The 72,089-nt window shown below is 33.5% G+C and overlaps 1 protein-coding gene across 3 annotated transcripts; it reads right to left on the bottom strand.

Annotated features, from left to right (window-relative positions):
* Positions 1 to 19,979: 19,979 nt before the first annotated feature.
* On the bottom strand, positions 19,980 to 57,368 carry LOC146996573 (uncharacterized). Of its 3 annotated transcripts, none has more exons than XR_015042236.1 (3): positions 57,302 to 57,368; positions 36,253 to 36,368; positions 19,980 to 21,401 (listed from the first exon to the last, which is right to left on the bottom strand). XR_015042236.1 is itself a non-coding variant. In XM_085821008.1 (3 exons), exon 3 carries the CDS (start codon positions 28,303 to 28,305, stop codon positions 27,757 to 27,759), a length of 549 nt encoding a protein of 182 aa, XP_085677134.1. In that variant the 5' UTR covers positions 28,306 to 28,390; positions 36,253 to 36,368; positions 57,302 to 57,368; the 3' UTR covers positions 27,626 to 27,756. The 3 variants fall into 3 exon arrangements, 2 of the variants coding, with proteins under 2 accessions (XP_085677134.1, XP_085677135.1); XM_085821008.1 differs by lacking the exon at positions 19,980 to 21,401 and adding an exon at positions 27,626 to 28,390; XM_085821009.1 differs by lacking the exons at positions 19,980 to 21,401; positions 36,253 to 36,368 and adding an exon at positions 27,626 to 28,390 and having other exon boundaries at positions 57,302 to 57,364.
* Between the last annotated feature and the right edge of the window lie 14,721 nt (positions 57,369 to 72,089).

The raw sequence follows: 72,089 nt of genomic DNA, 5'->3' as shown, positions 1-72,089 counted from the left end.
GAATTTCAATGTAGAAGAACTGGCACTTGATTTGAAAAGAATAGAAGTTAACAATGTACTACTAATGTATGTTTTCAAATGCGTAAAATTAACGGCATGTTAATATGTTCTTATATACAATGTGAACTGTTATTTTAAATGTTAAGAAATACCGTGATATGGTAAAAGTGAAAGTAATGTTAAATTTTTTTTTATTCGTGTGACTGTAAAAAGACCAAATCATGGTGAATATGTGTTAAAGGTTGAATGAATGTAGTTAGGCTCTCTGACGCTACACTTCAGAGTTAGCCACTTTCAGAATAGTACCTCAGGGTTTAGAGTTGAAGTTAGGGTGTGTTACGAGGTCTTGGTATGTTGAATTTTTAACACGTTAGTGTTTTGATTGTAGGAGGAAGTGTTGAACACGTATACATAAACACATTCGTGTTTGGTGTTCTTTTACAACACATGTCAGAGAGCACGGGGAGAGATAATTAAAATAGTCATGAATGAAATAAGAATGTTAAGAGAAATATAAATATGCATGTTACTTGCCATTTCATTGTGTAACATTTCATTAAACTAGTTTTCCTTCCAGATCTCTGGAAGGAACCAGATTTGAATAAAAGCTCCTGTTTAGATGCAGTACAGATGAAAAATTGCGTGTCCTAGGAGCTATTATTGTAAAAACAAATTTCTTTCTTTTTTTTTTTTTAAATTTCTAATTTCTAGTGAGAAATGTTGTTAAAAGATTGGACTCGCGTTAGATTCTACAGCTAAAAGTTTTCAACAAGGTCGTTTTAGACCTCAGTTTAAAACTAATTAACTCTGGCGGGAAGTATGTAAGGATATTAAGTTTTACTAACGTTTATTTTATTTTAAATCTTTACTATCACTTCTTATTTTCTACTTCCGGCCAGAATTAAAAGCGTTAACTTATTTATGCAAAATTTGTCTGGCGAACGCCAAGTACTTAAGTTGTGGCTTTTTGCCAAGCGAGAGAGAGGATGGAGTTAGTCGAAGCAGGCCGCTTACCTTAGAAGTTTTACTCAGTTGCTGGTTGCCTTCCAGACCAGAGGTTTAATCCTCGTGATAATTTTTAAACGTATTGTAGTGTTAATAGTTCTCTGTACTACATACGGCTTCCTGTTAATATAAGGCCAATCTTCCACGTTTATTATTCCAAAGTTAAGTTAGAGTTTAGTTAAATATTTTTATATTCTTACGTTTAGACCACAAGTAGTGGGTCTTTGCATTCCGAAGTACGGAAATTATTGTAAAGAGAGAAAAACAAATGGTTTTGTATACCCTTCTTGTGTATCCTGTCTACTTCCCACAGTTATTGAAGATAGCTTTAGTAAGCTCTCTGTTCCGAGTCTGGTCCTTGCATGTTCCCGAAGAAAGTAAGACAGAACATTGAACCTGATACCGTCACCAATATAAGAAGTATATTTTACACCTCTTTTTTCCATGGAACATGAAAAATTGTTTATCTTTCCATTCATTTCCATTTTTCCTGAAGAACCAGCATGATTCTCCAAACAGGCCTTGTGTTCACGCCATTTCCTAGAAATGACTCGCAACCTTTGCAATATAAAGACAGTATTTCTGTATCGATTACTGTGTTGCTTTCTGACCCTATTACGGAACAGACTCCAACCAAAGACGTATGTCCTCGAGTCTTCCACGTACCGTCTCCACTTACAGTCACATTTAACGACGAATTTGAAAGAACGATGTGCAATCACAGGAGGGAGATCCATAACGCAGCAGAATTTCTGCATAGCAGCTTTCCCTTGACCAAGAGTTCGCATTGCATACGTAAATCTTCTGTTTAGCTTTGATATATTTTTTCGGACACCCATCATATTAGAGTTTCTAAAAGTTCTTTTACATGAACACTTTGAGCATAGTAACTCAAATTTTGAGCTTAAACCATGATGAAATAGTTGACTTAAATGAACATTACAAATTTTACAACATAAATTATTTTCAATAAATTGAAATAGGATATCCAAATCAAATAGTCTATAACCACTAAAATTAGGCTCTAAAGTTATCTTTATCTCTTGGTGGCAAAACAGTGTCACTATTTAATTTTTTAAACGAAGAACTGACACCACACTTCTTATTCATTGTATCATTATGCTGATTTCCCTGGAACTTTCTTTTCTTTGGTCGATGACCATATGATCTTTTATTTTTTACATCTTCCTCACAATTTTCCATAATTATCAGGTGATAAAAATACTAAACAAAAACTGCAATGTTATAATAAAAACACCTTCAAAAAAGTCAAAAGAAATTCAGAAATCGCAAAAGAGCTTGTAAACAATCACGTTTCACGCTAATCCAAAGCTGGAGTAAGATTTCAACACATGCCTATGTTAGATGCCTATGTTAGAATAGTGCTATGTATAAATCTAATATATTCCTAAGTCGCGCTTTCGAGACATGAAAAATGCAGTTTGAATTTTGTCAATCGGCCCAGTAGAACGGGAGATATAGCACAGTCCTCCTTTTTTTTTTTTTTTTTTTTAGCTTGATAACACATCAGCACTGTTTTTCCACCATCTCAAAATAAATTATGAAGATTTGTGCTTTTGCAACTAGTTGAATTTCAACAGAAATACACGTTCATATGAAAACGTTGAAGCTCTTTTAAAGGGCCGGGTTTATACCTTTATGCAAGTGTAATTCTACCGCATATAGCAGTACTTCCCTGTTAGCTGAATTACTGTCACACTGAGTCTTCCGATGAGAATTTTCCTAATTAAATACCAAAGGATGAATGATTATAAATTTCAAAGCACCTACTATCTTAACGATCGTTTCACTCAAAATCAAATATTCGAAAAGTGAGCAGAAAGGCAAAATAGACAATAGCTAAACATGGGAACATTGAATGTGAATAGCACTTTATTGTTGGTCTGCTGCCTTTTACCAGCTAAGATAGTACTTGCCAGAAACCGAAGATTATCCAACTGTGGGCATTGTGGTAAGAAGTCCTTTACTGAGTTCTCCAGCCGAGTAAACGTAAATGCGATTAACCTCTCGAAGCCGGCTGGTACAGCAGTTGTACAAGGAGAATGACTTTCTCAGACGCCGGCATTGGTACAACTGTCATACCATCCATGCCCTCCCCATTTTAGAGAATCGCCTATCTGTAGATCTTTGGGTGGTGCATTGTCGCTGCTCAGAGTAGCCGCTGGCTACGCATTATTTCCCTCTTCTTATCAGTTTAGCTACATTTTGGCAAAAACCGCAGGTTTCGTCTCGCGCCAATATACTTGAAAATTAAATAGAGGCCATCTCTTTCTCAATCTGTCTCATAATTTTAATGCTATTTTTTTTAGTACTGACTTTTGCTATGATTAAAACGTCAGCGATTTTGCACGCTCTTTAAGCTTACCATATTTAATGTTCTTTAATCATAACAAATAAGAATAGATTAATATTTTAGATTTAATGCCCTTCTAGAAAATAGGTAAAACCGTTTTTATCGTTTACTCGTTTACTTCCTTTTCATACTTATGAATAATAAGATTTTATTTTGACATTGTTTTGTGGAGTGCATAAAACCCTTAAGAACTGTCAACTCTTTCAAAGTGCTTCTATTATGCAGGCAATTTTGTCTGATTTATCAGGAGATAAATAAGAGACAATTGTATGCATAATAGTTTTTCTGATTTTCATTCATTCAGTGATTGCTTTCAATGATTTTCATTGATTGTAAATTAAATAAAATCAATTTATCTTTACACACTCTTTTAGGATAAGATCTGCCAAAAAATATTTAAATATCAGTAAAGCTCACGTTACTTCTAAACTGAATCAAAACATCAGTTAAATGTTATAAAATTTTGGCCAGTTTTATTTGCTGAAATTCTTATACTCTTCAAGAGATAGAGAGAATTCAGACAAGTTGATAAAAAAATATCTTAAAAAAGTTGTTATTTTGTCTGTAATAAGGTGTATGTCAACTTACTACTAAATGTATGAAAATTAGGATTGGATTACGGAAAAGCACGCGAACGCTATCTGCTTAAGGGAATGGATGCTTTCGTGTATACCTTTTTAAGAGAAAATTGCTCGGATTTACATTCCTGGTGGAAAACTCCACATGTAATCAACCCGTTCTTCGGTATTGATTGGATTAATTTGTTCGCTTACTGAATTACATCAAAGCACCCAACGATTACCTGTATAAGGGGAGTTATGTCTTCGCGGAGGACTTTCTAAGAGAAGCTGGCTTGCATTTACGTTACACAAAAACCATGAATCCAACTATTTATCCGGGATTCAAATCCAAGCGAGCTATAAGTGTTCAGCCACCTTTACCGCTTTACTTAAGAGCAGGTAAAAATATTGATAAAGGAAAAGTATTGAATTAACCGGTTTAATTTACTAACCTATATTTCTCAATCGACAGTACATAAATTACGCATATGAGGGGGATTATTTGTGAATAAATAAACTGTATTGCACTTTTATCCACTATGTCATATTACAATGGAATTATTGCATTTGAAAGTTATTTCTCATGAATTAATTTTGCTCTTCATGATTTTTGATATTTTCAAAGAGAAAATTCCACACTTTAAATAAAAATATACACGAGAAGATACTTTATGCAAAATTTGGCGTAAACGGTTTTCTTAATTTTGCTTTGAAAATATTGCAGGGTAATCGTTTTCATTACTGGAAGAAATATAAAAAACAAATTTACTACATGGTATCAACACCCAATATTTCCTTATTCTTTTGAAAACGTGAAAGATTACTCTTTCTAAAATAAATTAGAAAATATATTATGTGCAAATAGAATATTCGTTGAAAATGAAATAGACTTCAACTTTTGGATATAACGATAGTTTTAGACGAAATTTCTACCTATGGAAAGAAATTGACGTATAATTAATTCTTCATGAACATTTAAAACTGTTCTCAAAATTCTTTGATGATTGCATGTATAAGTCACGAATTTTTTTCTCGGCTAACATAAACAAAAGCCAATTTTACAAAGAAAAATTCTCGTTAAAGATATACCTTCTTTGCCTGATAGTCCAATGTAATATTTGTTAAAATTAATTATTAAACGCAACCAATGTATCTCGGATTTTGATTTTTATATTATAATAACAAAATTATCGAAAAAAGCAGATTTAAATCTCTGTTATTGTTATGTAAAGCTTTATTATTGCTGCAAGTTCATCTCAAAATCTAATTGTATTGAATCTCATTCTAATCATCTAATGGTAATAAATATTACTATTATTATTTCATTAAATTAGTCATTACCATTATTTTATTAAAGAAAATATGTTATTAAAAATTGCATTCCGGCCTGCAGACTTACAGATCTAGTCTGTATTTACTATATTTTGTTAAATTTTGTTCTCGCTTTCTAATTGCTAATACGAAAATACGCGAACGCGAATATAAATGAAGAGTGAAAACAAAGTTAAAAAATTCACAAATTATTTACGAGATTGATTAGAAATAATGAATGAAATATAAACATTGCATACATTTTGTTCTAAATAAAGTGTGCACTGGATATGCATCCAGTACTGCACATTTATTTATGCACTATTTATTTAGAATTTTGCTTTCATTTAAATATGAAAGCAAAATAATCATCGAAAAAATTGCAAATCTAGCAACTCCACTACTATGGGACGTAGGCGTCCGACAAACATGTAAATTTTACTTCATCCATGAGGGGAACTAACGACTTTTCTCATTAGGAAAATGTCAAAGAGGGGGCAAAACTGTTTCGGATCGCGCTGGTCTGAAAGCTATAATATGAGAATTTCGGCCCGGTTTTAGAAGGTTAAGAGGGTAATGCTTGAGAACCTATTGTAATAATTTTGTGGAAACATTTATTTGGAAGAACTTTTATAAAAGTATAAAGAAACATTACAATGAGAGAGAAAATATAAATTATTATCAGGTTTTAGTCAAATTATCTGTATATGAAACGTCGAAATGGTAATATGAGGAGTATTTTATTCATTTGTGTAAGCATTTTATTTACTTGCATACCAACGAGTTCTGACGAAAAGTTTGCATAGATTTATTACCTAATTATTGGCACTTCTTGCAGACGCAAATGAGATCTAATCAGAAAATAATCAAGCATCTGAATCAGTCAATCACCAACACGCACATTCTAAATCAGATTTCTGAATTACTTTCTTGAAGCGTTTACGGTCCAAATAAAACTGAAGAAACATTTTAAACACAAAACAAAGCAGCAGAAGTGTGAGAAGTATATATTACTATAAAGCCAACACTCTGTCAGTTAAAGACAAAGTAGTTTGATTAAATAAACAAGGTGAACAGAGACACAGTTGTAGCCGTTTGTAATTTTAAAGTACATAAAGCGCTGGAGTATATGAGAAAACTAGTGAGTAGCACATTGGTTACAATTTTTATTATAAACATGCTGAAACTGTGAATATAATTTCAAGCATCGGTGGCATCATCGAATGGAGACATGCTTCAGTGTCAGATGTATTTCATTAAAAGATATGAAATATTTTTAAACGTTTAAGAACACAGTTTCTGAAGTACTTGACAGCTCACCCTGTATAAGCTTCATTCCTTTGTTTAAAAGTCGGTAAAGAGTTATCACAGATTTTCTTAAAAATTATCGGTGATCAATACTGGTATTGATCAATCATAACGACAATAACATACATTGTTATGGAAAGAGAGAAAGTACTTGTGAGGCTTTCTGAAAGACCGAGTCTCAGTTTTAATATTTTAATATTAATCTCTACAAGTCTGACCTAACTGACACTACTGAAATAGTTACGAAAAATTGATTCCCACTGTTAAAAAATTGATCTGCATTTTTTTTTCGTAAATTTTATTTTTTTAAACAACATGTCTGTAATCAATGTGCGCACCGCTTTGATGCTGGAAAAACACTAAAATTTGAATCATCGTTGTACAAGCTAAAAAAAAAAAAAAAAAAAAACAATATTTAATTGTGAGAATAAAATATTCTAACGACTATAATGATAAGTCGAGAATAAAATCAAATCTGTAGCTGCAAGACTTTTTTAGCGTTATGGTGGTTAGGGAAAACTGAGTGCGACACCGAAGGGCTCGGGTTCGAATCCCGGAGAGGGCATGGATGTAAAATTGTCTGTCCCTTCATAGGAGGCAATGATGGCCCGCCTACTAGGCGCCTCCATGATAAAGAGACTACCGATCTGGCCTTAGGGCAGGACGATGCCGACATAGGCAAGTGCCAACCATAAGAAAAAAAAAATTGATTGTAATCTTATTCAAAAATTCCTAATTATAAGACGCAAAATTTTAGACACCTTTCTCATGTTCGTTTTTAATGGTAATCAAACTAATATGAAAGTGGACTGAAAAGTCATTTTTAAATGAACCTCATAATCTTATACGTCTCTGTACATTTGCATAAATCCATAATGGGCCAGGTATTATTTTGTCGAAGGACAAGAGTCTAAATGGAACGATTACTTCGCTTGCTTGCGAGTGAATTCTAGGAGGTCCGACGAAGACATCGCGGACGGAAATTTCGTTGTAGAAAACATGTGGGAGAAAAGAAGGCAGGAAAACATATCGTAAGTCTAAAACATCATCGAAGAAAACAATCGTGGTACAAAACATGGACGAAGAACAGAAAGCGGTTCCAAAACTTCGCAGTTTAAAAATATCGTCGTGGAAAATATATTCCTATAAAAGAGAGTAAATAAAATAATCGCATGACGATTATTCTGCAGATATATTTTTTCTACTTTTAAAAGGTGCTGCTGCGTATTCGAGTAATGAATTCTAGGTGCGAGTAAGAATGAGGAATATTTTTATATATTTCCTTTCATTAATAATTTTTTGCTAAAAATCCAAGAAGGAACTCTTGCATTGAAAAGTTGAAAGGAAGTAGAAAATTAATGATACGTATGGGAGTACTACGCAGTTTTTTATTTTTTATTTTAAGAGAATTTTAAATTTATTTACTTAACTATTAAAAGTTATTATTTAATTAAGTGCTTTCATAAAGTTGTATTGGCAGTTCTTCATGAACAATATATTTTTAAAAAATTAAAAAAGGGAAAAGGAGCATTTACTTTAGATTAAATATATTTAAAAGGTTTATGCATGTCTGAAATTTCTAATATTATGTTCTTTGAATAAAATTAAGACTTGTTTTGTTCTTTTTCCTTCAGCTTCTTCAAAGTAATCCTTTTATATAAGTATCCTTTGGATGTTGCGATTCGTTAGTTGTGATTACGCAAGTCAGATTGAACTACGTAATATTTCAGTACCGTATTTATATTTATTGGATTATTGGAAGAGCACGTTAGGGCTCTTTTCCTAAGGGGAGGGAAGCGTTTGGGGAGGACTTTCTCAGGAAAAGTTTCGTACGCACATTACACATTAGAAAAACCACAAAATTCTCAAGCAGCGTGTTTTTGTGCTGGGTCTAGCTACCAGCGTTCAACGACTTTAACTCTGGACCAATGCAGCCAGATAGAGTTATTAACGGAATAGATTATTAACGGAAATGCATTCATTTTCACACTATTTTTTTGAGAAAGATCAAATTTAAATTTAGATCTAGAAAATGTAAACGCAGAATTTTACAAAAAGAAAATATAGGTACAATAAATCCTCTTGTCGATTACCATCCTCAGATGACCGATGTTTTTGAAAAAATAAGTAAATATAGGTTTTTCACAATGTCTCTCTAAGATGACCGCATCAACGGAAGACTAAAGAGATATGGAATCGTCAACGATCGCTTTGAAACGAATATTTTATATTTAACTTTACTTTTATATATTTTTATAAATGATTCTAAAATATGGTTAAGCTTTTGTGTCTCAGTGTGCCACTACATGGAACACCCAAATTGAATCGCTTCGAAAGCCTCTAAATTCAACCGTAAATAGATAAAAATGCTTTTATAATATACTTTGAACTTTTCTTTTTAAACCGTAGATAGCAGCATATCACAAGAAGACACATAACTTTAATTTATTATGTGTTATTAAAATCCATTTTTTTAAGTAATTTTCTCTATTTTTTTAATGATATAAAAATTTTATTTGGAGAAAAATTGGCATAATTTTGCTGGCGGTACTCCAAATTATTTTTTTAATCTTTCATACAAAAATCATACGCAGAATCATTGAATAAATCCAGGTGTTCCATTAGCGAGAACACTGCGCCTTTAGCAATCTCATGCTGTTACTAATCAGAACATCTGTGCTCTTAGGAGACAACATCGTTGTTTTCGTTTTCTGTTTCCGTTGATTTTTTTTGGGGAGGGAATGAATTCAAACAAAGCAGCATTGAGGGGCGAGGTGGTTTTTGTGTTATGAAAGCATTAATATTGGCATCTCGAAATTTTTGGGGGCAATTTTTAGGCGGGAATTTCATTAGTAGCTTGACTCATCTTTACTTAGACCTACGCGAATATTTGCTGTCTTTTTAGTCTCATTCCCGTTTATTTTCAATAATTGTGTAGATATTTTTCGTGTATCTATATATTATAAGCTTATTTTTCTTTTTTGTTAATATTAATCGTAGTTAATTATCTTAATCTTAGTTGGTTTGTGCTTCCATCAAAAAGGTGTGACTTGCTTTGAACAATTTCACGAAGCTAAGAAATAGGAAAATTTATAAACATTTTTGTATATAGGACTTGTGTATATAGATATGTATTTATCCATATATATTCAAGAATATTGTGTATATCCAGGAAACCATGTATACAGCCATAATACAGAGTTTGTTCATTCTTATGCAAACGCTTCTACTCATTTTCGTGCTTCACTGCAATGCTCGCTTAGTCGCACTTTTAAAAGCTCTGGCGGCGCAGTGTTCCACCTCATGGAACACCCACAGAATTAAAACGGTAAGTGCAATTTTTACAACATTTTACCTGTATACATATTTAGGACTAAATAGACTGAATACAACGTTTCTTGCTGAAATTCCGACTTTAACGTACAGTGCGCCGCAAAGGATTAAATATTTTAGTTCTATGTTACGCAAATTGTATTTCTCTCTTTGTACCGAGGAGAGGCGCAGACACAAATTTGTTAGGATCGTAAAGCTCGGGTTTAGAGCTTTTAAGTTGCGGTGAGTTTCAACTAAGCAGAGGTTCTCCTGAGTTTACTTGGTGAGCCGCTACTGAAGTCGGAGATTTCAAAGTGTTCTTCGCCGTTCCTCAGCCAACTTAATGTTTGAAAGCCAATAAAGTAGTTTCGGTCAACATTATGACTCTGAGGTTTCTTGGGTTCTACACTGAGGGAACATCAAGTGAATTTACAGTCCACTACTTTTCAACGACGGGACATACAGTTTTCACACACAATTTATTCGAAAATGTTTTAGTTATTGCTTGAACTTTTAGAACGAAGTTCTCAGCGAACCACTTTTTTTTACGACCACTTCTTAAAAGTATAGCTGTGGAATTCTGGTACTAATTCTCATCTTTTTAAGATTTCCCATTTAGGTAATATTTTATTACTGCATTTTACAATATAAAGGAAGTATTATAATTACGAAAATTTTTAAATATCACTTTTCAGTGGAAATATCCATTTTGTCCATATCTGAATCCATTTGGATGATTTTTGTGCGACATCTCATACGGACAGAATAAAGACATCTTCCTTTTCATAATATATTTTATAATGCATTCAAAAGGGATTTTTCGTGTTCTCTGTATGTATGTAGATATAATATATGTGTGTATGTATCTCGCATAACTCAAAAACGATTAGCCGAAGAATATTGAAATTTTCTAAAGAGTAGGCTTGCTTCTCTCTTTATATTGCAGGTTAGCTGTACCAACCGTATATGTATATGCTCACGTATATGTACACCAACATCCTTTATCCGGCTTAAAAGTCCCTACACGACCTTTATTTTTGCAATCGTTGCTTGTAGTAATATACTTCCAGTTATCGAAATGTTTTTAAATCACGAAAATATTCATGTTTTGGCGATGTCAAATTTTTAAAAAAATTCTTTTTTGACAAATAAGTAAATCCAAATTTTAATACAGTCTCGCGGTTCGTATACTTACATTTGGGAAAGTTTCATACTTGTTATCTATATAGTATATAAAGAAGAAAGTTTGTGTGTTTGTCCTCTCATAACTCGGTCACTACTATAGCTATCACCACCAAACTTTCTACAATTAGGTCGACGTCACTTTTCTCCAAAAAAAAAAAAAAAAAAAAAAAAAAAAGTAGCTAAAATCAGAGCTATAAATTAAAAACTCGGAAAAACGATAATTTTCTTTCTCATTTTCCGAGTGGCAACAGTCTCGCAAGCTGGAGACGAAAATCTGCTTTATTTCGAAAGTTGTTACCATTGCTCTCTTTCAAATCCTAGAGTTTGTTAAAATACGAAAATAGATAAAAGATGAAATAAAAATAGCTTTCCCAAACATTAAATACGTTATTCCCGATTCCGAAAATTCGAGGGAAGCCATTTCGACTATTCTCATCTTAACCACTTTCATGAGCCAAAATACTAATTAAAAATTCTGAAAGTTCTAATTTTCGCACTCATTTTTCCTAGTGGTAACAGTCTCGGGCGTTGGAGATAGAATTGTTTTATTTCGAAAAGTGTTGCTACTGCTTCCTTGCACATCGTACATTTTGTTAATAAAAAAAATTTGTAAATTTTACATAACCTATATATATAAATAAGAATGTTTGTTTGTGTGTTTGTTTGTTTGTTTGCGTTATTGATTTCTAATCAGTTATGATAAATATTTTGCGACATTGAATCGACTATCGCACCAGACTGAAAAATGTATAACTATGAATCGTATTTTTTACATCGTTAGAGAAGGATTACAACGGTATCGTTCTCTCTGTTGTTAGATACATTGCTTTCAATCTAACTTAATTGACATCGGGTACTTCCGCTAATAAAGAAATAAAATTAGAAAAAATTCATAAACGCACGACCAAAATTGTGCAGTATACGTAATTTCAAAATCAGCAACTTTCTTTTAGGAATCGGGTATTCAAGTTTGAAAGAGCAATTCGAAGAAATAAATTTAAATGATCAGCAGCAAAAAGTGTGTATAATTTAATAGGCCTTATAAGGAAATTCACATAACTTATAAGGAACAACACATAAGGCCTTTACAAGGCCTTATGTGTTGTTCGCCTGAGATTTTTGATTTTAGTAAGCACATAATTTTTCGATTTTTTTCATTGGAAAAAATATGCGTCTGTTTCTCGTACTTTTCTAATATACTGTGAATTATTTCATAAGGGCATTACGCGGAAGTTTCTAATTATTAGTTTATATATAGTATATAGACATTGTCAAACATTCGTTTCCTCCAGATGTAAACCACCTGTTTCTCGACCTGCCCCAAACAGCTTTTTACATATTGTTAACTGCAAACAATCATTCGATTTACTGCATAGTTAAATGGAATGTATTCTGAGAGCTGAAAAATGTCATCTAAGCAATTTGCAATTTGATTCATTACTAGTAAATCTGAAATCAGTTTCGTTATTTTAACAAGAAAGGGCATTTTTATGCATAGTGCTGGAAATAGATTAAAGATTTAATAAAAATTAAATTTTAGGTTCGAGTTCCATTTGACGAATATCAAAATGTTTACCTTGAAATATTAATAAAAGTATTTTGAAAATAGGAATGTAATTTTTAATTATTTTAAATCTATTTACTCTAAAGCAAAATGCCGTTACATTAAATATCAGAGGCACAAGTAGAAGATATAGAACTGGATATAGATGGCTAGAAGTAAGAAACAAACAGGAAAGAAAGAGAGAGATCAGAGTAATATTATTCATGTTAAATTCAAATGGAAAGAATTTGAAAATGCTATATTTCAATAGCTAAGATTTAGTTAACTCTAACAGGGAGAAGTACCTCATATGGGCATAGTATACATCATAAGTGAAGTGGTGAAAGCATACGGTATCGTGTTTTTACTATTTGAACACTTTCGAAGATCTGAATGATGAGTTTATATATGTCAAATACTCTATTAATTACTTATATCTATCTATCTGTAATTATACACTTACTGTCCAGCAATGAATGCTCGATGTATAGGTCACAGCCACTATCCCACCAAAAGAGAAAACTTTTATTTATGAAACTTCCTAGTACGTCTGCCAGGGAAACGAAAACAGGCTTTACATCTAACATTATCCTGCACATTTTTATGAAACATTAACATTTTGATTCGACCCTTTTGTTTTATTTTGTTTTGAGTTTTGTTCGAGCAAACGTTTCGAAATTCATTCCTACTTGTAAATACCTGTTTGTTTCTTGTATGTTTGGGGCACCATTGGTCATGTGGTTAGGATTGCAGAATACTGAGAGTTTTATGGAACTGATCATCCCAATTGCAATTTCCATTATTTATATACAAAAACAATATAGGATCATGAAAAACATCAATATGGATAGTTTAATAAGACGAAACTTCAGCTCGTAAGTGCTGATAAAAAACAATGTACAATAACTAAAAGTTACTGTAGGATGTTTATTATAGCTTAAATAAACAATATTCTGTTTTTGCTCAAACACAGCGTTAAAAATACCAAGTGGTTGACACGAAGCCACATAAATTTCATTTGACTAATTATTAATATATTATTATATCATAATATTAGTTAGCAGTGGTAAATCTAGGTATTAAAAAACCGTAAACACGAATTTTTGAAAATTTTAATATTTCTCCTTTGGCCACGTTTGAATTATCCATTTGAAATTAGGCATCAAGAAGGTGGCAAGGGGCCTTCATTTTCAAGGAATGATTTCTACCGGCAGTAATTTTACAATAATATTATAAGATTAGACATAATAAATCTGACAGCATGAATGCATTATATGAAAAAAACCAGGAATTTGCATTATTTTGCTGTAGAATGTTATACTAATTCTCGATTATCCGTGTGTGGAATACCCGTCTTGCAATTTGGAACTAGGTACCGTTGAAGCAATTTTAAGCGACCAGCGAATATATTTTTTATTTAGTCAATTTGTCGAAATTTTAATCTTTTTAATTGCAGTTTTACATTATTTTGATTACCATTAAAAACGAACGTGAGTAACTCATCTGAAAATCTATAAGCTGTGAGAGAAATCATATTGAATGATCTGAGCATACAGAGGAGACTAATTATATGCCTTTGGATTTACAATCCTTGTTAGGATATTTCATTTTCAGAGTTGTGTTTTTGTGTTTATTGCAGCTTGTATGATGATGAGTGAAATTGCTTGGAACTCCGTGCATTAAATAAGTGCAAACATTGGTTACAGACCTTGTTAATTAAAAAAAAATTAAACTTTACAAAAAATAATTTTACAGAATACATATATTTCTTTTACATTCCGAATCAATTTTTCGTACCTAGTTGAGTCACATAAATTATGACAAACTTTGAGAAATTAATTTAAAAGAATTAAATATGAAAAAAAAGAATTTAACAAAACAATTATAACTTGGCTATGCGAGAAATCTCACAAATACTACGTTTATGTTTCTGAACAAATGCATAATATTCCCTTCATTTCTATCCATCAATTTTATCATTTATCTCTCACACACTTTTTTATGAAAATCTGTGATAATACTTTACTAACATTTAAACAAATAAATGAAACTTATACAGATTGGACTGTGAAATACCTCGAAAAATTAGTTGTTAAATTTCAAAAAATTTCAGATTTGATTACGAGATATATCTCATAGACATCTGACATCGAAACAGGTCTCAATTCGATGATGTCATGGATTTTTAGAATTATGTTTACAGTTTGAAATTATCCTCATTATACGAAAAATATTAAATAAATTTGTTAATTATCAGTTTCCTTGCACACTCTTGTGCTATATATACTTTAACGTACAAAGAACGTTATAGAATAGTGTTATCAAGTATTATTTAAATCAAACTGCTCTGCGTTTTTAAGGCCGAGCGGTGGCTTTCCAATTAACACGCTGAGTTCGGCGCCGAATTTGCTGTCCTTTAAGTTCAGAAAGCAGCGAGCTAAACCTTAAAGCTAAGCCGTATTATTGTTTAGAATGTTTCAATACATTTCATTAAAGCTAAATTTGATCACATTTCATTGACACTATGTTTATTAACTTATACTGTCGGTCCTGTGAAACGACGCCAGGCAAACGAAAATTCCAGTGCCGGTCCCCAGGGACCAACGCCGGCTACACGGAAAGTTCACTGTCGGTCCCCAGAGAGCGGCGCCGCGATGAACGTGTTAAGAAAGTTTCGGGCCGGTAAGTAAATATGTATTTAATTCAAATATATGAATTAATATGTAATCTATATATATGATTGATTGTATTTGAGTTCCATTTCGAATACTCAAAACTTAAACACAAAGAACTAGAGCCAGCAGATACATAAATCAGTTTATTGAACGCAATTTAACAGAATCGTTACAGGTGATGAGATGTGGGTAGCTCACTTCACCACAGAAACCAGCAACTCACAATTGATTGGCGTCACAGGGATCCACGCGCCGGACGATCCTCAGTCTATGCACGGAAATTGATGTGCACGGTATTCTGGGATAGTAAAGGCATTCTGCTCATTGACGTACTGGCGAGTGGTGCTCCGGTGAAAGCTGATCTTTATTACGCTTTACTAGAGAACATCTGAAAAGCCATTCAGAACAAATGGCTTGGGATGCTCAGTGCTGGTGTTGTGGTGTCCTACGACAACATCGGACGCATACGGGGAATTCCGCAAAATATATGTTGTAGACGTTTCGCTGGGAGATGTCTGACCATCATGGCTCCGGTCTTGCTGTCAAGCACTTCCACGTGTTATTGCACCTGAAGACGTTCTTGTCTGTGCACACTTTCCTAAAGGTGAAATGTTGCAGACAACTGTGACGGGCTGCCTTTCTTCCCAGGCGACAGACTTCTATGACACTCTAATGGAAATAGGTAACCGGCGCTATGACAATTGGTATAGTTCCGATGTTTCTTATGCTGAGAAGTAGCAGAAATATAGCTGTATCTTTTGCAATAGGTTTTTCCAGGTAATAAGACTTTGTTTTTATGGTTTACGGCAAAGTAATTTTTCGGACGACCCTCTTATTGTTTAAATAATCATTATCAAATGAATATACCTTCATCTAAATCAATATCTAACTCACTGAAATCATCATCTATATAAATTTCCTTCTAAATCCAATCAACTTCATCTACTAAATTTAAATCATCATCTAAGACATCTAACTAAGCATAACTACCCAAAACGCATCTTCATGTTAAACCATCATATACATATTATCATCATCATCGTCATTGAAAATATCGCCAAATTAAGATAAATCATCATAGCTCAAATGAACTAAATAAAAAGCAGTATCATCTAAATCACCACCATCAACAATATGATTCTCATTTGATCATCGTCTTCATCACCTCATCCGTCTAAATCACCATCAAAATTGTTATCTGAATAACCAAGAAAGATATTATAAAATTATCACCAGATAATTCAAAACCATCATTTAAATAATCATCATCGAAATCATACCTTCAGTTTAAACCGTCGTATGTGTCATCATCACCATTATCATCGTCGAGATAGATAAATCATAATCCTCCAGATCATCTAAATAGAAAGAAATATCAACCAAATCATCATCTTCTTCATCCTCATTTAATCATCGTCTTCATTGCCTAACTCCTCTAAATTATTATATAAATCACTCTCACATCATGTATAAAATCGTCATCAGTCAAAACTATATCACCATCAAATTCATCTAAATATTTATTATCACTTAATACACATCGTCATTTTAACCATCATGTATATCGTGTCACCATGATCATCGTCAGAATAAGATAAACCATCATCACCCAAATCACAAAATTCTAAACCATGCTATGTATCATCTTCATCATCATCATTGAAGTCATCGTCAAAATAAAAGATCTTCACCTAGATACAAAGCCCAATCACCTCAAGTTTTATTATCATCCTACTCAAATATTCATACTCTTCATCATTAAACCATATACTCACGATCACCTAAATAAAAAATCATCAGCAGTTAATCTAAATCCTCGTACTTAAAATACCAGTTAAATTATTTAAATCATGATTTTTTAGTGTTTCGCTAGTGTGCCGTCAAAAAGAGCCAGTTTCATTCAGGTACAGACAGAAGGATATCACCAGAAGTTCACTATCGTTGGTACAGGTATAGTAACCAAACGCCCTCAGGAGATGCCAGAGGCTTGGGTACGTAGCCGAAACCTATGCCATCTTAGATAACGTGACACTCGGAAGTGACGTAAGAGTTTGAATAACGTAATGTTTCAAAAAGTTTGGTTTTTGTGACAACGAAAATATTTTTTAAAGTTTCATTTCTTCCGGAAACGACGAATTGTTTTCTTTTTTTTTAGGCAACGGCCTCTTGAAACCCTTGAAATCTTGTTTGTAATGACATTAAAAATTTCCCTTTTATCATTAAATCTGTATTTGAATTTAATTGAGCATCTCATTACTTACTGTTTGTTCATTTTGCATAATTTTAATATAATAATAATAAGCAAAATGCAAAATGTTAATCGTTAATGAAAAATGCGACCAGAGATATAAAATAAAAAATTAAAAGACAAAGAATTAAATTTATATATAAAGTTTTACCAGAATAGAAAAAAAGAGAAAGGACTTTAAAGAATAGAATAGTTGAAGGGGTGTTGAAAGCCAAAACATTTCATAAAATGAGGATTTCTGATATTTGCATTTTCAAATTCTCTACAATTTTAGCTTTCTTAAAACACCGTTCTTTAATCTCTATGAAAATTAGGACTGTACAAAATCTAGCTTTAATTTGTCATTGAATACTTTGATATTTGAGAATTTTTACATAAAATCGCGTTTTTCCCCCGAACGTGATTTTTTATACTCGATGTAGTACCTGTTCTCAAGAACTACTGCTTACAGGTATCTGAAATTTTTATACCTTATTTACTACGCTTGCAAATATTTGCCGAAATGAGCTTTTGATTATAATCAGTGCTAAATTTTACTATGCGTAACAAAATATACTGTAAAATACTCTAAAATTTAAAATGACAAAAAAGCTCGTTTCAGGATATTCAGCTAGGTATTATAATGTTCCTTCCCTTAGCGAAAGACGTTTCCAGAACGTTTTATCCGCGAGGGGCGAAAGACGGTTAAAGGAAGGGACGTAGTTACGCCGGAAAACAGAGTGGAGGCAAGCTGGTGGGAAGAATACGAGACTTGTGATTTTTGCGGTTGGACCGGCAGTCATGCCGTGTGGAAAGGGATAACTTAAGTTAAATGTATAGTAGTGGTATGTGTTTTATTGTGTATTGTTTAATAAATTAGTGGATAAAATTTCAAAGCTGATGGAGATTATTTTCCTATTATGGCGAGTGCATGAGAAATAGACGAATCCGCCTCGGAGTTGAAACGGCGCGAGGTGCAAATCGGCGCAGTCCATAGGATAAGATTGTGAAAAAGGAAATCACTGAATAGTGAAAATAATAAATAAATATTATCGTAAAAAGTTACTGAAAATTATAAAAGGAAATTCGGTGATAGTTCACGAATGGATCTACGGTATGAGAAGATTTTTATGACGAAAGAAAATGGCACGTTTAAGGCAATGTGTGCGAATAAATCATCAGATCTTGAAAGCGTGATGTGCTAAAACGTTCACAGCCAGTAAGTGGTAAAATGTGATCATCAGTGTTCATCATCCTAGTGAAATCGTGAAAAGTTAAATCAGGGTAACGTGAATTACCGTGTTGTAATCATGTCAAGTTACGTGCCAGTGCAGTGTGCTCATGATTAAAGTTTACAACGTCAAGTTGTGCTCTTCGTTCGACATTTTCACTATCGGGATCAAAGGTAAGTCCTTCTTAATTTATATATTAACCATATTAACTTAGAAAATTAAAATTGTTTTTATGTCTGGTAATAACATGATTCGAATGTCAGGCGTTAAAACCAGTAGACGCCGAGAAAGTATTTTTTATATGCAAATGAGAAATTAAGGTTCTTATTTTTATCAAGATATAGGAGATATTGATTGTTAAATGAAAGTTAAAATAGTTCGGAAATATGATATCAGAAGTGATTCTGAAGCATTTGATTGTTTACTCAGATTACTAAGCAAGGTCGAACGGACTTGTTTGTTGTCTTGTTTTACCAAAATGTTTTAGTCACTGAAGTTAATAAGTTGATTAAAAATTAATTCGTTTAACCATTTGAAACAATACGTTTAATATGTGTGTCAAAAAGAGCCAGTTTCATTCAGGTACAGACAGAAAGATATCACCGGAAGTTCACTATCGTTGGTACAGGTGTAGTAACCAACCGCCCTCAGGAGATGCCAGAGGCTTGGGTACGTAGCCGAAACCTATGCCATCTTAGATAACGTGACACTCGGAAGTGACATAAGAGTTTGAATAACGTAATGTTTCAAAAAGTTTTGTTTTTGTGACAACGAAAATATTTTTTAAAGTTTCATGTCAAAACGACGAATTGTTTTCTTTTTTTTTAGGCAACGGCCTCTTGAACCTCTTGAAATCTTATGCTGCTGCATTGCCGTGCGCAATGCAGCAGTCAGTACAGAAATGCGTAAATGCGATAGGGCGCAATGCAGCAGTATTCAAAACATTTTATTTTCAGGATAATTTAAAAGATTAGCATATTTCATTTTGCATTTATGTGTTTAACAATATATGGTTAAATATATGTTAAAAGTTTAATATGAGAATCTATTATTCATTATTGTGTTCCCTAATGATATTGTATGCTAAGTGAATAATGGTAGTATTCAGTAGTAATGAAATATGTACGTTTGCCTATAATCAAGTGTTATTATTGTATTGCATGTGTAACGCTGTAAAACGGAAATATCACAGATTAATAAGGGTCTTAAAAGGAGAAATAGGGTGGCAGAAGAATCAGACGAAGTCATAAAATCCATGCAGACTTAAATTAAGTTAAAGGAAATGGCGCTACAGCTAGAAAAGTGTAAGTTGGAGGCAGATGCGGCTAAAAAGCGGTTAAAAGAGATGGGATTTAGGGAAACACAATTAGAGAGAGAGCGAGATAAAAATTAAAGAAATAGAGCGTAGGAAAAGAGATAAAGAAGGAAGCGTATCGCAATCAGAGGAGGATGGGGTTTCAGATTCTTAGAGCAAGGGAAACGATTATTGAAACATTTGAAAATAATGAAAGGAGTTATGATTGACCCACCATCGAAAGCTGAGAAATGGCCGTTCTTTTTACATCATGCTGAAGTGATTCTTAATCTCTATAAAATTTCTGAAGAAGGGAAAATTATTTTGCAGAGTTTAAAAAAAAAAGTTAAAAATTTGATCGCGACTCTCGGTGAAATGGATTTAAATAACTATATTATGATTAAAGACACCGTATTAAAAAATTTCGAGATTCCTCGGAAAAACCGATCGAGGCAGGGTGGTGGGGTGAATACGAGACTTGGTACATTAGCGATTGGACCGGCAGCCATGCCGTGTGGAAAGAGATTACTTAAAACATGTTTTGCGCGCGTCTTATATTATGTATATAGATGATATTACTTAAAACATGTTTTGCACGCCTTATATTATGTATATAATTGAATGTATACTATACTAGTGATATTTGTTTTATTGTGTATTGCGTACCGTTATGTGTAATAAATTAGACGATAAAATTTCAAAGATAGAGATTATTTTCTTACTATGGCGAGCGCATAGACGAACCTGCCTCGTGGTTGAAAGAGAGCGAGGTGATAGATGTACTTTAATTACGTAAAAACTTCAAGCCTGTAAGAACAGTAGATTTTTCAGAAAAGGTAATCCAAAATTGGCCAATTTAACATTGTTGCTATAGGGTTTCCAACACCCCTTAATAAAAAGGAGTAAAATATTTTTAAAAAATGGCATTTATGGAAATAAGAAAAAGAAATATGTTTAGCTTATAAGAGTATATAATATTTCTGTAAAATAAATAAAGTGAGCATTTAAAAGTAATTTTTTAAAATAAAAAACCAAAAGGAAATATTTATAGTTTTTAAAATCAGTATTACGTTTGTAAAATGAAAGAACTTAAAATCTTTTTAAAGTAAAAATAGCGAAAAGAAAAATTTAAATGAAAGTTTCACGTTAATAAAGTTAAATATTAAAGAGAAAAACATTTTTGACACGAGAAAGGGAAAATAAAAGAATTTTAAAGTCAAAATTACATTTGCACAAGTTGCAAATTTGATAGAGATTCGCGTTCCTTTAAGCCTCGGGCGCATCCCTATGACGGTCGGTTACTATTAAGCTTGTTATTGTAAACTGGCTATTCAAATTACAGTCGGTATGCGCAAAGGGGGCCTGAATCTTCATCCTGAAAAATAAAAAAAAATATTGTTACATATCACATAAAAATATCAGTTAAAATGATAATTCAATTCTGAGTCACATGCATGAGAAGATTTGAGAATGTTATATGGCATACGCAAATAACCAAAATGAAAGGTACTCGAAACAGATGACTGTGCACTGTCTGCAAAAGTTCAGACCGAATCTTGGTCGTTTGTGGTAGGCATTGACTTCCAAGTACAAAAGTGTTTTGAAAAACGTAAATGTTTGCGCTTTGGTACTTGGTAAGTTACTTATTATACTTAAGTTACTTTGGTAAGTAATTTATTATTATTTAAATAGTAAAATGTAGATAACTGGTACTTTTATTTTCAGCTTTTTTCAAATAAACCCATTATGCAGCGTGCCAAAATAAAATAAAAAGACCTCTTTCAAAATTTAATGCTTAACGTCCTTTTTTGGAAATGAAAATATCAATTAACAATAGACAAAACTCTTCCTTGACCTTGTAAGTTATTCTAGAAATCCTTGACTTCCTTTAGCTGTAAAAAACTGAAATCTCTTACTAAATTTGGCATGGAATATGCAAATAAATTTCAAACGTAAAAATATGCGCCATTTGTTTTTACATAAAAATTTCTCATATAAATAATTCTTGAATTAGACGTTTTTTGAAAGGTATCTTGACGCAAAACGTTTAAACTGTTTTCTTGAAACATTCATTTGCTATTGAAAATTTTATAAATATAACTAGGTTGAGTTTTGAATAAATGAAATTACAACGCATAAGCAAATTGTTGGAACATTTTGTGTAAGAAAACGTAATCGCATATAAACCAAGTTGTTATATCGCTTCATTACAATGCATCAGGTCTTTAGTAAATAAAGAAAGCAATAAAATACACATGATGGTTTAGCAATACCAAAAACATCATATCCTGCAGCAGCTCTTCTTATTATTTCATACCTTAGGGAACAGGAGTAAATATGTGAATTGCGGAAAGATTGCAGGTTGGCAAGCGATAAGGTGTTGCGCAGGAAAAATGATATTCGGGGAAAATATTTCGGCAAGGTAGGAGGTGATTTATATTCATTTTCGATGTGGAAGAGAAAGTTATTCTAGGGTTTCGAGAAATAAGGAACATGATTTGGATAAGAGTGCACTTTCGACCAGAGTGAATTTGCGGAATTAGGAGTCATATGTTTCTTCTTTCTGTAGTGATTTGAAGTCGTGGTTCTGATGTGAACATCAAAACGATATCACATTTGATTTTAGTTAAGTGCAGTTCATCCAGTGCTTTCTTCAGCAGTAGTTATGGCTTTCGCCGAGCGAAACAAACACAATGCAAGTTTCAAATGCCAAGTCATTCAGTTTGCGATAGAAAATGGAAATCATGCAGTTTGGTTTTCGTGAATGCTTCGTACACGAATGGAAGAAGCATGAAATTTTACAATGATTATTGCGCCAAAGAATAAATGTGTATTGCATAAAGAAGTAATGAAATAGCTTACTGTCGGCGAATGTGTTGGAAACTGCATTGTAGAAAATCCCCATCATCACTAGAATGAATTAATTGTAACAAGAAACAGCGTACGTTCCTTTGCCTTAAAAATAGAAAAAATGAATGCAAATGGAAGTGAAAACCCTAAAGCAAACTGAGTTTGTGTATTCGATTTACTTCACGGAACAATTCAGTTCTCTGAGAAAAAAAGGCAAAATTTTCTCAAAGGCTTCGGAAATATAGACATAAAACTTTGATGAGTTTTTAAAAATATGGAAAATTTTAATTACTATCAGGATGGAAATATGGATGTCATTCTAGTAGTTTTGATACAGTAGGAGATAAATAAACAATGATATGAAAGAAAAATAACGGTTAACATCGAAACAATAGGCCAACGAGAAATCTCAACTCACCGTACTGATCTCCTGCTTAGTCGACCGTACGATATGTGCATTTTCCCGAAAGTGTTTTCACCCGTATTCACGAGAAATGATCGGCGGAGAAAAATGTTGTGAAACTGTTGATAAGAAATATTTGGCAAAAGCTTCCTTTTGTATCAGATAATCAAGAAAGTCCAATACTTTGGGACATGTTCAGCCTCCATCTAACGGATAACACAAATATGTTGTTGAAAGATTGTTATACAGATATGACAGTTTATCCAGGCGGATTATTGCCATTAGTTCAGATATTAGACATATATGTCAATAAATCATCGATATAATATTTTAAACGTTAGTAGAATACTCGAACAAACGTGAAGGTGAAAAAGACAATTACAAATGGTGACCAAATACGTCATGGCAGTCCATAAATAGTGTGTCAGTAAATAATAAAAGCACGGAATAAAATTAAACCCATTTAATATATGTGGTATATCTGACGGTCTAGATGAAACGGAAGATGATTATATGTGGATCAGAGAAAAAGTAACGGCGAAAATGAAGCAGAATTCTATGATGTGCTTGAAGGTATAACTTAACTTATACATAGATCCAAGTAAGGATCAGATGTGAAGGTGAAAATAAAACTGAATTTTTATAACGAAAATTTTTAAGTACATAAACTGTTATTTCTTTTAAATAAAAATAATTTAATTACACGCAGAAATCTAATTTACGTATGCTCACTTTTTCCATATTTCCAAACATAACATTTTTATAGCTGGCGGGCAGCGCGCACCCATAAACTTCCATCTTACATTTTGTTTTAACAGTGCGTGTTATAAGCCTGAATATACGGTAACAAACAGAGTTGAAAGTTTAGTGATATGGATATTTATATGCTTGCTGAACCATTATATTCTGTTTTTTTCCCTTCTATTAGTTTACAAATGTTTTCAAAATTTCGATGTTACGTTTTCGATCTTTGTGTTGAGAAAAGAGATAATGAATTCAAATTTTTATCTCGGAAAACAAAATTCCAAATCAGATTTCTAATGAAGAAGTGAAATGTTCTATAGCTTTACTTTCCGGACTATTTAAAATTAAGAAAAAGAAGAGAGGAAAAAAAGAACTGATTTGGGTAACCAGAATATTTAGCCATTCAGTATCTACAGTATCTAATGAATAGTACAGAAATAAGATAAAATTACGTTTCGTTTTGTAGGCCTTACATTTCAAAATGGTTTTAATACAGCTTAAAGCGCATAGCCAAAGATTAGGCTCTCAACCGCTTTTTCAGTAATAACGTCAGAGAATAATTCTTACAGTTACAAGGTTTTCAAATAATCCATTCCTTCAAAAGTAATCTATTGTGTTAAGAAGATGTGTTTTCGAGGGCAGAAAATGAAACAGAACGGTGAAATCCTTCAGAGTATGATCCTGTAATGCTTTAACAAATCTTTCGCAGTCTAAAGTAATAGAGAAATGTGGTAGAGCTTCATCTTACACTATAGTAATGTAGTCATATTATTTATATTATGTGACTATGTGTCTCTATTCGATGTGTGGGAAAAAAACGTCTCCAACAGGTTTATATATACGATACCATTCAGATAAACGCAAAGAAAACCAACATTTCCATCTAATAATTTTTATTTTATTTTAATTATACCATTTTGTAGTTAGATAACCAATTTGCAAGCAAGAATTTGTATCGTAACTGTGAATCATATTGCTGCCAAATTCCAAATATACACTCATGTCCATAAATTAAGGATAATTCGGAGTCACGCGGAAATCGAACTCTAAAATAAATATATCACCTGTAAAATCATTACACACATCTTCAAGAATCATAAGCAAATTTCAGGAAGTAAAAAGATGACAGCGATGGTACGTCACAATGACAAGAGTGTAAGAAAGTAATATATAAGGAATACAGGCAAAGAAGTAAAATTGTTCGCAGGAGCTTTGCAAGCATTTCAGTGCAATAACTGAATAGTTATGACACATAGGACGCATTTGGAGGATATTTTTACGTGGTAGAATTATCGGCCGTCTGGAATGTGGGCGTACCCAACTGGAAGTATCAGACGAACATGGAACTGCCCAGAGTGTCATCTCCAGGCTTTGGCAACGATTCCAAGATGATGGTAATGTGAGTAGAAGTTACAGTCGCCCCAAAGTTACAACGCCGAAAGAGGGCCGGTATTTGGCAGTTACTGCCAAAAGAAACAGGCGGAACACAGCCTCAGACCTGTCTAGTCAGCTCTCTTCAGCCACTGGTACGACATTTTCAAGGCAAACCGTGTACAGACGCTTAGGGCAGATTGGTCTATATGCTCGTAGACCTGTCAGATGCGTTCCACTTACTGCAACTCACTGTCGCCTGCTGTTAGGCTGGAGTAGAGAGCATGCGTTGTGGACACCGCAAAAGTGGGCTTGTCGGATGTGTTCCGACGAATCGAGGTTTAGCTTGCAGTCTGATTCTCGCCAGAATTTCATATGGAGAGCTCCAGGTACCCGTTACCACCAAGAAACATAATTGAACGGCACCGTTACTGTGGTGCAGGAGTGCTCGTTTGGGGTGGAATTATTCTGGGTTCCAGAACTGACCTGCATGTTCAAATTGGAACCATGACAAGCCAAATCTATCGGGACGTCATTCTGGAACAACATGTACATTTGTTTCGGGGTGCCATGGGAACACAATTTGTGTTTATAGATGACAACGCCCGATCTCACAGTGCAAAACATCGTCAGCGAATGCCTTCAATCATAGGATATCACCCGTATAGACTGGCCAGCATTCTCACCGCACTTGAATCCAGTAGAGCACGTGTGGGACATGCTTGGCCGACGAGTTGCAGCCCGTCAACCTCCTCCTACATGTCTACCGGAACTTCGAGAGCATTGTTTTTTGAGTGGTGTAATATCCCCCAAGATCAGATCGATAATTTGATACTCAGCATGCCTAGGCGTTGTACGGACTGTATTGCATCGTCTGGGAGACATACAATGTATTAACGATCATACCAACCATGTAATATTGGTTTTTTTAAATAGTTTTTTTTTTGTAATTTGCTCCAGAGAGAAAAAATCGCTAATTTTTTTAATAATATAAAACATAAATCATAATTTTTTGCTCTTTAGCTTTTGTTTAATAAATAAGCTTTACAAATAATTCAAATTTGTTTTGCTTCTAACTCTTCCTTTGCCTGATTTTGCATTATCCTTAATTTATGGACATGAGTGTAAAAAACTAAAGCTCACGAATCACAAACCGAGAGTTTCTGTGAGATTTGTGAGGTGCGAAGGAATCTCTACTTTGAAAGAAATCGAAATTGATATAAATTCGCTTTATAACATATTATTCAGTTTATCTAATTATATTATTATTCTGATTTAATGTACACACACATTTTAAAAGTTATTTCTCTCGTTCAGTTCAATTTGTAATCTTGAATGTTTACACTGGAAAAATCCTGAGTAGACACGGAAACTGTGGTATGTCAAACTACATTTAAACAAGGTGAAAGCAAATTAAAACCTAATGTACATACTACAATAGCTTTTAATTTGTTTAGAATTACAATCTTAGTAATGCAACTCAAGCTGATTAACACATAATTAAAAGCGGATAAACATTCCTTTTTGAACGTTTCTTTGAATCTTGATATGAAGTTCTATAAATATCTGCAGTTGGATAAGACAGCTCAGGGTCAAAAAAATTTTAAAAAGAATGATTATTTAGAATATCACTAGTGGGTGTATGAATGAAATTTTTATAAATTAATTTCATGAGTTCAATTATGAAATATAAACGCTGTAATATTTGCTCAATTTAAAGCCAGTAGCACAACATAAATGTATTGTTGAAAACCACTTTCAGGTGTAAAGCTATGAGTTAAAAAAGTCAATAAACTGGGACTTTCCAGGTTAAACCGAAAGACCTGGCAGCCATGAAAGGCACTGAAAACATAGATCTGAACTACGAAAGAGTGTACTTAGTTGCTGCTAAAATAATGCTGATATCTTAAAGTTAGCATGACTAATTACTAGCTAATAATATATCAGTAGTTACACTTACCGAGCAAAATATTATCAAATGCTGTCCATATACTAAGAATACCATAAAGTTCTTGATAATAAAAATGTTATTGATAATAAATTTTGGTAAAATGAAGCAGGTATATGATTTATTTGTTCTATTTTTCTTTTCCTGGTCTTGCTTCGTTTGGTCATTAAATCAATCGTTCTACAGTCGTTATCGAGTTCTGGCTCTTTTCGCAGTTCATCCGGTTTCCTTTTCGGGTTTGACAGTTTTTTACCGGTTCCAGCTTGTTTTTCAGATTAGGATTCTTTTCCGTTTTTTGCTTCTTTTTCAGGTATTGCGTCTTTTCTGACTCGTCTATATTTTCCAGTTCTGGCATCTTTTCCGGCTCTTGCTTCTTTTCCAGGTTTTGCATTTCTTCCAGTTTCTTCTTCTTTTTCAGTTCTTCTTTGTTTGTTGTTTTTGCAATTTTTCCAGTTTCTTCTGCCTTTTCAATTCTTCTTTGTTTACTAGTTTTTGTATCTGTTTCAGTTGTTTCTCCATTTTCAGTTCTTTCTTTTCTAGTTTTTGAATCCATTCCAGTGTTTGCTTCTTTTTCAGTTCTTGCTTCTTTTCTAGTTTCTGTTGCTTTTCCACTTTCTGTTTGTTTTTCAGTTCTTCCTTCTTTTCCAGTTTTTGCTTCTTTTTCTGCTCTTGTTTCATTTTCAGTTCTTGCTTTTTTTCCAGTTTTTGCTTCTTTTCCTGCTCTTGTTTCTTTTTCAGTTCTTGCTTCTTTTCCAATTCTTGTATCTTTTCTAGTTCTTGCTTCTTTTCTAGTTTTTGTACCTTTTCCAGCTTTTGCTTCTTTTTCAGTTCTTGCTTCTTTTCTAGTTTTTGTGTCAATTCCAGATTTTTCTTGTTTTTCAGTTCTTGCTTCTTTTCCAGTTTCTCTTTCTTTTCCTGTTCTTCCTTTTTATTCAGTTCCTTATTCTTTTCCAGTTCTTGCATCTTTTCCGGTTCTCGCTTCTTTTCTAGTTCTTTCTCGTTTTCTAGTTTTTGCTCATTTTCATGATCACAAGGAGGGTTTTCCAATCTACAAAATAATCAGTATATCTTTATTTCAGTAGTAAAAAAGTGAAAGTAATGCAACGACGATCAAGTTTAACATGTACAACACTTCCATATTTAGATACAATATAACACTTTTGGCTCAGTTTCATAGGGAAAAATCTCCCCTTTGATATATTGCCTGGCAGAATATTTTTCTACAAAGGGCGAATTTGTTGCTTTCGTTGTTCTGACCTAAAGCCAAGCAGAGAAGTTAAAGCATTTGGCGTGATTTGTATGCAATAAGCGACCACTGTGAATCTCACGTAGAGCGTAATAATTTGCAAAGTTTCAGTGCCTTATTTTCCTTACTTAATTTTTACATAAGTTGAAATAATAATAATAGTAATAATAAACAGGCGGCTTCAAACAGAGAGAAACAATGGCTAAAATTGCAAAATAGGAGGAAAAATGAAATTGAAATGCAAAATGAATCAACTACAAACAAAGGATGGTAAAAGCATTTTAGAAGATATACACGTAACGTTCTTTCTGAATAAGCAAAACCTGTATTTAAACGAGTATACGTTTGAGAGCTTTGGATTAATTTATTTTTTGTATCAATTACTATACCATATATCAATACTATAATATTACTATTACGCATGCCAGATATTTTAAATTTCTTCAATTTTTGTATAATTTACTTACGTATTTTGTATTTTAACATTTTCTTATTATTATCCCAGTAGAGGTAACCTAACACATCATTAAATTATCTCCGAGTTTCCTCATTTAAGTCATCTATCTCGCAGATAAATCTTTTTGCATCGCTGGCTGCACAGGTTTCAAATTTTCTCTCGTTATTCCGAATTCTGAACAATTCCGAATTGCTGGTCTATTTCGTCGTCCAGCAGAGCAGCACTAGGATTTTCCCACCATTTGTTTTCAAATGAAAATTTTATTCTCATTTTTCAGTTGCATTCTTAAGTTTGAATTATTTATACAGGAAGAAAGAAAGAAATCAAACAAAGCAAAACAAATCAGGAAAAGAAATATCTGTTTTCTCCTATATTTATTGTTCCCTGTAATTTCTTTTGCCTGTTCAATTAAATTTATTGAAGGAAAATTTGTTCTTTCAAAATGTATTTCCTAAATCCTTATGCGAATTAAGCCTTTCTGAGCGTTTCGGCTACACTTTAATGGCTTTTACAATTTAATTTTTGAATATTGACAGCTGCCTATACTGAAATATTTTCTCCATTGACCTCGAAAAAAGAAGAATTAAAGTTCCAGGAGATTTTACAATGAAGGACACATATTTCTTATTTGAAGGGCAAGAGGAAAAAAAAAGATATTTTCGGATGGGAATATGTAGCATTTTAAACACCGTGTTTGTAAATTTCATCATATAATAGCAACACTTAAGTCATAAGTAGTTATGCACATATATGAGAGAGACGACGACGACGACGACGAAAAATGAAATCGCAAAACACGGTCGAAAACACTTTCCTGGCCGATACAAACAACACAAAACTCCAGAAAGAACGAACACCAGTTATGCTTAGCACAAGAGAAATTAAAAAATAGGAACAAAATTAGACACTTATGGACCTCAAAGAAGGTGTTCGAAATTACGACCTGCACCCTGATGCAGGTATCACATCGAACATATGATGTTCTGGAAAATACCGTGGATTCTCAGGACTTTCCCAGTAGCTGCCACGATATGTGCCACAAGTTCCTGTGTGACATCTAACAGGGGTTTCGTGCACTAATGTGTTGACGTACCCTGAGAGGAAGTGTAATGCAAGTGAGGTCTCGTGATCCTGCTGAACAATGCACTGGACTACCCCTGCCAAACACATGTTTAGGATACTTTCCGAAGGAACTTTCGAATACTTTCTTTGATGACGATCCCCTGTTTTTGTTCTTATTTCTTAGTTCCCGCTGGGCTAAGAATAATAAAGAAATACCTTTACACTGTTCGTACCCTATTTTTCTTGTGTTGTATCTCGTCACTATGGCGCCAGGAAAGCGTTTCCGACCATGCATTGCAATAAACGATTATATATATATAATCGTATATATATATGTTACCGGGAAAGACCGAAATTGGAGAATGTCGACTTTTACCGGAGAATGTCAACGTTCACCAAATACGTCGGTGAAAGATCGAATATTGCATTATATTCTTGTACATTCGGACCCTCACCGGTGTATGTAGACAGTCACATATATGCTCTGGTGTAGTTCAAAAAGAGATGAGAATATGTACACGCTCTCATTGCAAAAGGAAGTGTTCCACAAATAAATGCAGTTGTAAAAGCAAGGCCCTCTTGTGCAATTGAAAGTGTCCTAATAGTTTAAGTTGTTGCAATAAATAAGATTTGAATCACGTAATTTAGTAAGTTTTTAACTTCTATTATTTTCCTTTCTCATTTTGAATGTACAGTGTGTTTCAAGTTCTTATATTCTTGAGTTCTTATTCTAAGTTTCAAGTGCGTTTTTTCGCGACCGAATTACGGAGAAGAAAATATAATATTCTTATGTGTTCAACATTCACCATTAGTAGATGGTGAATGTCGACATGTACCGGTGTAAGTCAGAAATAAGAGTATTTGGAAAATATTTCGGACATACACCAAGAGACTATGTGAATGTTGACATTCACCGGTGAAAGTCGACATTCACCAGATTTCGGAGTTTCACCGTAACATATATACGATAAACGTATATATATAGATATATATGTATATGTGTGTGCGTGTGTGTGAGAATTAATGTTAGGAATTCTGATCGCACATATTGATCTATAATAGAGAGCAAATTTGGCAGATGAATAAGATAAAATATTCAGATTTATTTCAATTCACATTTGCGGCCCCAATTCATTTGAAATTCTAAACTTGCCTATTTCTAGAATATTTATATTTCTCATATTGTTGGAATAGGAAGAAAGTAGCACGACGCCGTGTTAGCGGTGACAGAGATAGAAAAAATGTGCATAGTTCTACAATATTGTGGTTTAGTAAGAGAAATATTTGATTTAGGAAATTTTATTTTCCCACTTAGCTAAGTCATCATCTTTAACTGAAATCATGTGATGGGGATATATATATATATATATATATATAAACATAAACATATATTTTAATTAATTAATTTTTATTTTTTAATTTGTTATTAATTCAAAATTATTTAATATTACATATTAAAAAAATAATTGCAATGAAAAATTAAAATCTCGAAATTTTTATTATGTTGGATGCGTAAATTCTCAAAACTCGAGCTAAATAATATCATAAATCTCTGTAAATCTAGAAATATATATTCTAACAGAAACAGGTGAAGAGAATAATTTATATTCATTTTTTTCCGAATAGAGTATGGGATGGATTTTAGTGTTTACTTAATTTGTTTTACATACTTATATATATGCATATTATTTATAAACATAAAGTTCTTTTTGTATTTGTTACTCTAATTATATCAACTATTTGACAGTTACTTCTCATTCAAAAATTTTGCAAACTGGCCGTTTAAACACGTATATTTTGTATATTAGCTTTCTGTTCAGATATTTCATTAGTTAATGCAATAAAGTTTCCTCATAATCAAAAGGTATTACAATAAATTTGAATTCTTCACAATGTGATTTTCCAACTTAAACATTTATAATCTCTTTTTGTAATGAAGGAATGAAAAAAACATTACGCATTATAAATCTGAAAACGTATTATTTTCCAGACCAGCGTTTTTGTCAAAAAAATTATTAAATGTATAATTAAACTGGACCTGAAACATTATGTTTTGTTTTATTATTTTTTCCGAAATGACTTACGTCTCCGACACGTATTGCAATCTTAAACATTGCGGATCCAATTCTTCTAGTAATTTTTCGCTGAAGTATATTTTTGCTTCTTCTTCTTCTTCAAATATACGTCGATAATTATTTGCGCTGAAATATTTTTATTTTATTAAATATATATGTTCATATGTTTGAATTCATTAATTTAATAAATGATTATTTATAAGTTTTTTGTCAAAAGTAGTAAGTTACAGTTTGCGAGCATTTTTACACATTGTCAAAGATTTTTAAAGGGGTTATGTTCCACGAAGAAAATATCTTTACTTATTCAAAATCTTCAAAAAACAATAAATATGGAAATGAATATTCGTCTTATTAGCCTAAATTCCATTATGAGGATATACAGGTATAATAGGAAATGAAGCTGCTGGCACCAGCAGCTCAGGATGCCATATTAAAAGGTCTGATTGACATCTATCATCTCAAATCAAACCTTGCAATTAGGAAAAAATTTTCCAAACACGTTTTAATAAAATAACAAACAGGATGGGACGAGGAAGATACAAGAAGACTGCGCCACGGTTACTTCCCGGAAGTATCCCTATAAAGAATAATTTTTTTTCTCCAATTAGATTGGCAACAAATCATGGAAAGTTTCCATTTTATTTCCAGAGATTCTTAAAAAGGCACGTAAAATGCGAGCGCGAAAAACCTGCAAATCTAGCAAAACCTAAGCTTTATAAATGGCACTTTCCCTTCTTAGAAGAAATAACCAGGATTTGCATCAAAAATTCCAGAGAAACGTTTTTCTACAATATGAAGTGTGTGTCTGCACTTCAACAATTTATGAAATATATTATTGAAAGTGAAGGAACTGTCATTATAAGTATCTAAACATATTACAAGAGTGAATAAGCAAGTATTTAAGAACAAGTAAAATTTTTAAACGGTGGCTTTATTTGACCAGGCTGATCAAAATTCCAGTCGAGCGCAATTAATCAATGTTCGGGCTCTCAACCTGATGGCTACGTATGCTGAGCCGATGAATGATCAATCGTTTGGACAATTTCCGCACAGGATTAAAAATTGCCTTACTACAGACTTCTTAACGGGTCATGCGTTCAAAACATAGATTTACACGTTAACTCAAATGTATAAAAAATTAACAAAAACAAAAAGAAATATTAAACGCACAATATCTCATCGGATCTTCCTATGTTCCTGATTATTACATCTGCTGAAAACAATTTAATACGTTTAAATGCAATTACATTTCACTGAAGTAATCTATTAATTGTTTAACACTTTTCTGCTGTTGACTTCAATAAATTTATGATGTTTGGTATTTCATTTGTTTCCAGCACACGTAGTCTCCTTTGCAAAGAAAAATAATATGAACCTTTGTAGTTAAGAAATGATTTAGATAAAAAATTAAATTGGAGTGAAGATAATGTCTCGGTTGTTTCCGTTAAAAGAAATTGGTGCTTTCCTAATTTAAAAACATATCTCCATATATATACATAACATACATGTAATTAATTTACACAGTAAAAAAAAAAAGGTTCTTCTCATGGTATCTTGAAATGGGTAGATACGATAGCTAAAAACAAGTGTCGGACAAAAGCGGAGCTGCAAATAGTGATTTTTCCGTTTAAGTAATTCTGTTATTCGATGCATGTAATTTTGTTCAAATTCGTGTTACAAATTGATTTATTCTCTGATGTAAAAGAATTATCCCAAATTTTATTCAGAAGATTTAAATAACGTTTTCGATCACAATACGCAGCAGTTACTAGTAAAATATCTGGATCAGTGACATTTCTGACGTCATTTAAAACGCTTAATTACAGGGCCGTAGTACAATTCCCAATCCCGCCTCAAGCCCAGGAGTATAGCGATATACAATAGTGACGTGATCGAAGATTCTTTGGAAATAATCGTTGTCATCGAATGACATGCATATTTTATTTAAGTAATCCTAGTCATCAGCTTTTAATATTCGTTGCAAATAATCATTGTCATCGAATAATCATTGTAAAGAATCATTCTCATCGGATAATCATTGAAAATAATCTTTGTCATTACATAAAGGGGCATAGTAGCTGATGTATAAAGAATTGTACTCAAATTCTAATCAAAAGAATCGAATATGTATTGCAATTTATCATATGATCATTATTTACAGCAATGATTCTTAAATGATTTTGACCTACGGCTCCTAATGACCCCGCGGAAAACTTGCGCAACTGTGACAAAAAGAATATTTAAAAATACAATAAAAGCTTGAAAGCTAGGGAAAATGTCTGAATTTAATTTCCTTTTATTTAAATGAAGCTTAATATTTTTAAAGGAAATTGAATATTGTAAACAGGAATCAACAATATAAATATATGTGGGTTTTTGCCTCTTTGTTTTTTTCCTTCGTAACATCATATCCTTCGGAACGGGTGGGGGAATTTGAGTTTGGAAGGAGGTACCCTCGGATATCAAAAATTCATGGTAGAACTTTTCGACTATTGTTATCTTCCTACGACTATCACTCGAGATATTATATAAAATTTCTTAAAACGCTAATTTTTCGCCATCATTTTTCCAAGTGGCCGAAGTCTAGCGCGCTGGAGATCAAAATGTTTTATTTAGAAAAATGTTGGCCCTTCTCACTCTCAAATCGTACAGTTTGTTTAAGAGAAATTTTTAAGTTAAAAAAAAAATTTAAATAAATAGTATTGCCAAAAGTGAAACTTATTGTTATTATTATTTACGGCTATATTCTGAAGTTGAAGAAAGCACGTGATTCCATATAACGTCATTGTATGTCGAAAATCTTTTGTTAATGTCAGTATTTTAAATGAATAGCTGCTTTTGGCAACTTTTATGTTTCACCTTTAGATACGTGACACGATATGCGATCTCTACGTTAATTCTTTTATTGAGATTTTGAAAATTTGTTATATTAAAATAAATTTAAATCATAACCTCAAATGTATTACCTGAAGTGTCAAAGGTCTTTGTTTCCTGACTTGGCAAGAAAAATTTATTTACGAATCGCTGGTTGCTTGGAAAGAATGAATACATTTTCTTCATAATAAAATGTTTCTATGCATTTTACGCTATTCTAATTTTATTTATAAAAAATTAATTTCTTTTATTGTACAGTTCCTTTCTGAGTAGAAGTTTAAACTTCTGTAGGTATTTAACGTAGTATTTTAGATGCAATGTTACTTTACTACAGTTACATAATTTTTTTTTAATTTACTAAAATGTCTGAATGCAAGAAGACAGCACAAATGTTACAGCGAGCTACAGAAAAAATGAAGTTAAAAACACTAGGAGACTCAGCAGGCAAGTACAAGAAAACTTGCGTACTTAAAAATGAATGAAGATACAACTAGAAACTCAGGAGGCAAGCATAGTGACAAGAAAGCTTACGCATTCAAGAAACTGAAGAAGAAACGAATAGGATTTCCAGCAGACAAGCAGCAACTCAAGAAACTTCGCGTGCTCAAACTGTATCAGAAACTAGTAGAAGACACAAAAGAAATTCAGAAAACCAAGTAACACTGCGTGCTCCGGAAAGGGAAGCAGAAGCGAAACGGAAGCCCATTAAGCAAGTGGAACGTCAACAGAATATGCGCGATGAAGAGAAGAAGTTGCAAGTAAACGAAGGATACAACACTCTCCGCGTCATCGTCAGATTCGACAGGAAATACCAGAACAGCTCAAGAACCTGCATAAACAACTCAAGACGCTGCAGATTACGGACAATTTCGGTTCGAAGAGGCAGAGCTGATACGAGGAAACAAGCTTCGCATGAACCCATCACGACATACACGTAGTAATCTTCACAATGCAGGAAGTTTACTTTGAGCAACACACTGTATACGTAGAGCTCGTAGACATATATAGTAAAGATTTTGCTTTGGCAACAGCCCCCTAGTAAAATGTATGAAGTTTATATTGACATCTCACAATACCTGAAAGGTATTATATTTACTTTCTATTTACTTCTTCATTTACTATTTTCTTAAATTTTTTATAAATAATCCTGTCTATATATTATAGATATCAAAATCAGAAAAAAAATAATTAATTACCTTTAAATGTATATAAGTGATGAATACTTCGCCCCTGTTCATACTGAAACAACACGATGTAATTGTAGATAGCTAGAAAGTAAAGTGTATTCAGCAGGCTGTACAGCAAGCGACATCTATAAATGGTGATAACACAAGAATGTCATATAATGTTATATAGTGGCAGAGGTTTAAAATAAGAACATATACATCTGTGTTTTAAAAATACGAATTTTGCATCAAACTGCAAAACAAATATCTTAAAATCTGCCTTTCATACATAAGAGTTCAGCATTCGGAAAATTGTATTTTCGTAAACGGTTTAGCAAAAATAACAAACATAATTGCCTTGAGAAATGGATAATCTTGGTATGAATCCGAATTACGCCAAGACTACCCGTCAATGGTGTTTTTGAACACGCCCTTAATGTATATATATAACCCCTTAAAAAGCGTAAAGTGAGTGAATCTACTATCCGAGTGTGTCTTTATATCTTGAGTATTTAAGAAATAAGAAATGCATTTATCTATCTCGATAAAGCTAACCATATTGCCCGAATAACAACGTTTATTTAACACTTGATATAACCAATTTCATATATATCTTGAAATAAAACATAAATTTCCTAATCAGATACTACCAATTGCAGAAGAAATACAAAAATAATGGAATTTCTAACAACACTACAGGTAACTTACCGAGGAATAAATTGCGCGGTGAAACTGATGCAATCTACAATATGTAAACCAAAAAATTTATGTACCGCTATAGAAATGCAATAGAATGAGAAATGAAACTATGATGAGATTTATAATGAAACATTTACCATAAACTCTTAATATACGACATTAGTAAATATATACTTTTAATACTATACATTTAAATATGCTGAAACTTTCATAGTATTCATTACTTACAAACGCTTCCTCATCCATCGAAGCATAGCACAAGCCATTCTCAATTCAGTGCTGGTGCACGTCAATAAAATAAGGATAAATCCAAATTTTTACCAAAAAATCAATCGCTTTGACTCGTTTCTCAAAAACCGTTTATCTACAAATGCAGTATTAATATATCACATCAATATAATTCGGGATCATAAAATCTCCAAACAACGCATTAAACGCAAAAAATCGCATTAAGGCAGAATGAAGAATTTTCACTCTTACAATGACTTTTACAACAATATAAAATAGAATCGAATTTCTAAACTAAGTGTTCATTGTTACACTATATTTCATTCTTGGGAAATCTTTCATGGTTGTTCAGCAATTCTAACTGTTAACTGGTTTAAATAGAATTTTGATTTCATATACATGCACAGACTTATATATGTTTATATTAATACTTATCTGTAGTAACATACATCATCTTATTATATGTAGGCGCATGATTCTAAATTAATTATACTAGTCAACAAGAAAAAAGGAAAAGAAATTCTGTGTTGTTTAATAAATTAAGTATTTCTAAAATTTATTCAGCAACTTTGTTTTTATTTTGTTGAGTACCAACTTCTAATTCTGAATTATTGTATGTAGCATATCAATGCAAGTTGTCTTTGCTTTTGAAAAACTGCTACTAGTATACGCACTCTCTGATTTTGTAAAAAATATGTACAGACCTACCCTGGTGGTGGCGGCAGCTGCTCAGCGGGCACTATTCTGCTTGGTATACACCTTAGGTCAGAAGCCTGCTCAGAAGTGATAAATAAATAAATAAGTAACAAAGTGTATATACTGTATCGCAGATAGAGAAAATGTAAGTGAATCTCTTTTTTATTCGATTGATTCGATGAGCTGTCACTGCGTAATACAAATGATGGCTGAAGACAAAAAATAACTTTAAAATATATTTAAGCGAAAGAGAATTATTTTCGCATTTTGTGCATAAACTTTCATTGTAAATGTTGGTTGTAATTACAATAAATCATAAAGATAAGATACTATTCGACCTTAAATTTAAGAAACTATTACTTTAATGTCTGGTTCTAGTGAAGTGGCTGAAACTCTCCGGGATTTCTCAAGACGTTTATCCGATGTCCTGGTTCTAATTTTATTCTTAGCTTGCTTCACTATTCAAAATATTCGCTCACAAACATACGTACTGCCAAATAATAACGCGTTACTATACAGTGAGGCATTTTTATCTCTTCCTAGGGCTTATTTAAAAAGTCCAGCAAAGAGACGTCATCAATGCTTCTTTGAACTGAATATGTGATAGCAAATCCGTGCATTCTTTTCGAATATTTGAAGCAAACCTATATCGATTGCACGTAGAGTAAAAAAATATAAAAATTTTAATTTCTTTTCCAAGAACCTTGAAATTCCTTTTCTTAATCTTCTACTAAATAAAAAAGAAAGGCTACGTATTTCTTCCCATTTTTCATATTATGCTTGTCAAACGTGTTGAAATGCGTAATTATATGCGTTTATTTGGGCTTGCTTTTTCTGACCATTCAGAGAGCGTATTTTTTAATCCATTTCGGAGCGCTAAAGAGCCATTCTCGTAAACGCCAGCCATAAGTCACGATCGATTTATAAAGTACGTCATCGGAGATGAGTTTTAGTATTTATTTTCCGCTTTGCACTCTGTTCTTGGGTCTCATTCATACTTGCTTTGGTCCGCCCTTTGGATGCCCGTTTTTTGATTCTTCGTTGTTAACGCTGTTTTTGTGTGGTACCTCTTATCGCACCATCTTATACACCTCTTATCGCACCATGACTTTACCATGTCCATGTCACGATCGAAGAGCAGTTGAAATGGGAAAGAGCTGGTAATATCGTAGGCCATTGCGATAGGCCTGTAAGAGCAGAGCTAACGTCGCTGCTTTCTAGAAACTATCAGCGAAAGGTTATTAAGAAGATTTGATTAATCTTCTCTACCATGCTGTCTGACTGTGGATGTTAAGGTATCATTTGCGTTTTGTCGATGTCGAATACCTTGCAGAGTTAATTAATTACAGCTGATGCAAAATGTCCTCCTTGAACGGTATGTAGCTGAAGAGACACTCCGAATTCGGAAATTCAATGCTGTATCATTTATCCATGGAAAACAAACCCTAAGATACGCTTCAGGCCACTTGGTGAAGTTGTTATTGAGAAATGGGATCTGCTGCAATCGGGGCAGTTCGTGCATGAGGTTACAGGATGCCAAAAGCGATGCGTTCAGATTTACATTGTAACGTTGCAGCTTCCCTCGGCTTCGGTCCTATCTGACCGGCACAGGCATCGAATGATCAGCATCACTATGATGTACTATACTGAAATTCTATGAAATGATAATTCTTAATTCTGTTAAGGGTTATCAAGTCATGTCTAGATACTATGAAATATTAATTCTTTACTCTGTTAAGAATCAGCATTTCATAGTACGAAACAAACATGAATCCTAAAAGTTACAGGTTTAAATCTAAAGACAATTGGACTGATTCTAAACGGCCAGTGAATACATTTTCCATTGAGTTAACTAGCATTATAATGACATTAATTTTTATCGCAAGAATTTGGAGATATTTCAACAGTTAAATGGTTTTGATTCCAGTTTTACATTAGTTTGATTTCCTTTAAAAAGGAACATGGGTGACAGTTCTGAAAATTTACAAACTGTGATACAAATCTTATTCAAAGATTTGAAAATACAGATTTTAATATTTATATGACTTTCTATTACAAACGTTATTAGAATATTTCATTTTCTTAATTTTGTTTTACTTTCATTGGAGCTTGTATAACGATGACTAAAGTTTGAGGAACTTCTGGCATTAAATTAGTTCGCACATTGATTACAGATATGTAATTTATGAAGTTTAAGAAAAAAAATCTTCAATTAAAATGCAGATCAATTTCTTTCACAGTCTGAGTCAATTTTTCGTAGCTAGTTGAGATACGTAAAATTTGTCAGACTTAATTCTCTCATAATTTCCATTCATTGTTTGTCACATATGTCAGATTATTATTAAAATATACAAATTGAGACTTAGCCGTTCAGAAAAATCTGACAAAACCTTCATTTCTGTTTCTAAAAGAATGTGTGGTATTCTCGGAGATTGCTGTTGATCAGTATTAGCATGTATGCTTGATAAAGGTTTGACAAAAATCTGTGATAACCCTTTAATAGCACTTAAAGAAATGAATAATATTTATACAGGTTGGCCTGTCAAATGCTCTGAAAATATTGTTTCTCAAATTAAAAAAAAAATTATCAATTTCTTCATGAAATGCGTCAGAGATGGCAATGGGTTCCGATTCGATGATGCAATGAATTATATTTACAGCCTCTGTTTGCTTTTATTATGGAAGAAACTCTATAAGCAATTCTTTACTTACTAGTTTTTTCATATGCATTTGTTATACATGTATTTTAAAAACGCAGAGAGTTTAAAGTCGGCAGGTTTCTCTTCTTAAATAAAACCTCGACGCCTGTTTTGGCAGAGCGGTGGCTGTGAAATAAATTGTACATTTCTTCTTTCACTGTTTGATTTGTTTCTAAATTGTTTCCTTCGTGTGGTTTTTACCGCAAAAACGTTCAAGTAGCTAATTCAGAAATGAGATTCAACTCTTTATGTCAAATTGACGGAAATTTAAGGAAAATTCAAAAGCCATTTTCTAAAGATGCTGAACATAATGCTGAATGTACATTCTTCAAGTGAAACAAAATTTGAAGTTTGAAGATTTAAAAATTTTTCAAAAATTATTTATGTATGCTTTGAAAAGCAGAATTATGTTTTCTTTAGGAGCGATTTTCAAGACCACCACAGGAAGGGTCTGTCACTTAAAATTTTAAATAAAAGTACAAGCTTTCTGCTATAACCCTTCACATTTATATAGGTTTCTCGAAATTTCTAGATTTTTTAATTTTTACGAATGTCCATCTTATTCCTTTTTTTTTATTTGACCTGGATTAATTTACCAATTTTCGGCAATTTCACCCCTCACCTGATTTTAGCTCCACCACTATAAACGAAAAGAACATAACATTTAATTTTCCACGAATTACAATAATTCACTAAGCTTCATATTTATCCCGGCAAGTTAATCGAAGAGTAACATCTCGTACTTTGATTCTTGCTTGAATACAGGCATTCAGTAGGTGTAGCACAGAGTCTATCTGTTTGACGCTTTAGTCCAGAAAAGTCCAAACGTTTAATTTCCCTGTGCCACATTAGAAGAAGAGGAGATGTCCTGGACTAAACAATTAATTTCAAATATCAGTGGCAACACATGACAACCCAAATAAGCAAATCACGTAATTGCAGACTTTTATTTAAGAATTCTCGCACTTGCTTAGATTTGACTACTGAATGTTTTTCTAAATTTTACCTCTAAGAGATAATTTACGGGTTTGGCTGCGTTATTTCAAATTTTCTCAGTGTGTAATTTATAGTGAAGGAATTAGTAGAATTGTACGCGGGTTGAGAAAAAGTTATTCGTTTGATGGAGGCTTAATTTTGGTAATTTCGATATCCCTAATTTTAGAGAGAGAGAAGAAATATAATGTCATCTATTTCTATGCGATCCCATTAACAAATATGTATGTACTTCAGAAAGTGTATTTATCTTCAAAAAATGGTTAACAAAAGTGAAAAGGGGTAATGTTTGTAATTTGGTGGGACGGAACTGTTGAATCAGAAACATCTCCATTAAGTCTTAAAATGAATGAAAAATTAACGACTGTATTTTCTGATGTATCTTATATGAAAAATATGTTTAATAATTATAAATGTGAGTACAAGGAAGTGATTTCATGCAGACAATCACATTTTACCTTAAGTCGTGTAAAATGAATGAAAACTAAAAAAAGCTGTCATTTCTGATGTGAAAATATTGCAAATATGCTTATTAATTATAAACGTGAGTGCGAAGAAAATGAAATGTTACTGATACATTACCTTTATGATACATGCAGGTGAAAGGATAATACACATTTTCAACCATTTTGATTAATAGCAATTATAGCTGATGCAAGGATTTATTAAAGAGAAGCAATGACAAAAACACAACATTTTGTGATGTAAAAAAGACATAGGGTTGATCAAATGAAAATATGAAACGTCGTAACAATAAAACCGTTTGAAATTTGAATATGCCGTTTTGGCAAAACGTAGTGAATGCAGTATCCGACATGGTTGTGCGCATGCATATGTGCCCGCAGATGACACCAGAGTGAAGTAGGCAGTTGTGTGTTCTGTCCAATTGATGCGGCAGTACGTGTGATGTCATCTTGGTGTTCTCAATGCAAAATTCGACGACTAAGGGGCAGCGAGATATTACCATATTTCTGTGGAAGACGTTAAACCGACGGATATTCATCGACGGATGATGGCCGGAGCAGAACAGACAATCTAGTTTTTCGTTGGCTTGTCTAATTTAGAAAAAAAAATAAAGATCGAGAACCTGTCATGAATGCGAGCAAAAACTAAACAAAGGCAACAAGTCATCAAACTCTGGTTACACCTAATTTCTAAACCCACCGATTGACTGATATGGTTAGGTTATTTAATTACGGCAAAGCCTCGAGGGCTATCTGCCTAAGAGGAGGAATGCCTTCGTGGAGGACCTTCTAAGGGGAACTGGCTCGTATACACGTTACACATGGGGAAAACCACGGAAACACCCATGCAGCCAGCCCGTTCGCGGCATTCGAACCTCGAACGAAGTTTTTAAAAAACGTTAGATAATATCTGGAGTTGAAATGTCTGGAATATAGAAGGATGTTAAGCACTGCTCTGACTCCGATAAGAATAATTTTTATTTACATTGTTTCATATCGAATTTCACAAACAGAAAAACCAGCCTTTTTTTTTTATTTCATGGTGACTTAATGTTGCCACTCCACTTCAACTTAACTGTATCAAAACCTAGATGTTGAAGTAATAAATGAATGTGATTGAAGCGAAGCTACATCAGCAGTATTTCTCTATATGAAATTATTAATATTATAGATACTAATAAATCAAATTTTATGCCGCTGTTTTTATCAACACTCACTGCGTTTGATATTTTATTATATTTTTTTTAATTTTCTCTTGCATTTAATAATTTAAATCATGCCTTAGTATATATATATCTTTACAGTTGTATTGCTTTTATTCCTGTGATTGCACGTTTCTATAATTAATGTACTGTAGCCCACCCCAAATCCTATAGGGTAATTTACGTAAAGTTTTCATCATGATTTGCAGGTCGATACTCAACAACGCAAACCGGAGACGGCAACACAGATAATTTCTGGAAATAGGCCATCCTCACGAAACGCACTATAATACAACCTCTGTCCCAAATCAGTTGCGACATTTGAATACTTTTGTACTGTTTATTGATCCTGATTATGATGTCCCTAGAACATTTTTAAGCAATTTCAAGGTTCTACGTAATCAATCAACAACATTTAAGCATTCCCTTCTTAAATCAGTAGCAAATTAATGTAAAAAATCTAAGGTTCGCACATCCTTTAAGCCGCGCCCCATTTCGTAAGGACGTTTCCACCAGTAATCACACTACCTAATGAATTGTGAATTCAATGACCTTATTGCGCCCAGAGAGAGAGAGAAAGAACGGAGGACGTGGGCACTATCCCCTTATCAAAGGTTAATTAAAATAGCACCACGTCCACTACTAGCTATAGCTTCCCTTCAAAATACAAAATGCCACCTGAAAGGTATTCAACGTGCACGACAAGCCATACAAAGTAACATGTTACAGATTAATATTCAAGATACATTACTGGTACATTACTGATGCAAATATGATAGATGCAGAATTGATAAAAGGCTGATATAATACTGATATTAACACTGATTAATACTGCTACAGTACTGATTTATTGATATAACACTGAATATTATTACTGATTAAATGAGAAAGATTTTGCACATGTCGTTAAATAAATCCACGAAATAATACGTTACAGAGACTCAAAATATTGCGAATTAAAATATCACAGATCAATGTTCTACTTTTACATTACTTGTACTATTGTACTATCTATAGCACCTTTATTTGTACTATCTATAGCAACCCTTCAAAATACAAAATGCCACCTGAAAGGTAATCAACGTGCACGACAAGACATACAAAATAACATGTTACAGCGTTACAGATTAATATTCAAGATACATTACTTGTATATTACTGATGCAAATATGACTATCGCGCCCAGAAGCTGACTTTAGACTACCCCAAATTAATTTTGCTTTCATTGCTTTTAACGTTACCTAATGTCCGCTAGGCACTTTTTGATCATAGCCTATACCGTTAGGACCATTCTAAGAGGTTAGTTGTCATATCCTGAACATTTGGGCATTAGGTGCCCTTAACTCAAGATTTATGCATCGGTATCTACTGCGAATGCGATGACATCCTGCTCTATAAGTGTACTCATTATTACCAGTGTATACTGCTGGAAATTTATGTATTTTACGGACTTGTTATTTAATGTGATAGAAGAAATTTATGTCTTACCCGGCCTGTAATGATGTGTGACCCCCCTTTTACCCCTCACTGCTTGCTGTTCGGAGATTCACGCTCACGAACACATGACTATCAAGCGGCCTCGGGCCTAACTTTTATGGAGTCGGAAAACGTTGTACCATCTGTGCCATATAAAGGGAAAACTGGAACTGGTCTTTATTGTGTATATGCGCCAGTTTCCCTTAGAAAGTCCTCGACGAAGGCATCCCTTTCCTTAGACAGACAGCCCTCAGAGCTTTGCCGTAAACACAAAAACATAATCTTTGTAATATGCTAGCGGTAGATTCCTTAATAAATGGGGCGTCGCTTAACAGCGTGCAAAAGCTATAAATTAGCGTCATAAAAGTTTCCTAAAATAAGCGCAGCAGTTGTGGAAAGTAGAAATTGAGAATGAAAATGCCAAGTTAAGATAAATTTAATCACAAATAAAACAATTTTCATTAATATTTAAGGAATTTCTTGTTCATGATATAGTTTCGGGACGAAATGCCAAGTTTCGCGGAAGAAGAGTTTGACGACGAAGTTTTTGCTTAAGAGAGATAAATTATTTTGTACGAGTTGACGTCATAATGTTTTCCTAAATGTAGCTACCAATTTGGGGCGGCGAGAGTATTAAATTACTATATATAGAAAAACGTTCTTGCATACCAGTTTTCTCGTCAACATATACGGTATTACAATTTAGCTACTTTTGACCGAAAACGACATGTTGCTTTCTACGTGGCATTCATTTTTTTTAATGAAACTGCATCGTCCGTTCTACGAAGCATTTTTTTTTTAATGAAACTGCATTGCCCGTTAGGCGCAAAGCGGTGGTTTTATAACAAAAGATGACGCAGTTGGGAGATTTTTCTGCATTTTTATTAGCTGTATATATTTCAGCAACATACTTCCGACCTTTTGTTGCAAAATATAGTGCCGACAATTCTCCATTCAGTCTAAAGCTTGCGAATTCATTAGAATACTCAAAAAGCCTGATGTAGAGAAATATTTCACAAAGGTATGCGTAAACCAGAGCGCTTTCCTCAACTAAGAAAAAATAGCAATGTCAACATTTTGGCAGTTTTTCGCAAAGTGTTCTTTTTCTGGAAGAGATTGCACTAAGATCTAATTTTTATTGATTCCATTGACAGGAATCTGTTAGGCTAATGAGCACCTAACCGATTGAAAGGTTCTATCGATGGCGAAATGAAAGACACTAGCTGCTATAACTGCTAATTAATTTTAAATTCTCGATTTCGACTAAGAGATTTTTCTCCCTTGTTTTTGATGCGAAAATATTACACTGTATACATTTGAGATCATGGGGTGAACATAAAGCTGAAAAATATCTAAAAGAGGGAGACAGGATTAATTGTGCAAGATTCCTTGGGAGATGTGTTGTATATGGCGTATGTCGGTTTCTTGATTTTCTCGTTAACAGTAGTTTACAAATGAAACTGCTATTAAATTTCTTCAAGAGCGCTTTATTTTTTCAAAATTCAGTATCTCCATGCAGTCACTTATTTCAAAATTTAACAAAGCTGAATTTCTTGTACAAAATTTCAAGCGGCACAGCTAGCGGTAATTGTGTATAAAATTGATGTAATTTTGTTCCGGGAAGAAAATTGCTTACAGTAAACAAAGTAGTAATATTACATTTTTCAGGTTGTTTGGGGTGGCATCTCTTTGGATGGACGCACAGACCTCCATGTCTTTCCAAGCGGAACCGTGAATGCTCAGATTTATAGAAATAACATCCTTGATATTATGTGCGCCCGTATGCCGGGGCAATAGGTGATGCTTTCCTGTTACAGGACGACAACGCAAGACCACGCAGGGCTCGCATCGTAGATGATTATCTTCAACAGTAAACAATTGTACGCATGGAATGGTAAGCTCGATCCCCGGACTTGAATCCTATCGACCACGTTTGGGATGCTTTAGGGAGACGTCTAGCTGCTCTCAATCCGCCCTTTCAGACCTTTGTCGCGCTTTCAACTTCTTTGCAAGAGCGATGGCTCTCGCTTCTTATGGAACTGATAGACCGCATACTTGAAAGCATCACACATCGCTGTATGTGTTTTGCTTCTAGAGGCGCTCATATTCCATAGTGAAGGTACTTTTCCTACAGCAAACTGACGCTTTCGATTTGTTCATTTTATACATGTGTTAATTTCTATTCTACCATATGTGTCTGGTAATTTCGTTTTATGCTATTTGATACGCTACTTTATGTTGCATATTGTGGGTAAGTTTCATTAAATTCTACATGTAACTTTTTCAGTAATCGTGATGTTTGTGATTTTTCCTTAATTTATGATAACCAGTGTATGTTTGCCAAAAAGTAGTGTTTCGTGCCTCTACTGTTCTGTACCATCAGCTGGACAAAGTGCAAACCGGAAGGGAAACTAATTTACAAAGAATCTTCGCTTGAGTTGAGTAAACCTGATTACAAAGCTGAACCATCTGTGAAAACTCCACATAACGACTAACAGTCCTCATAGGTGCCCCATTCATGTGGGCAAGGTCGAGCGGTAGCAATGCTTTCAATGCGCCTGGTTAATTTTATTATCAACTAGCCGCTACGCGGCCAGTCTCCGTCTAGCCTTTAAATATACCAGATAAATGATAAAAAGCGAACACCAAACATTAAATTAAAAAACTGCACAGTTTTACTCTGCAGAACAACTTTATCAAGGAAAAAAAATCAATAAATATGTATTATGTATAAAAAGAAATTACAATGAAATAAGCAATGCCCCTTAATACAAATATTAATTATCCTAATAAATAAATTAGTCAACTTCCCGATGCAAAATCTTAAGAATTTAAAGGGTATAAAAGAACTTCGGAACTTGTTTCCTAAAACAAATCATGCAAAACTTTTCAATATCTTAAAAACAGTGAAATAAGCAATAAATAACATGAAAGAAACACAAAAAAACAAAAAATTATGAAAAGAAAAGTGTAATCTATATATATGTAAAGAAGAAAGTCAGTTTGTTCGCTAATAACTCAGTCACTACTATAGCTATCTTTACCAATTTTTCTACAATTCTGTTCTGGGTCCTGGAAAAGGTCGACGTCCGCTTTTTTCCAAAGAAAAGGAGTTAAAATCAGATATATTCATTAAAAACCTGAAAAAACGGTAATTTTTGCCTTCATTTTTCCGAGCGACAACAGTCTCGCAAGCTGGTGATGGAAAATCTGCTTTATTTCGGAAGTTGTTGCCACTGTTCGCTCTCATATCCTAGACCTGATAACAAAAAGTTTTTAAAATTACGATGAAATTAAATGCCATTAAAAACGAACATCAGTAACGCCTCTGGAATTCTACAAGCTGTGACATAAATCTTATTCAAAGATCTGAACCTACAGATTTGATTATTATTATGCATTGGGATTACAATGGTTGTTAGAATATTTTATTTTCATAATTATGTTTTACTTTTATTGGAGCTTCTATAATGTGTATAGTCTCAGAGAACTTTAAGCATTAAATCGGTGCGCATATTGATTACAGACATGTGGTAAAGAAACTAAATTTAAAAAGACAATGTAACAAAATGCAGATAAGTGTTTCCACAGTCTGCATCTATTTTGTGCACCTCGTTGACCCACGTAAATTAAGTTTTACTTGTAGAAATTAATATTAAAATTTTAAAACTGAGATTTGGAAGTGGAAGAACTCTCACAAATGCTTTGTTTCTGTTTGTTACGAAATTTATGACATTTTCGTTCGTTACGTCGGAAAACGTCGGGAATTTCCAGTGTTAAGCGCCAGTTTGTGACAGCTCGTGTGGTGACTGTTTCAGGCTTGATTACTCTTAGAATAGCTATGATTGGCAGGTGATCAGAAGACATTTTTTGTAACACATTAAGCATGATATCTCTTGTCGTTTTGGGCAGAGCTATGTTAGGAATGTCCGACTGCTCTAGCCTGGCTGGTCGAAAAGTAAATTCATTAGGAGCATGTATAACTACCGGATGGCTAAGGATGCAGTCGAAGAATTTTTCATTTGCATTACTTCCCCGGCAATTGCAGGCTACACGTTTGGCTTTTACCAGCGAGTATAGTCGGTGTATCCATAGGTAGTAAGGAGCCCAACATGCGTTCACTGAGTCTAATTTCGGCGGGGGGGGAGGAAGAGTTATAAAACCCACTGAAAGTTATGTCACCATAAGTAGGTAAATTGATGCACAGTAATCAGTTCATAGCGATGCGAATGACTTCCATTTTCAGACATACAAAGATAAATTTACAAAGTTTACAAATTTACAAACAGTTTAGAAAATTAGCAGTTTTGAATGGAACATGATTAGTTATTTACATAAAGTACGTAAGCCATTGAGCAAAAGCGGAGAGATTCCAGATGAACGTCAAAATAAGCCAACAAAGTATTAAAGCAGGGCCGCCCAGTCGATATAGTGGTCAGGGAAGCTGACTGCGACGCCGAAGTGCCTGGGTTCGAATCCCGGAGAAGGCATGGTTGTAACTTTCCGTCCCGTCATAGGAAAAACGATGATGGCCCACCTATTAAGTGCCTTCATAATAAGGAGACCACCACATCCGGCCTTGTACAGATTAATGGACTGGGTTACATTTGCAATTGTTCCCCATCTGCCATTGGAAAAAAAAGTATTAAAGCAGGTATTAGGGGGTAAATTTGGTAAACGTGGGCGAAGTTTGGTTTGGTTTATTAGATTACGGCAAACCACTCAAGGGCTATCTGCCTTAAGGGAGGGATGCCTTCGTGGAGGAGGTTTTAAGGGAAACTGGCTCGTATACACGTTACACATAGGGAAAACCACGAAAACACCTATGCAGCCAGCCTGTTCACGGGATTCGCACCTCGGCCTTAACTACCAGTGTTCAGCGACGTTACCGCTCGGCCGCTGGTGGGCAAACGTCGTCGAAGCGTCACAGAAATATGAAGACCCCGCCCCATACTTAACTGCAGCAGTGGCTGTTCAAGGCTGGCCGTCAACATAAACGGACGTGGTATTTACGCCTTTGAACTAGATTGAAATAAAGTGCGTTTTCAGAGTCCAGATAAACCAAGCCCAAATAAATACATGCAATTAGAATTTATATTTCAATATGCTAGACAAACATAAATAGGAAAAAATACGCGGGCTTACATATTCATTTGATACACGTATATTAAAATTCAAGATTTTTGGAAATGGTACCGAATTTATTGTATTTTTGCATCTCCTTAATCAGTTCAAACGTCATTGTTTATATTCATAAACTTATCATTGTTTTTATCAGAAAAGCATTAAAGCAGAGGCCTCAAATACCCTGACGAAATCGAGTATAAATAAGACCCAAGAAGCGAGAGAGAAGTCCCATAGAAATATTAAGACCCCGCCCCAATGGTATACTTTACGCTGCCATCGGGATTCAAACCCGGCCCATAGACAGACGGGCTATTTGACACTCGTCCTGGGTTGAAATAAAATGCTTGAAATAAATGTCCTGGGTTTTTTTTGAATGATGAGATAAAGCCAGACTACATAAATGCATACAGTTATTTACACTTCAATAAGCTAGACAAAGACAACTCTAAAAATGTAGAAATAATAGGCTCGATAATTAATTTTTGGCTCAATAAACAATTATGAAAATTCAAGTTTTTCGTAAGTGAAATCAAAATTTTTGCATTTTCGCAACTCTTTGTATATTCCATATAGATATTGTCAACAAATTTTCAGATAGCATACAAAGCAATTTTTCTCTGACACTCAGTTTTCATTATTTTGTCATCACTTCGTCATTTTGTCATGTTGTCATCATTTTGTCGGAATTTTATCAGTCATGCCTACCGAGAAATAAATATGCTTCAATGCATGATCATTCGTTGTTCATTGTCATCATTATATAGTAGTACGTATATTGTGAACAAATACCTTCAATACTCGGCTCCATGAGCTCAATTGTTTTATCATTATATGTTAGTAAATTTCTGAAATTTTTGCTTTAAAATGATTGAGTTATGTTGTTTTTATCTTCTGGATAAGGTATTTATTCCTTAATTAATCTGCATTCAAAGGATGTAGCATTATCAACAATTTATAAGAGTTTCTATAGAGGCTAAACCTATTTTTTTTTAACCATAGCAACCATATTTGTTTACATTTGAAACTTAGCAGAATAGTGAATTATGTGAGTTTCTGCACTTTCGGTGTCTTTTTCCCGCATAGTGCCAAAAGTAAACTTTCACTTTTGTGCACCAAAAAATTTGCTTTCTTGCCCGCTGCCCGAATTGCTTGTTTTTGCCTAGAAACTCTAATTTTAATTGGAAAAACCGTTTTTTAAATTATTTTAACTGAATTTGGTGTTTAATATTCGCTTAAATTTTTGAGTTTTCAATTGAAGGTATTTTAAGGGTTTTATGTATTTTTGCCCCTCAAGAATTGAATTAATTGAACGAGAAATATATCTCTAATGAAATTCGAGGAAAAACGTTTAAATGAAATGCACAAAACACGTGTAATTGAATATTCCTTACAAGGAATTCATGAGGTGTACACATAAGATTTTTTTTATTATTTGCTGGATAAATATGCAGCTTTGTGATTTATTGGGGTACGTAGAAAATGAAAGTTTTTTTTTTTTTTTTTTTTTTTTTGTTACAGGGGGGGGGGACTCACCGGCAGCCAAAGGTTGAAATTGCTGATCACTAAGTGTTTGAACCAGTTCGAATCAACAAAGGATGTAAGATGGATTTTCGTGAAGACAAAAAAAGGAGAGAAAACTAGGTTATTAGGTAACACCCTTAAAATACATTTTAACATTTGAGAGTTTAGCAGAAAAACCTTTACAGTAATTGAAATACTTCAACTGTTAAAACTTTCCGGTGAGGCTATTGAACTATGCTTCTGAGTGAAACATTATTCAACATTTAAAGCCTAAGTCAATGTTTTCAAAAATTTTTAAATCTTCAAACTGTTCATTTTTTTCTGTATATTCTCGAAAATGCATCCACATATAGTGATTTTAGAATTTCTTCAAAATTCTATCAATTTTACATCACGTCTTGAATCAGCCTCGCACACGCTGTAAACCAAACTTACGAAATACGTTCTTAAAAGCTTTTGCAGCGAACAAACAACAAAGGAAATAAAACTACAATTCATTACATAACCACCGCAGACAGCGCAATTTAGTTTAAAAAATAAAGAACATTTTTCTATCTTGCTACCGTTTCAGTTCAGTTCAGTTATCTGATTTAGACAGCATTTAGCAGCCCACTGCTTTAACTGCCTGTCATGGTATTGTCATGTCATGGCTTGGAAAAATGAGAATAAGGCGGTAACCGCCGCGCCTCTATAGGAGGAGCTAGAATAGTACATGAGTACACAATGAAATTTAGAATTTAGAAGTGCATCTGGGAAACTGTTAGAGCTGGCAACAAAATATGAAAATATATTAAGTTATGTAGTAAAATAGTGATGAACAATCATAATTAAATCACTAATACTTTGAATTTCATAGTTTAAATCAAATGGCACTTGCCAGGCTGAATTGCAATGAGTTCTACCCAGTGGGTGTGGCTTGAAACGTCCTAGGTCGGCGGCAGTTACGACAGGAGTCACCCTCCCGTAAACGGACCCCGGCCAATGTTTCTTGAAGTTCACACTCCGGTGGAAAAAGAAATCAGTACTTGCAGGTAAGCACAGTCAAATAATAAAGTGAAAATGAAGAATTCACACTTGAAGACACACAATACTTGTAAAGCATAGTAAATTAAATGTATACACAAAAACACAGCAAGAGAACACTTGATCAACCAACAAGACAGTGGTTTTAGTCTTGTACTCTGTAGCTGTTATTCTCAAAACGCGAAGTGGTGAATTTCTCTATATACACAATATGTACACAAAATCTATCTGAGACCTATGATATGCTATCAGTACCTATGAGCTAAGCCATTACTCATTTGGGTGTCGCCAAGTCAATCATAAGTAGTAGAAAACAAATTGAACATAAAAAATATAAAAAGCTACCAAAGAGCAATGCCATTATCCATTAGGATGTCGCAATGTTCATCTGAGGTAGTTGAAAATACGAAGAATAAGTGAGCTTTAATCCAAAGTCCGATGCTGTGGGGTATTGTATAGTCTCATATAATAAAAATTTTATATACACTATTTACAATTCACCACTTCACATTATGGAAGATGCTTCTGGGCCTTTTTGCAGCACATTCCAGGGTAGGATCATAATTAATTAGCTCCCTAATATGGTCATATCTTGAGTTAGCTATTTTTTGAAAGAAATTGTGGCTTGTAGTGAGTATCTCATCAGTAACGGGCCGGATCTTCAATTCTTTATGAATCTGTAAGTTTCTGACAAACCACGGCGCATTGATGATATCGCGTAGAATTTTATTTTGAAAATTTTGGTGGCTTGTAGTGAGTATCTCATCAGGAACGGGCCGGATCTTCAATTCTTTATGAATCTGTAAGTTTCTGACAAACCACGGCGCATTGATGATATCGCGTAGAATTTTATTTTGAAAAATTTGTAGTCTTCTTCTGTAGGTTTTATAAACGGTGGCCCAAACAGGGATAGAGTACAGAAGTATCGGACGAATAAGTGTAATATATATTTTCTTTTTAATTCTCACATTTAATTTGGATTTTCTGCCAATCAAGGGTTGAAGAGCAATTTTTGCGACAGTCGCTTTTCTGAGTGCATATTCGGAATGTTCTTTAAAGAGCAATTGTGAACCAAAATAGATACCTAAATATTTAGTGCTGTTAACCACAGGAACTTCTTGATTATTAATTTTAATGTTCACTTCAACTGGGGTGAATTTTCGATGTCGGCGAAAAAGTAGAATGTTACTTTTAGAGGGATTAATGCTGAGTCTCCATGATTTAAGGTAATGCACAACGTGATTCACTGCAATTTCAAGCTTATCAACAGCAAGTTGTGGTTTCATTGAGCTGGTCAATATCGCTGTATCATCAGCAAACTTAACTATTTTTGAATTAAGTGGGACGGGCATGTCATTTGTATAAATGCAAAAAAGACTGGATCCAAGAACACTTCCTTGTGGAATTCCGCTTTTGATATATTTCTTCGTAGAATAAGTGTTGTTAATTTTTACTTGAAAGGTACGGTTTCTCAGATAACTTTTTAGAAGTTTAATGAAGTTAATTGGCAGATGAGGAAGGTGTAGCTTGTAAATTAAACCATCATGCCACACCTTGTCAAATGCTTTTTCTAAGTCCAAAAAACAACTTGCAATTGTATTCTTTTTAACGAATGAATCAGCGATATACTGTGTTACATTAAGCAGTTGATGAACAGTACTGTGTCCAGTTCTGAAGCCGAACTGTCCACTATTTAAGATATTTTTATCTTGAAGGTGCTTTGTAAGTCTTCTTTGTATGACCCTTTCGAAAACTTTGCCCAACCCAGGAAGCAGACTAATTGGACGGTATGAGTTAAGCTCTCTTGGATTTTTCCCGGGTTTAAGGAAAGTAACAATATTTGCATGTTTCCACTGCTGTGGAAAATAGTTTAACCTGAGATACGCATTTATGATATTAGTTGTTAGGACAATGTAGCTTTTAGGCAGAATTTTTAGAATTTTATTTGAAATCCCGTCGAAACCCGGAGCTTTTCTGATTTTTAGATTTTTGATTATGTCATAAATTTCATTAGGTGAGATGGGATTAATATGCTCATTACCAATGCGGTCCGAAAGGTGAATATTAAAATTATAAACATCCTCTTCTATTTCCTCATTGTACTAATTGTTGTTAGTAAAAGTATTTTACAGATGGGCGGCAAGAGCTTCTGCAATATCTTTTTCAGAGTAGGCGATGCCATAATTAGTGTTAATAGGACCAATATTATAGTCTTGATTTTTATGGAGTGTTTTTGCAATTTTCCAGACACTTCGTGGGTTAAAGTCCATGGAATCAAGGAGATCATCCCAAGAATTTGACCTATATTCAGAGATAGCTTCTTGAATTTCACGGATTTTTCTATTTAATTCGTTTTTAATAGTAGGATCAGCCGTCCTTCTCCATTGCTTGGCAGTCCTATTTTTGTCTTTAATTTTATCAATTAAGTAGTCAGGTAATTTGGGCTTCTGATATTCTTTAAAAGTAGTAGAATTGATAATAGCAGTGTTAATTCTTCTGTTGATTTTAGTGATTTGTTCTTCGATGTGTGAAATATCAGCTAAAACCGGATGTGCAGGTAGTGTTTCAAGGATTTCCTTAAATTTAGTCCAGTTAGTGATGCTTTTGAGAGGGAGTGACCTTTCATATCCATAAAATGTGAAATTGACTGGAAGGTGATCTGAACTCATTTCATTATTCACTTTAAGATATGGAATTTGAAGAATATTTTTCGTAATGACAATGTCAAGAACATCAGCTGTACCTGTATGGTGGTAACGGGTAGGGTCAGTAGGGCCATAAATTCTGAGATCGTTATTTAGTGCGAAATTATAGAGTATGTTACCATTAGTGTTCCTGATTCTTGAGTTCCATGAATTATGTTTGGCATTAAGGTCGCCGGCTATGACAACCGGAAAAGCGATGTTGCTAAAGCTGATGAGATCGTGACCACTGATGGTGTTCCTTGGTGGATTGTAGGCAGAGATAAAAACCACTGGTTCGTTGGTACGAGAATGCACAATGATATCTGTGTGTTCGATGCTGGTATTGCCGCTGAGGATAAATGGAGTGGAGCGAAGATAATTTTTAACAAGAATCAAAGTCCCGCCTCCTCTATTATGAGAGCGGTCAGAACGATAAGTTCTAAATCCTTGTATTTTAAATTTGTCACATGCTCTAAGATGAGTTTCGTTAGCGAGAAAAATATCAATATCATGACGATTAATGTAATTAAGTATCTCGGTATTTTTATTTTTTATACCATTTGCGTTAAAATATGCGACATTTAAACTACTCGAGGCAGTGATATGATAACTACTAACATTAATATAAGGATTAGAATTCATAGTTCATATTGCTTAAGAGTTCAAATGCTTCAAATCCGATTTGGATTTTGTCAATTAGTGATTTTGCTGTCATAAATTTCTGGAAAAGTAATTTGCCTTGGTTGAATAAGTTTTTTAACCGTAATAAGAATCCGGGGGCGGAGTTTTGTTCTTCTCCTGAACTTTCTGTGTTCCGATTGGTTTGACTTGTATTATTTTCGTTGTTATTATTTTCAACATTTTGGGTTTGATTTTGAGTAGGAAGCGGCGGAAAATTTCTTAAGTCCCTTGGAGGTGGGGGTGGGTTATTTCTTCTGGTATTACGATTTTCTTCTCTTGATTTCTGCTGGGCTATCTTCTCTTTTATATTATCAGGGTGCATTACACACCCACGATAAGAACTTATATGCGGACCTCCGCAAAGGGCACAGGTACCAGGTAGATTTTTGTCTTTAGTACAAGTATACGTAGCATGATTTTGGCCGCATTTTAGGCAGCGCGTTTTATGCTTGCAGTGCGTTTTACTATGACCGTACCTTTGACAGTTGTGACAGTGTGTCGGACCTGGCGTAGATTTGAAGCTAACAACTTTAATTCCTAAATCTAGGATATGTGTAATTTTATAAATATTTTTCTTTTTACTTCCACTAAGAAGGTGGGCATTTTGACAATTTCGCCATTAATTTTCTTGGTGAACTGCTTAACAGCTTTAACTGGGATTCCTTTTTCAGTTAACTCTTCAAATATGTCTTCTGTTTTAGTGTGTGCTGGGAGTTTTTTTAATCACAGCGCGTATGGGCTTTTCAGTTGGCAGAGGAAATGTGTGATACGGAATAGTTTTATCATCTAAGAGTTTAGTGATTAATTTGTAATCATCTGAACTTTTAACTTTGATGTGTATATCAGTGCCTTTAAAGTTGCATTCCATTTGGGAAGTTAGTTTTTTAATTTCATCGCGGAGTTTTTTCCAATCGTTTACGTCCGAAATGATTATAGGAGGTATTCTATTAGCGGTTTTTCTGGGTTTAACGAATCCTTCGCTATCTTGAGAGTTCTGAGAACTGATGACTTGAACATCCATATCGTCTTCGTTAGGGAGAGCGGAATATTTATTTTTAACAGATGTGGTTGAATGATTGCTATCTTCGCTAAGATTGCGTTTGTGGGTTTTTTTGGGATAGATCCATTCCTCTTTCTGTTTATCAGCAGTAGCCTTCTGAATATTATCGGGAGGTATTATTATGCTTTGCATATTTTGAGAATCAGTTGGTTTACTAGTACTAGGCTTACTAACAGAAGATTCATTATCAATGGGAAAATTTTCATTAAGTTCATCAACATTTTTGAACATTTTCATGCCTAAGTTAAGGACTTCAGTGAGTTTACAAATTTCATCAAGAATATCAGGAGCAACAGTAACCTTTTCATTTAGAATTTGATTACGATGCGTATTTAAGTTAATCCATAACTTATACTTATCCTCCGGGGTGCCATTATCAATAATATCATGAATTAAATCCCTATTCCTAAGAAAATCTAAATCCATAACAAAAACCTAAACTTTACGAGATCCTTAACGTAACTCGAAGCAAGGCATTGGTCATCACAAGAAAACAATCGCTAGAACAAAGCTTGAAAATGCTTACCAAGAATCCGGATGCGTGAAAGACAACCAGCTCGAAGCAAATCCAAACCAAAAAAGCGTGACATTTAAGAAAAAGCAGCAGCCATAAGCGGTTACAGAGTTCATATATATAACTTTATAACAGATCATGGTTTAACAAATCATAAACAAGACACAATAAATAACCAATCAAAAGTAACATACAGAATGAGATTTAAGTTTCAGAATAACTCGGACCTGGCTGAAAGCTAATGAATGTATCGGACGTGACAGAAAGCTATACTTCCTTTTAACCAGTAAGAATGCGATTACAAATATCTCAACACTCCCCCTTAATCGCATGTTATACGAAACATAAAAGAATTACACAATTTTTAAACAGCTCAATGATAACAGTTCATAGAATTTTGTTTTGGACAAAGCCTTAGTTAACATATCTGCAATTTGTAAACCTGATTGTACATATGCAATTCTAATAATATTTTCCTTAACAGTCTTACGAGTGAACTTTAATTTTATATCTATATGTTTCAACCTACCTGAAAAGTTTTCATTAACAATACTTTTGATACATGACTCGTTATCCTCAAAAATATAAACATTTTTAACACTGGAAATTTCATTTACTACATTTTTTATCCATAAAACATCTTGAATACCTTTTCATAAAGCAATTATTTCAGCATTAGGTATTATTTGCCAGTAACCTCAGATTCTCCAACTGTGGGCGTTGTAGTGAGAAGTCCTTTAGTGAGTTTTCGAGCCGAATGAACGTGAATATGACTAAGGGGGTTATGCTTAAATGTTGTAATAATTTGTGGAATCATTTGTGTGGAACGAATTTTATAAGAGTATAAACAAGCTGAGAAAGCAAATCTAAATTATTGTTAGATCAGAGCCAAAATTTCTGTATATGAAACATCGAAATGGTAACTATGAGCATTATTTTACGTGTTAAGCAGAATCAAAGCAGCAGACATAAGACAAGGACATTTTATTCTGAAGCCACAGCTCTGCCTAAAAAAATAGGCAAAGCAGTTTCATTAAAAATAGAACGAAAGAGATCTCATGAAATGACGTAGCTAAATTGTAATTTTAAAACACATAAATCACATGAGTATATTTGGAAACTAGTGAGTAACAAATTGGTTAAATAATTTTTATCATAATAATTAAATCTCAATACAAAATCCGAAGTGTTTGACAGCCCAACCTGCACAAGTTTCCTACAAGACAAACTCATTTTCGTGAAAATATACCGTTTTGTAACATCTTTTAGTTGTACTTTTCTATTGTGGGAGCGCGATCAAGAAAAAGAAAACGATTAAAGTTGCCATGGAAAGTTAAAGTTGATTAAAGTCGCAGACGACTTTTTTATTTTAAGTCCAAAGGGGCAATTTGCTCTGAAGGACTATTAATTTCGTTTTGGCATTTCGCGTTGGTTCACTATAAATGTTGGTTTACTTTTCGCATCGTTGCCACCAAATATTATCGCCTTGGCTTAAAGAAATTAAGTAATGAAGAATCTTCATAAATGTATGTTTGTTTCTCGCATTTGGATAAAACAACGGTACCTAGAGCCATCCAATTTTGAATAACTTAATGTTCTACGGAATATGGAAGCCCAGACTTGGAATTTGAAATTTGTTTTATGATCGATTTCATATTTTATAACACTAACGGATTTATGATTAACAATCTGAATGATTTCAAAGCGAGCAAAGGCAATACTTTATGAAAAAAAAAAAAAAAATATCTCCAGCGCACGAGTCTGTATATCGGAAATTCTAAAGCTTTACCCATTTAAAACTTATTTTGCGATATTGCTGTTGAATTAAATTTTATGATTTAAGTGCGAAGAACATGATACTTAATAAATAAAGGTAACACATTAAACTTTAAAGGGATGCCCCTTTGGGCGTAATGCAAAACCTGAAAGCTTTCAGATTGTAAGTAAAATGAATTTATTTTAAAATACTGTCCATAAAAATTCTTGTAACAAGCGCCTATAATCAGCAACAGAAAGTTTTATTAACCAAAGGGGCAATTTTCCCAGAAGAACTATTAATTTCGTTTGGGCATTTTGCGTTGATTCGCTATAAATGTCGGTTCCCTTTTCAAATCGTTGCCACAAGTAATAGAGCCCTTCATTACAGTTAAAGAAATTAAATAATGAAGAATCTGCATGAATGCATGTATATTTCTTGCACTAAAAAAGCAACGGTACACAAGGCCATCGAATTTTAAATAACGCACGTTTCCACCCGAATATAGAAATATGGAAGCCCAAATTTGGAATTTTATTTTATTATGTATTTCATAGTTCGTAAAACTTTAACGAATTTTTGATTAACAAACTCAACGATTTCAAAGCGAGTAATGGCAACACTTTACGAAAAAAAATCATATCAGTCTATTTCCTAATTTCTCCGGTTTAATTTCTTCGATGACCAGTCTCAAACGCTGAAAAATGTTTTTTCTCCAGCGTACGAGACTGTGCATCGGAGAAATTAACCCGGAGAAATTAGAAAGTGGACTAAAATGATATTGCACGACATTTTACTGTCTTTGTTCCCCAGATATTGATTTATTTATAAATTATAAAAGCGAATTGCTCATCAAAGTAAAAATATCTGTCATATAAATATTTTGCCTAAAGTGTTTGAGAAAAACACTTAGGAAGAAACGTGTGATTTTATCAAATGTGTAATATACAGTATATTTTATACAGTTGTACTTTTTTATAACAGATATAAATATTGTAGCTTAAATAGTATGTGATTTTTATTTTCCGTAGGAATTAGTAATATTTTTACAGTTATTAAAATATATAAAAAGACTTTTGCCCGCGCGTGCGTGCAGAAGTGAGCTCTACGTTTTAGTCGCTAAAAGCGCTGTATTAAAGTGAAAAGTGCATAATTTTTATATAAACGAAAATATCTTGTCGAGAACTTCAGTTTGGTGTCAACTACTCGTGACTACGCCGAACAGTTCTAGAGATATGGTTTAATATAATGTTATTTCCATTGTCTTTGCGATTACCATTGTAAAAGGAATTGGGGAGTGATCCGCTCAGTGAAGTGCCGCTCAGAGGCGAATTTATATTAAAGGATTTCTCGGCACCTTTTAGCCATCCAACTTCAATCTACATACCAACAGTAAGCTGGTACCTTCCGCTTGCTTCCGTTACAAGTCTCAACCTTGTAGTCTGATCGTGAGTGCTTTTTATATGTTTTTATAAAGTGTCTCTACAAGTGCCACTTTCACGTTTAATTTTTTTAATATCTCTTGTTCTACTGGGAGTGTTGCAGCGTTTTAACAGTAAAAAGGTAGGGCACTCTATTATCTACATTTTGATGTGCATTTTAAATTTTTAGCTACTATAGTTTTAATTTTATGGGATTGCTCTAGTACAACTTCCCATGTGCTACTGTTTATTTACAGAGCTTAGAATTACTACTGTTTATTTACAGAGCTTAGAATTAGAGCTTTTAATGTAGCACGTCATGTCCATTTTCTGAATACAGTGTTTTTCTCATCAATAAGCACTTTTCCTGTAGCACATTCACTGCTAATTTTTGGACTGTTTATTTATTTATTTATTTAGTTATTATTATTATTATTATTTCTCTTCTTTTAATTTTTGCAATTCTTGTTTTTACGATCTCTGAACTTTTATTTTTTTTAAGCATAGTGCTTATAAAAGCGCATAAGCATAAATTATAAATGTTTGTTGTTGTTTTTATTTTGTTGTTGCAACTAATATTGCACAATTTTCTTTTTCGATTTAACTTTATGATAGTTACTACCAACATATAACTACTGTAATCATCATTCATTATTGTGTGTCAATTTGCTTTGGTTCCTTACATAACTGAAGTGTATTCTGTGTATATGTAAAGTAACTTAAATTATGTGCAATTCGGATAACAGCGCTCTGTTATTTTCGCTGGTCTTGTGATATTTTCGCAACACAAGCACATTTCAGCTATCATTGTTAAACATTTTGGTACCTAGTTTCATAGCTTTTTGTGTATTAATTTATTTTTACCCCCTTTATTTTTGGTATTAATTTATTTGATGTATGTATGTATATAAGCATATCACTTACTATTGTTAGTTTCTCAGTATTAAAATTACTGCAGTAATAAGCTCTTACAATAGTTGTTTAGTTCGTATAATTGCTGCAGTCGGCTCTCACTACAGCTTTCATATCAGTAGTACCAGTACTTACCAGCAGCCATATTTGATCACAGCACTTAATACATTCAGCTTCAGGTTTCTTGATTATGGAGTTTCGCTTTTGCTACAACTGTGTACTAAGCAGTGCTCTTTTCCCAACTTTAATGGGGACACTCGATACCTCTTCTACTTCAGGCAAAGATGTTACTAACTCGATTACTCCCGACAATCCATCGTCTAAGGCCTCAAGACTGGAGATCTGGATTTAGCCTCACAGCAAGAGATCCCTATAGCTAACCAAGAGGGGCAAATTCTGGAACTAACAAGACATTTACATTTTAAACGACAGTCCTCAGCATAGGTAGCAGCAACTTCACCAGCATAGCAAGCACAGGGCAGGCAGCAGCAGGAAGAAGCAGCAGCAAACGAAGGCTTTACCGTTGTAGTTAATAGACGCAGAAGATTAAAACATGTTTCTCCAGATACAAAGCTTCCTGACCACGTACTCCTTATTAGGACACGAGTCGAAGAAAACGAGTAAAGACATGCGACATGCGACGGAGGACGTGGGCACCACCCCTCTATCAATACGGTTAATCGGTATAGCGCCACGTCCACCTTTATCTAGATAACCATACGTGTTCATTGTGCTAATATACTAATATATAAACATACATACAAATTTGGTACTTCATACAGTGGCGTTAAAGCTAATTAATGTTAGACACTGGATAATACATTGCCAGACGAGTAAAGAGTAACGAGTAAAGACACGAGTCGCACTACTGAAAGTGTTCAGAAGCAGCTAGTGAGTAGTATTAAGCCTTACAAAGTGGGGATTAACGTCGTCCAAGTAAGGCCTAAGCGCTTGCAGGAACTACTCCTCAGGTGTAGAGAGAAGACAGACCTAGACAAACTCAGGACCGCCATCAATGAAATTTTGGAATTAGATAACTCATTAAGTGTAAGAGTGCCCAGACCACCTAGGCATACCATAATAGTCTTTAGAGTGCCACAGGACAGTACAGCTACAGACATCACAGAGGCTTTCTCCAACGTGTTCCCAAGTAACACGAAAGAGTTTATTTTCCCTATTCGTTCCTACCCAAAGGAGGACAACACCTGCCATTGGCTAGTGGGTGTTGCAAGGGAACAGGCCAAAGAACTATTAGAAAAGAAAAGAGTCTACATTGGACTTTGCACCTGCAATTTCAAAGAATATCTCCAAGTGAAACGGTGTTACAACTGTCAAGAATTTAGGCACTTTAGACGTTACTGCAAGTCGGATACAGCCTGCTCCAAGTGTGGTAGAGGTCACCTGATAGAAAAGTGTGACTCAGTTACCATGAACGGTGTCAACTGCAACCTAGCGAACGAGAAGTCAAGTAGCACCTTCGACACACAACGTCCAGCAAGCGCATCGATATGTCCATGTTACAGAAAGTTAAATTTTAAGACCAAGGGGCCCTAAAAAAGGGTGAAACATGTGTAAATGAGTTACAGGATGCAGATGGCTTTGTTCAACCTAGACTAAATACTAACGAAAGTATAAATACTGTACATGAAATTAATATACAGGGTGAGCCTTAAGTTATGGAAGTTCGTCCACCCAAAATTGAACCAGTCATGGCTAAACCGATTGCTAAATTTTCAGTTAAAATATTAAAAAATGAAACCAAACCACATATTGCCGTCAAAATTAATGGTGAATTTTTGAAAATCTTCCTTAAAAAGAAAGAAAATATTAGACAGATAACCAGATATGGTAAAACCGGCATAAGTAACACCTGAATCCACAGTTGATTTTTTGTTTACACTATTAACAGAAGTAGAATTAGATACACTGGTATTATCATTACGATTTTTGACATTCAGATTTTTATACATTTTCGGGAAATTTGGAATAAAGTAGTTAAACTTGTACATTTCTTTTTAAAACATTCTTTCAGAAATAAAACCTCAGGCAATCCGAGAATTTTAAATGAAACGTACACAATTTGGTGATTAGCTTATTTGAGAGCTCACGAGTTGCCACTAATGTTGGTAAATATATGTGAAGCCAAAAATATCTCATCTTCTTGAGAGTATGGCCCAAGGAAGCTAAAATATTGGACACTTCTGGATTAAAGCTTCAAAGAAAAACCAGCCTGCATGATATAACTGTTGAAAGTCCACATTCAAGCGAGTATCTGAGTATTTCCGTTTCTTTTCTTTTTTATTTTTTTTGTCACCGTAAATATGCAGTCTCGTGTATTATTGGAGCAGGTGGAAAATGAAATGGTCCTTCTTTTTACTTATAGTGGGAGGACCTATTAACGACGGACGGGAAAGGATCTTCGGGAAGGTAAAAATGTGTAGAAAATTTTCTAGAACAACTATAGTGGTAATTAATACGCTAGGTTTAGAACACGTTTTCATATTTGAAAAAGCAAGCCTAAACGTTTATTTAAATTACTTAAATTAAGGAAAACTTCCTGTGGGGCTTTAGAAAAGCGCTCAATGAAGCATCAATGAATGCGTCCTTAGATAAGGATTTTAGAACTTCTTTAAAATTCTATCAATTTTACTTCAAATGCACAGTTAACAACAGACACCATTTCAATAATATTTCCGAAGTAAATCCTAAGATATTTTGCGGAGAACAGCAGCGTGAAAAAAACAAGACACTGAAAATAACATAACTTCTATTTATTCGAAAGACACCGCTCTGCCTAAATTACGCAGAGCAGTTTGTTTTAACAATTTCCGATATTTACCAGTTCAGTTGTGAAAGGTTCCAGTTTTAAAATATATGAAGCGCAATAGTGTACAAAAAAACTAGTGACTAACAAAGTTGTTGAAATTCCTTTCAGAAATATTCTAATCTGAAACTCTAATTTTAAAAATACATGACACCATCGAATTGAAACCTGTTGTCATGACAGATATATATCAAAAGTAGATTGAAATGTTTTGGAATCCGAAGAACTAAATTTCAGAAATATTTGACAATCCAACCTATATAATTTGCATTCATTTTCAAAAGTAAGTAAATTGTTAGAGTTTCTTGAAAATTTAACACAGATAAATGCTCATATTGATCAATAGCAATGATCGAGAATATCAAACATTTGTTAAGAAACAGAAAGAAGTACTTGTGAGATTTCCTGAGACCAAATCACAATTATAACCTTTTAACATTAATCTCTATAAATTTGACATAATTTACGTGTTTCAAACAGGAATAGAAAATTGATTCTGATATTCAAAAATTGATCACAGTTTTGTTATAAGACTTTTTTCTTGAATTTAATTTTTTAATCAAAATGTGTAATCGATGTGCGCACTGATTTAATGCCGGAAAATCTCTTAATTATACATCTTATCATCTCTTAATCATCATTATACAAGCTGCAATTAAGTAAAACATAATTATGAAAATAAAATATTCTAATGACAATTAGATGCCAAGTCATATCAATAATCAAATCCCTATCTTCAAATCTTTCAATAAGATTTATATCGCAGCTTGTAGATTTTGGAAGAAGTTACTCATGTTCCTTTTTAATGAACTTTTAATAGTTTTATTTCCTTTTTGATAGTTTTACATTTTGATACAAAACTATTAAACTGTTTAAATTTCTGGAAATCTTTGCCATAATAATTAATGTCAGATTAATGCTAATTAACTGAAGGGAAAATGTATTCTTCTGCCACGTAAGATTGTTACAACGGTTGTCTACTTCCAGACAATTGGCTTATGGGTTTAGAGGTTTTTTGTACTATGAAATGCTAATTATGAAACGAGATTCAACTTGGAGTCTACTATGTTGGTATTATCAACTCGGAAATCGCATTCGCTTTGTTAGTCTGAAATAGCACAAACAATATTGGAACCTAATTTAAAAACTGCGCTCGCTTGAATTGGTTAAAATTTATTACAAACCTGAACTATCTGTAAACACCCATCCTATGAACTAACATTCAAAATTACCTAAATGTTTGAAAAATTAGTCCCATTAAAATTTATTTAACTTGTAAAGATTATATTAATTTTATTAACAGTTAAATTTTGAGTTAAACTTCATTTCCTATCGCTTCTTAATTTCAACTTACCACTTGCGGCCAGAAGGTAGTTTTAGAATCACGTTTGAATGCAAATTGAGAAAGAGCGGTATTTAACCGCGAAGTTCTACTGTCTTAATCCAGAGAGAACCAGAGATTCTGGCTAGCACGCGTCCGCCTTTTTGGGCTACTCTCTCTTAAGCTATTATTACGCTGGGCCGTACTTTAGGCCCTTAATAGCTTCGCAGTCAATTAGCGTTAAGGGGCCAACTTTGTTAGAATCTTGATAGCTTCGGCTATATCTTTTTAGTTAAGGTTAGTTAAGTTTTAATTCTTAGTTTCTTCAAGTTCAAGCCTCAGTGTCGGCTTTATTATAAAACTCCAAGACGGTGTTCTGTTAAATCTTATTTGAATAATAAAGGGTCTTTTAACCCTTTCCAAGTTTTATTTACAGTGTAACGAACTCAAGCGATTATTCGCTTACTATTTCTTAAGATTCGTCACATTCAACTTAATATACACAGTAGAGAATCTTACAAACTTCAAACACAAAGCAAGTTTGGTGAAAATCTAAATTAAGGTTTATTAACCCATTCTTCTGGTTTATAACTGAAAATACAACACAAATATAAAAAGGAAACTTGTTGTAATAAAACTAGTATGACAAGGAAAAGTCTGCTTCACTTTTGTAGTTTTATTTAAATATTTATAAATATAAAGTTGAATTAAAATTTAAATACCCGATAGGTCTACGCGACTCTTACGTAGCTTGCCAGTAGCACAGACACTATCTAATTTTTTCTGAGTTGAATCTAGCAGGAGCTACCCTTTTATTGAGGCAGTGGCCAACACCCCACTAATTGAGCTAAATTATACCTATGAGCTGTGCCACATTGAGTTTACTTTTGTATAACTTTCTGATCTGAGCAAAAAATGATGGCAAAGAAGCATGGCCTACATAAATATGTAAGTGTTAGTGAAACATATAAAAAGGTGTCGCAAATTACCCAAATGTGAAATTCTTTTATTTGCTTCCGAAGCTCGAAATTAGTTTTAATATTGGAATCCAAGCTTGCGGCTGGAAATAAACGGATGTTTTTTGTTTTTTTAAAAAACTCAAGGACTTAAATCAGTCTCGATATGCTTGGAAGAAATTTTTATCTACATGACGAGATTTACGTCTTTAATTTGCTAAAAGAATGCTTAGGTTTATTCGTCAACAAATGAACCGACCGCCTTCTAACAGACTTCCCTCGCAGGCAATCGAAATAAACATTCTATTTGGAATCCAGTTCTTTGAAAAAGCAGTGGGTCTCACAATATGGACTTTGACAAATATCTAAATATGTATATACATGATGAGATTTGTTTAACTATTCCGCACAATTTTTGTTATCAAAGTAAAGTTTGGTTAGAGTTAAGGTAAGTAGAGTTTTTCTGTGATTCAAAGTTAAATACTAAATATATATAATATAAAGTTAAATAATAAATATTAAAATTTGATCACATTTAAGGGTCAAACTAGGGTAGAAAGATTTTGAAATACATTAACCCCGTAAATTTAATCAATATAACTTATAAATATATTTAAAAAAATCCAGTTCTAATGCTTCGTTGTTAAATCTAATGCTTATTACGTCTTTCCGCGCCACGACTTTAATACGCTATTAATAATTTAAAAATAGAATTGTTCGTGATTTTCTAAAACTCACTGATAGTTTTATATTTGCATGGCTGAGGTAATTCGTATTTTCAGACTGTCTTTCACCAAGCCGATTTCAAAGAGGAATATTTTCTATACATTAAGCATTCTTAAGGGATTCACATGGATCTACTATATATTCACATGAATCTACTTAATGGATACGCATTCTGGTACAAAGGACAAACCAAGACCACATTAGCCTAAAACTCATATTATGTAAAATAAAATGAAACATTTACAGAATTCGACTTTTAATAACGATCAAGTAAACGTACTAGAATTTTAAAATATTTTATTTTGAGCCGCTTTCTGTCGTCGAGATAGGAAAGCCGGTTGCGATAGCTTTGGAATCGTGTTCAAATCTTTTTCAAGACAAACAGAAGCTCTATTATAGCCAGTAAATTGAAGAAGGCGTGGATGTTCGTTAAGTGTACAGTGTATTTGTGACAATGCACTTAAACTTCTGTCGGTTTGTTTGGTTTGGTTCAGTTGACTAAGCTATCTGCCTAAGGAAGGGATGCTCTCTTGTATGACTCTCCAAAGAAACTTGTACGTATACACGTTACACATACGGTAATAAAAACTCACGCAGCCAGCCCATTCGCCATTAAACGAAGCCATGCCGGAGCTAACAGTGTTCAGCAATTTTATCTCTAGCCCGCTGAGGGGCATGAGTTATTATCGAGTCGAAAATATTCTAGAGAGTGTTAGAATAGGAGAGAGGCTGGAAAGCCTTTGAATTCGTCCTCTGAGACGTTCTTCAGCAGAACTAGAGAGAAACTTCCCCTTTATTATAGCCAGTAAAAATTCGCCCCTTCATGTGCTGCTTCGGCAATATTCTCGGTAATGAGACTGCTAAATGACGTTTACCTCGACTCTACTCTTCGGAAGCTTAAGTACCAAACTGGTTGGTAGATAAGCATCTTTTGAAATTTTTCAAAACATGAAAAAAAAAAATTCTTAAGATGACTACGTAAAATTCCTTTTTATTTTCAGCATGAATTTAAGCAATTATTTGGGTCACTATTTCATCCAACTGCAAAAAAAGTTTTTAAGAAAAATAAAAACAGCTTAGATGGAAGTTCTATCGCTATCAAAACTTCTCGAAGCATCTGCGGCTAAACTGACCTAAGAGAATATGAAATTATGAATAATTTGATAGAAGGTTTCATTGCGTTCATTATCAGTCTCATTTGGAACGCAGGAGTAGCATTTTATGAATTGAGTTGCTGTAGTTAAAGCTCTAGATTCATCTCATTCTAAAAACCTCTTTAAAATATATTGAAGTGTACACCATAAGAACGGAATTTTATCAATTTTATCGAGACAGAATCTATAAATTTTGTCTGGAGCAATTTTATCGAGAAATTGCTTCAGGATATTTCTCAAATTTTAAGACAATTCCTGACATTTGGCGTATATGATGTTTTTCGGTGTTACCAAATAAATTCATAATTTTCAGATATATTTCTCGTTATTTTTTAATTTCCATCATAAATGCTACCTTTATGTGTAAATATATTTAAAACATATTATTAAATTTACGGAGGTAATATATTTCCAAGTTTGTCTGCTCTTGAACCGTAACGATCAATATTTGCCTTAACTTTGGATCACAAATTTATGTTGAATTTTCAAATAAACTCCACATTCTTGTACATATTTAGACACTTGTACATGTCCATACTGTGCGAGTCATTATTTTCTAGAAGAACGTGAGTCTAAGTAGAGCGAATAACTTCGATTGCCTGCGTGGAAAGAGTTACGAAAGGGATATCTGCCCATTGTTCCCGAAGGAAAACTAAGATATCCTTTTCCAAAAAGAACACTTATATTTTATTCTCCAAATGAACAGGTGACCTTCGAAGAGATTTCACTCGCAAGTAATCAAAGTAATCCTTCTACTTAGACTCAATGTTCAAAATAATGAGTCGGAGATATACAAATGTCTACATACGCATAAAATAATCGAGTTCATTTAAAAATGGCTTTGAGCCCACTTCCTTCTGAGTTTGATTTCCGTCAAAAACGAACATGAGTAAGGCATCTGAAAATTTACATCTTATTCAAAGTTTTCAAATCTTTGATTAAGAGTACAATTAGAGATATAAAACTTAATTAAAGATTTGAAGCTACAGATTTGATTATTTGTATGACTTATCATTAAAGTCGTTATTAGAATATTTAATTTTCATAATAATACTTTATTTTTAGCGTGTATAATTATGATTGAAATTTTAATGTTTTTTTAGCATTAAATCGGTGAGCACATTGATTATAGTCATGTTGTTTAGAAAAATATAATTTAAGAAAAAAAAAAAACTTTGTAAGAAAAGGCAGATCAATTATCTCACAGTATGAGTGAGTTTTCCTTACCAATTGGAGTCATGTCAATTATGTCAGACTTGTAGATATTAATATTAAAATATGAAAACTGAAACTCGTGCAGAAAATCTCACAAATACTTCGTCTTTCTTTCGAAGAAAATGCATGATATTCTCATTTACCAATTCATTTACAATTGATCAGTTTCAACATTTATCCCTAATAACTTTGAAAGAAACTCTGTGGTAACCCTTTACTAAATTTTAAACAGATGAATGAAGCTTGTACAGGTTGCGTTGTCAAATACTTCGGAAATTGTGTTTCTTAAAGTTTTAAAATATTTCATATTTTTAGTGAAATGCGTCTGACACTGAAGCAGCTTTCCATTCGATGATGCTGTCGATATTTAAAATTATATTCAGAGTTTGTGACTGTAATAAAATTTAAAAGCAACGTGTCTCTCACTAGTTTTCTCATACACTCCTGCGCTTTATGTGCGTTACAATTAAAGCAATTCCAAATTCTGGTTTAGAATGTGTGTTTTGGCGTTTGATTCAGATGTTTGATTATTTTCTGATTAGATCTTATTACGTCTGCAAGAAGTGCTAATAATTAAATAATAAAGCTATGGAGATTTTTTGTCATTAGTTGGTATAGAAGTAAATAAAATGCTTGCAAAAGTGAATAAAATACTCCTTATAGTTACCATTTCGACGTTTCATATACAGACATTTTGGTTGACACCTAATAATAATTTAGATTTGCTCTCTGAGTGTAATGTTTATTTATACTTTTATAAGGTATGTCTTCACAAAATTATTACAATACAACATAAAGCATTTAAGCTCCCCCTTAATCGTGTTCACGTTCATTCGGCTCGAGAACTCAGTAAGAGACTTCTCACCACAACACTTATAGTTGGATAGTTTTAGGTTACTGGAAAGGTCTACCTAAATATTAGAAACCCAGTATAAGAGCATGTGTGAAATTGGTATGTCTACATTCAGTTTTCCAATTTTTAACTATTGTCAATTTTGACCTTTCTATTCACTTTTTGAATATTTGATTTGGAGTGAAACAATATTTAAGGTAGTAAGTGCTTCGAAATTTATAATCCTTGATCTCTTAGTATTTAAGTAGGAAAGTTCTCAACGCAAGACCCTTTGTAGAAGTATTTCACGTTACAGGGAAGTACTGCTATGTGAAGTAGAATTACATCTGCATCAAGTAATGGTGAAACCAGCCCTTTAATCGCTCTTTTAATGCTTTCACGTGAACGTGGACTTCTGTTGAGGTTCAACTAGTTGCAAAGGAATAAAACTTCCAAATTTATTTTGAGATGGTGTGAAAACAGTGTTGATATGTTACAAAGCTACATGCACCTATGAGCGGCCGAGCAATAATGTTGCTGAACACTGGTACTTCAACATGAGCTCGATTCTAGGCAGACTGGCTGATCGCATGCGCGTTTTCCTGGTATTGCCTCTGTTTATGGAATATACTAATCAGTTTCCCTTAAAAATCTCTCCAAGACGACATTCTCCTTAAACAGACAGCCCTCGCGTGCTTCGATATAATAAAATAATATACCTATTCTGTTTCATAAGTGATCTTGCCAGTGGGTATATATTTGTCTTAAAGATATATGTTGAAGAATAGATAAACTCATTATTTGCAGCCATAGTTCATAATCAATACACTGTAAATAAATTATTCGCTCCAAGGGACTTTTTTCAGCTAAGTATAATTAAGTATACATTTGTTTACTTATATAATACACTGCTCACCAAAAGTTCACACGAAATGCAAATTCTGAACATGCCCTTCATTTGTATTCGTCGAAGGTCAACTGTCATTGCAGAAAAGGATACTGAGATATCATACGATATTATCAACTCAACTGGATTATTCTTCACAAGTGCAGAGTGACAACATTCCGGGCGCTTTCTTAATTTGAAAAGATGAGTCAAATAATGGTGCATCTTGAAATTTCGCACGACAGATAAATAAGTCACCTCTCAGTCCGAAATATGTTCAAATTATTGTTTTAAAGCTAAGGAATGTAAAAGAAAAGAAAATGTGAGTAAGGTTTTAACAGATTAAGCCAATGCTGTTTTTATAATATAACACCATGAATAAGGAGGCAAATCTACTTCAAGGAAGAGTGCAATCTCAAAAGTGTATCTAAAAGGATTATTAACCATACTTTTTTTTTCTTTGCGGTCGTGTATGACCTTCCAAAAATCATTGACAGTTACCGAAGAAAGATAATTCCACAGGAATATGAATAAATGTAAATCCCGAATATTTTACATACTGATAAATCTTTCATGACAGAAATAGGTGCGTTAATTTATTTCTACAGGTAGCGGACACTTAGCCGACGGAACACTTAACCGACAAGACATTTAGCCGACAGGGACACTTAGCCGACAGAACATTTAGCCGACGCGGACAGTTAGCCTGTTCATTTCTTTCAGAAATCAAACCTCAGCAAATACAAGAATTTTGAATGAAATGTACAGAATTATGTGATTCGGTTATTTGGGAGCTC

Source organism: Stegodyphus dumicola, chromosome 7 (genome assembly GCF_044657685.1).
Source record: "Stegodyphus dumicola isolate Sdum_Otavi_A_Nest chromosome 7, ASM4465768v1".
Taxonomy (NCBI): Eukaryota; Metazoa; Arthropoda; class Arachnida; order Araneae; family Eresidae; genus Stegodyphus; species Stegodyphus dumicola.
Note: the sequence above shows the minus strand (reverse complement) of the source record. Positions and strands in the feature narration are given on the sequence as shown.

Excerpts from the sequence above, each read along its gene's own strand:
- LOC146996573 (XM_085821008.1), bottom strand. The coding sequence starts at position 28,305 with ATGCAAGAACTGGAAAAGAATAAGGAACTGAATAAAAAGGAAGAACAG.